Source organism: Aegilops tauschii, chromosome 7, assembly GCF_002575655.3.
Source record: "Aegilops tauschii subsp. strangulata cultivar AL8/78 chromosome 7, Aet v6.0, whole genome shotgun sequence".
Taxonomy (NCBI): domain Eukaryota; kingdom Viridiplantae; phylum Streptophyta; class Magnoliopsida; order Poales; family Poaceae; genus Aegilops; species Aegilops tauschii.
The window spans coordinates 642,890,924-642,951,871 of record NC_053041.3 but is presented as its reverse complement, the minus strand read 5'-3'; the positions used below and the strand labels follow the sequence as shown (position 1 = coordinate 642,951,871).

Genomic DNA, 60,948 nt, shown 5'->3' with positions numbered 1-60,948 from the left:
ACAAATAAAATAGGACAACACTACAACACATGTCCAGTTGAATGGGGGATGAAGTGTGTTGTGGGGGAGGCCACTGAAGGGAAGGCCATGTTTTGAGGTTTCTGACCATAGGGGCTGTAACATCCCAAATTTTCAATTTGGTATGTTATACATAGATCATCATTGCATATCATGTTTTATTGCATTTTGACAAATCCTCGATAAATCCTAAGCAACTCAAGGACCCTCGGAGAGAGTTGGGGATTTTCTCGAATTTTCATATTTGATTTTCATCAAATAATAAGACGAGGATTTTGGTTTTTATTTATTTTCTCTCCGGAAAAATATTTCATTCTAAAAATAAACGAGAGGAGAAAACATGACTTCTCCAAAACAATTGAAATACTGGAGGAAAAGGTAAAAATCATTTATTGATTTTATTTGCAATTTTTATTGCAGTAAAAATATTGCATGTTTTCAAAATATTTATTTTGATTTAAAATTTTTTCACCCTATTCTAGATTTTCTAACTAGACGGGGAAAATTTATTTCATATTTTTCTGATTTTTATTTATTTTTCTACGAATTGTTTTCCGCGGAACTTATTTAAAAAAAAACTGCTCGCGCCCGACCGGGCCGCAGCCCAGCCAGGCCGCCGGCCCAGCGCCCCTCTCCTCCTCGCACACGAGACGCCGCCGCTGCCATGGCCGAGTCCGGCTCCCGCACGGCACCCGCCGGCCACCCCATCCCCCAAGTCACCTCCACCCCCCCTATTTATACCGCCGCCGCCCCCCCTCTCCCTCACCGCAAGCCGCCGCCGCCGCCCGCACGGATCCGCGCCGCCGCCGCCGCTCGCCGGAGTCGCCGCCGGAGCCCCGCCCCTCGCCCCGAGCCGCCCGAGCCCCGCAGCCTCGCCGGAGCCCGTCCCCGAGGTAGCCGCACCTCGCCGTTGCCGGTTTTCTTAAAAAAAAACCCTAGATCGGTTTTTTTTGGTTTTATTATTTTGCGAGCGTTCACCGAACCGTTCGTTTTAACGAACGCGTTCATCGGTTTTTCTCTGTTAACGAACGTCCGTTCTTTAACCGTTCGTCTATTTTTTTCTTTTTCGTCGGATTTTTCTGCGATTATCTCAGATTTGATTTCTGATCGAATCTTCGATTCTGTTTAACTTCTCGCTCGTTTATCGGAATCAGGCGATTCAAACGCCTAGAGTTTCGTCTCGAAATTCTCTTTCCGTTTAACCTACTCAAACAAGTTTTTGCTACAGTAAAATTTGACCTAGATCCAGATTAGCAAACGAAGTTTCTTTCTTTCGCCGTTTGACTTTCGTTGCTTCTTTCGAGTTGATTCTGTTTGCAAACCGAAGTTCTTAAGTTGAACTTTCTGGTTGGATCTTTCATTCGAGTTTTACCTGTGCATTAGATGAGTACTGATTGTATGCTTGTTTGTTTGCGATAGAGTACCCGGAGTGTGCCGCTTGTTACTTCGAATCGCTAGGTTTCGCGGATCATCAGCAAGGCAAGTAACACTTTGATCATATACCTTCCATACCCAGTTTTTATTGCATTAGATCTGTTTTCCTCAAACACTTGCATGATTAGGATCTAATTAAATTGTGGGTATTGGGAAGTAGTTGAGGTAGTACCTATTACCTGTTTTATCTATCAAACCCTTGGGAGTTACTTCTACGTTGCTTTTATTATTGCCATGCTATGCTCGTAGACGTGGATTTGGGTTTGAGTGATATTCACGACAGATGTGAGATGTTTATTAATGGTTCAACTTAAGGTGGCAACTAAAACTCACATCTGGGTGGATTGAGGCACCTGAAGAACCCAGTGTTGTCTGTATGTATAAGGTCCGCCACCCAGGCTCAAAGGGATCATAAGATTATTCATGCTAGAAACTTCCGTGTGCAGCCACAAGCTATTATGGGCTCTAGCATAGTTGAGTAGGTTATAAGATCTCTTGAAGAGGTGGGCTAGCAGATGTAGGGGAAAGTAGGTGTACCGGTCCACCCAGAGTAAAGAGTGATTGTTTCTGAAAGACTGTGTCTCGGTCATCCGTTTCTCAAACATCATGCAGTGCGAGAATCAAGCGGAGGCGATCGAGTCTTGTGGGGAAAAGTGCGCAAACCTCTGCAGAGTGTACAAACTAATCATGATTAGCTGTGTCCCCGGTTATGGACAACTTGAGTATCTAGTACTTGGATTATCATTTGAATCTCATCACCATGTTACTTATAATTAATTTTGTTGGGTTAAATGATGATACTTAATTGGGATTGAGATGCTGTCAACCATCTCAATGTTTCACAACCACCATGATAGTTAAATAAAATTTATTCCTTTGAAGTAGGATAAAATTGGCTTTTCGCAAAACTGTAACCATAGAGCTTTCCACCAGCCGTATATGCATATAGTATAGCATTATTATTGTTCATTGCTCTCTATGTGTTACTTTGCCAGCAGATTTTATGTGCTGACCCGTTTTCGGGCTGCAACGTTTCATGTTGCAGACTTTTCAGACGACGAGTAAGGTGCCTTAGGTCGTGGTCTTATACTCAGTGATGCCGCTGGAGTGATGGACTCACTTATCTTCCAAGTCTTCCGCTGTTATCGTTATTAGATGGCCTTAAGCCATGTTTATCATACTTAATCTCTTCGGAGATATTCGATGTAATAAGTGTGTGATTGCTACTCTGTTATAAATCCTCCATTTGTACTGTGCGTGTCAGCATTACTGATCCAGGGATGACACTGGTGCACAGCAGCACAGGCCATTTGAGGTCTGGTCGCTATGGGGGCCCGGCCTAATTAATTTCTAGATTCCTGATTAATCGCTTGTCACGGTGATAAATTGGTCCAAATGGTAAATAGCAAAGATAAGGTATAATCTTAGGAGCCACCCATCGATAAGCAATAAATTGTAAGATAAATCAGTGAATCGGATGATATTTTAAATATCCTAGTATAAGGTGTCCACTATCAGTATTCTGGAGATAAGTTGTAGAGCCGTGGTAAATGGCAGAGCACGGAGTCGGAGAAACAAACGTGTAGCTCAGATCACTTGATCTTCTTGCTGTCGTGGAGGAAAAAAAGGGGAAAATCCGTAAATCACACGATGTAGTGCAATGGAATGAAGAAACCAACGGACCAAGATGTATACCTCTAGCGCATTCTCCTCCAACATGGCCAAAGGAATGAAGAAACCAGCGGGCCTTCCCCTCTTCCTTTCCTCCTCGTCCTTGAACATAAGATGTTCATCTTTTCTATGGAGATGGAGTTGAAGAGTCTGACGGTTGGGATGCAAGGTGACTGCTTTTTCAACGGGACCCTCTAGGGCCTCCACCTCCTCTAGAGTTGCACCAACACACCAAGTTTCGACCTGGAGTTGCATAAGGCTTGAAAGATGCTGGATGCCCATGCCAACATCATCACTAGACCTCAACCTAACTAGCCTTGCGCGCCAGGAAAGATGGAGCCGCCGGAGTGCTGTCATAGCACCTGCTGCAAATTCTATCCCCACTTCTCCGTATGATATGTTACAGTGGAAGTGGAACACCTCTAGGAGCTTGAATCCGTTACTACTAACAGTCATGGGACTCATGGTGCCACGAAACCCTACCGTTAGCTGGAGATAGGCCAGAGAAGGCATACCCATGAGAATGTGGAGACCTTCTTCATCAAATTGTGTGACTGCTATCTCCAATTTCACGGTATTGGTTAGGGAGGCCATTCCCTTGGGAATCCTTTCCATGTCATGCACCAGTTTAAGATCTTGGAGGTGTGGAAAGGTGCAACATGGATCCCTGAATATAATGTTTCCCATATCTCCGTTAGTATGAAGATACTGAAGGCTGTATTTACCCAACTTGTTTAGAGACGACCCCAGTGCTTCTCGATAGCATTTAACATTCCCAAAATTCACACGCCACCACCCCCATAACCTACTCATCGAAATCTTTCTCAATTTTGTTAGATGTCCAAACTCTTCCAAAAAAATTTCAGGGTTGTCAACTTTATAGATATCTGACACTTCCTCCAGGGCTCGCATGTTCCCAAACATATCAGCAGAAAACACAAAGTCATCGTTGTCAATCAATAGGCGTACCAGTTTCTGTAGCTGGGCTATTGTTGATGGCAGTCTTCTAATACGACTTCCCCGCAAATCAAGTGTCTCTAAGTTCTGTAGCTTTCCAATATCTGCAGGAAGCTCTGTGATTCCTAGTCCGCTCATCCTCAAATACCTCAGTTGGTAGAAACTTCCTATATTTCTTATATGCTTGTTTTCCCACGATGAATAATCCCTGTATATATCAAACACACGCAAGGATAGGAAGTCCACAAGTGGTGGTATATCCTTTGTTTCTTCAAACACATTAAATGAGCGAACATGTAACTTACTTCTTATGATGGCTTGGATTGCCCCTTTCTGTTCAAGCCCACTAGATTGCAGGGAGAGTCGACGCATCTTGGTTGGCAATGAATTGCACACACCATTCAAAACAGTGGCAAAATTCTCTTCAGTTGACCGAGAAATTATAAGGTCACGCACCATATCATGAACCTGACAATATTTCTCTTCAAAACTGTCAACATCAACTATCTGGATCATGCTTCTGTTGACAAGTTCATTAAAACAACTCTCTGCTTCTTGATACAAATTTCCCTGTTTTGAAGTAATAAACCCTTCGGCTATCCATTTCCATTTCAGTTCTTCACACGAGATTTCCGCGTCCTCTGGATATATACATAAGTACAACAAACAAGTCTTCAAGTGGTGTGGGAGATCCCAATAACTAAGTAACAATATATGTGCCATACCCTTTCCACCATCATCACTCTCATATGAAAGACCTGCACCAATGGAATCTTGGAGTCTCTCCCATTCATCTGCGTTTTGAGGTTTATTGGCTAGCAAACTCGCAATGGTAATTATAGCCAATGGCAGACCACCACATTTTTTTAAGATCCTAGCTGAAACCTTTTCTAGTTGAGGAGGGAAGGAGCTTTCTGAGTCAAAAATTCTCTTAAAGAACAATATTCGGGAATCACCATCATTCAAAGGTAGCATTTGATAGAGCCGACCACATGAGTTAGAACAACATGACTTGGCTACATTGGCAATGCGTGTAGTAGCAATTATTCTGCTACCATTATAATTATCAGGAAAAGCTGCTTTGATAAATTCCCAGTCTTGTACTTTCCATACATCATCAATAACAAGGAAGTACCTACATGCAATGTTACACTATTAGTTAAGCTCACTACATCTATACATTTATTTTTCAAAAGGATAACTGGTTGTGTCCGGGAAAAATAAACATATCATCAAATGTTAGTCACATGTATGGATGAAGAAATTATACCTCTTTCCTGTCAAGATCCGCCGGATCTGACGGACTAGTTGGTCTTTCTCCCACCTCTCCGCCTGGCACTTACTAAATGCAGCTTCATCGATTTGAGACAAGACATCTTTCAAGAGCTTCTCGAGATCAGGAGTGCGTGACACCGACACCGAAGCTCGACACTGGTAGTTTCCTCCAATCTTGCGATAGGTCTCCATGGCTAGGGTGGTCTTTCCTAGCCCTCCACCTCCAACAATAGCCACCACCTTGGGCTCCTCGCTCTCCTCTGTCAACCAAGAGATAACCTGGTCCCTGCGGCCGTCTATGGCCACCAAGCCCTTGGTGACTCCGTGGAACGCAGCTAACCGGGGATCTATTGCCACAGCCCTTGTTGGACTTACAATATACTTGTCGAGGTTTAGCCTCTGCCGCCGTTGGTTCTCCTCCTCGACGCGGGCCTTGAGCTCCTTGATCTGGGTGCCGATTCCATGGCGCTCAAAGAGCGTCTTGAGCTGGCGCACTGTCTTCTTCCTGAACCTGGGCTTGGCGTCGCCGTTCCCGAGACGGAGCATGAAGCGGTCGATGCACTCCTCCATGTCGTAACTGAGGTCGCGCATGGTGCCCTTCCAGTCCTTGGCCAGCTCGTCGAGCTCTTCCATGTCCGCTAGTGTGTCCACCAGGATCTGCATCCTGCGGAGCTCACGCTCGAGGAAGGCAATGTCCTTGCGTACCCTCTTGAGCATCGTGTACTCGTCGCCGAGCAAGGTGGCGAGCTTGCCGATGACGGAGCCCAACGCCCCTGTCCCGACGCCCACGCCCAAGCCCACCATCTTCCTCTCTTCTGGCCGCTACACAAGTGCCATGGTTGTTGCCTGGTGGTGTTTGTTTGATGGAGGAGTAATGGTCGTGAGCAAAGCGAGGCTCTAGTGAGGAGCGTGGTGTGTATGCGTGTGGACGGCCTTTTCTTCACGATGGGAATGGGAAGATTCGTGGAAGCCTGGCTACCAAGTAAAGCCGAGCAAACAAAAGTTTCCTGATAAGATGAACAATTATCGTGACCAGTTAGTTAGTGTACCATCTGGGAGGGCGGGATGAACCATCGGACATGGCTTTCATGGTGCTAATCAAGAACGGGCCAACGGGGTTCCTAAATCTCGGTCCAAGTCTCAGTCCCGTGCAAGGAAGGAGAGCCACCAATTCTTCATGCGCGTTACAATTGAGCCATGAATTCCAGAACACTAACCGATCAAGCGTTCAATTTGATGCCATGTGAATGAATTAATGCGGTTGTTGGATCGATAGCTCTAGGAAACCAGAAGAAAACGACCGCTCATCATGCATCCTAGTAGTAGCATCCACCTTCCGTGCCTTCCCTGCCTGCAGGGGAAGGAATGCCTCGCCGTCTCTTGTGGGTTGTGGCGCCGATGAAACTTGTCGCCAGCAAACGAGATGGTGGGTATCCAGAAGCTCATGCGGGAAACTGACTCCAAGACGGTGGCGTCAAAACTATGTAATCAAGAGAAGGATAGGTCCTTCTTCGAACAGATTGTTTTTTTTTTGAAACAAGGCAAAAGACTCGACATTTTCATTAATTAAGGAGAACAAGAAGTTTTTTTTTGCGGGGGAAAGGGGTTTTTCATTAATCAACCTGGATCAGAATGATCCATCTCACATAGTTCTACAACCCCATTTGGGCCGGACCTCAACCAGACTGCGGTTTTAACATCAACTCTCCCAATCCTAGCAAGCTCATGACTAACCCTATTTCTTGAGCGCCTAACCGCTCTAACTACAACCTCTCTATCAGAATCCAGTAGCTCTTTTATCTCATGCACTAGGCAAGCATTCGGGGACCTATTAATATTTTTTTGGTTAAGCATCATCGCCGCTTCAGTGCTGTCCGTTTTCAGAATAAACGGTAAAGAGCTCCATTCCAACGCGAGTGCAACTCCCTCACGACAAGCTTGCAGTTCCGCCTCCAGCGCGTTATTGCATTTGAACAAGTGACGACATGAAGAGAAAATAATTTGACCGGTCGTGTCACGAAGCACCATCCCAGCACCTCCATTCATTTTTTGCTCGCGAAAGCAACATCTACGTTTAATTTAAGCCAGCCAGTAGGTGGTGGTTCCCGGCGCTCCAACGGCTGCTCCACCTTGTGCATGTCACGCACGCCCAGGCTGGCCTTGGCTGATACGTGACCCATCATGTCACCCAAGACCATCTTTCCTTTGACCATATCTGCATGTGGGTGATGCTAAATGCACAAAAGGGAGGATATATACCCATGCAAGAACCTGCGGGATACATCCGTCGGTGGCGGAGCTTTGTCATGCGTGATTTCATTACGGACATGCCAGGACTGCCATAGTGTCATCAGTACCACCATGCGTGATGTATCAGAAAGCGGGTGGAGGACGTCAAAGAGCCACTCAGGCCCCGTGTTTTGAACTGCGGCGATGTCCAGGATCATCCAGTCCTTGGCCATTGCCCTCCAAAGGCTCACCGCACGTGGGCACCTGCACATTGCATGGAATCCATCCTCGTGTTCCGTCCCACAGAGAGGGCACATGTCATTAGTTTCCAACTGTTGCGAAAATTTATTTGCCCATGTAGCTAACGAGTTGGAGACCAACCGCCAAGCAAAAACTCATACCTTTGGAGGAGCAGGGCACCCCCATATAGTCTTCCAGATGGCGCAATGACCATCCGGTGCCCTGCTTGATGCGCTCGCCGATGGACGCTCGTGCTCATCCATGGCAAAGCGGTACGCCGACCGGACGGAGAAGACACCAGATTTCTTTGGTGCCCATGCGAGAACATCCTCAGGGGCTCGTGGAGATGTCCTGATGTTGGTGATGACGTCGATGTCGATGGGGAGGAAATACTGTCGGAGAATATCCAAACGCCAAGCTCCATGTCCATCCAGCAGGTCCGACACCCTCCTCAGCCTGCATGTACCCTGAGGAGTAATAAGCTCGCCTGATGGCTCCCTAGGCAGCCACTTATCACGCCAAATTCGAATTTGACAACCGCTCCCAACACGCCAAATCAACCCCTTTTTTAGGAGTTCCAAACCATGCATGATCGCCTGCCATGTTACCGATGCGTTGCCTGAGAATACCGTGTCCTCAAGCCGCCCCTCCAGGTAGTAGCGAGCTTTTAGTACCTGCGCACAAAGACTGGATGAGATTGTCTTATGGATTGATCGAGGGCATCCAGAAGGATGATGGAAACCAGCCGTTTAATCGTAGTTGGTTTAATAATCTGTCAGTTGCATTTAATAATGGACGCGATGCGCGCGTGTTTGAGGACAAGAGGACAAAGAAGAGATGGAACGTAATTGTATATCCAACTCATGTTCGCTTCGCTCTACAACAAGCGAGTTCAGTTCAGTAATGGAATGAATTTGTTCCGGCTAATAATAGAAGAAAAAACTCCACAATGCTCGTTCGTCAGAGCCAACGGCCTTCCGTTCGATTGCTTTGCTCCGCCTCTCTCGCGTATACGAAGGAGTAGTTCGTTGATTGTTTTCTCGCGCCTAAGTCAGCCCTGTTGAGACGTCCTGGCTCAGCCGGGAGCCATTAACAGCTAAAGGTTGACGACGCCGGATAAAGCCAGATGAGCCTCGGTTCAAGGCTCTGACCACTCGTTCGATGGGTCCTCCACTAGCCATTGACGGCCGGCATCTCTAAAAACCTGGAGATGTATGTTCACGAAGAACAAGTTTAGTGACGGCTGGCTAAGATTGTGTATGGAAAATCATCAATGATTAATTAATTATGAGTTTGTAGCGCATGCACATTAAGAAGAGGGAGTTGCCATCACGTACTAGATTATACATGAGTTCTTGTAGGAATATTTATAAGTCCAATGGTGGGAGCAAGTAGACGTGAACGTCACACATGTGTTAAAAATACTAATACTTGTATTATGGAAATATAACTAGGTTAATTTGTTAAAAGTGTTAATCGCACATTTAAAATTGTTCAATAAACAAAGTTTGCTCAACTCTTAGAAAATGTTTGCACCATTAAAAAAACAGTAAGTGACATTTTTTTTTACGCATTTCAAGAAAATGTACTTGACATTTTCGGAAAATGTTCTACATTATATTACTTTTTGTGTAATCCAAAACAAAATGTTTGGTACCATTAAAAACAGTGCAAGTTACAAAAAAATTTACTTTTTTGCCCCTGCATTAACCAAAGAATTTTATTCAATGATGGATCTGAGAACAAATCTATTTTCAGTTTTTGAACAGGATAACCATTGGTAGTACTGTTATTCAACGATGGAAGCACATGTATTACTGTGAGTACAACAGATACTGCTGAATGCATTATTACAAAATTACTTATTAGTGTGTTCACAATACTTAGTTGAAGGATCTTAATATGCACACGTATTTTTGCACATAGTCAGTTGTATCCATGTTTTGTTTGCCATGGTTGTGATTTTCTTATATGCAGGTACGTACTTTCAGATAAGGGGTAAAATTACAGACATCAAATGCAGAATGATCACATGACTCGGTGAAATGGTCTCAAAACAATAACTGAACTGTCTATTCGAGAGAAATATATTTCCATTCACTGACTTTCTTTATTATCCAAAAAATGTTCGTATTTTGCTGTCAGGATCACAAGAAGAGTCATGAGATGTACTCATTTAAGCGGAAATGGGTGAAACCGCATGATTATTTTCTTCTGTTGCCCTAAATGTGCTTCCTCAATGTTGTTCAAGGATCTCTATATCAAGAAGATCAATGGATAGGATTTGCATAAAATATTGATCCGCTGTAGAAAACCTATCGTGTATCATGCATATGATCTACGTGCTGATGTCACATCAACATGGCAACACGGGCGATCCTAGCGTTGAATCATTGTCGTATTGTATGATGGTCCATAGTTATATCGGGAGATCACAATAACACAAGTTTTCCTCTATTAGAGTGTAACCGGCTGTGAAGAGCAAGGTTTGGTTCAGCCAATGAAATGTTCTAATTATTTCTATATGCCGATACTTTACTTCTGAATATTGGAAAGTTTTGTCATTCTAAGTACTTCAAAAGATTAGTGAAACCGATATATTGCACCTCAGATTCGATTGTAACATCCTTTACAACATTCCGTTCTTATGTTTTATGTGCTTACAAGTTTGGAGAAGATGCCATATCCCTTCCATCTAAAAGACTTATCCATCATGATAGTCATTACATCAATGTGCATACTTGATAATCCGTATCTTACTTGAGCATCGCCAAGGTTTTCTGATTTTTTTCTATCAAAGTATTATAGTTATTCATACAACAAATGTCGATCAATAAGATTCACTATCATGTTTTTTCTAATGCTAGCCCGTGCGAATGCACGGGTTGACGACTAGTTAAGGAGAATTAGACAGGAGCCACAAGGCGGCTAAAATAAAAGACTACTCTCGCAACATAAATTCACATTGGTGTTTCGCTACCGCCAATGCCCAAAGATAGGCCTCTTCTTTAATCTTGGCAACAACAATGGTGGTCGTTGAAGCCGTGTTGCGAAAGATTCTAGTGTTCCGCTCCTTCCAGATTTTCCACGTGACTAGCACATCTAGCTCCTTGCAATCGCAACACTAGTGTCACATGTTTAGCCGGTAAATGGTCAGAGGGCGTGCGCCTGCAATGACATAGCATACACACTTAATGTTTTTTTCAACTATTATTTTTTGTTGTTTATTTTTCTCTGTTTGTAAGTATTAGTTTATTTGAGTAAAAATACAATAACATTTTTCATGTAATTGTAGAAAACTATTAGCCCATTTTTTCTCAGTATTATTTTTAATAGGTTTCAAGGATTTAGAAAAACATTAATGAAATTTTAAAATTGTTCGTGCATTGGCCGGCCCATGTAGGTTTTTTTTCACCGGTTTTTGGGGAACCTTTGCAATGAATGTACTGACGGTTTTCTGGCCCGTTTGTTCTTCTGGTTTTCCCCGTCATGGGAATTTGCCATTTTCTCATTTTATTGTTTTTCTTCTTTTTGGGTTTCAGTTTCAGTTTCCATTTTCCATTTTTCGCTTTAATCAAATTCATGATTTTTTCATATTTGTTTTTTTGAAATCTCTGGGTATTTTGTTCCAAACTTCATGAACTTTTTAAAATTGCAAACTGTATTTCAATTCTTTTGATTTTTTTGAAATCGATGAACTTTTAAAAAAATTTATTCTAAAAAAAATACTATTTTGAAAAAAACTGGATCTGAAAATAGTATATCGATTTTTGAAAAAAATCACATGGTTTTATAAAAATTCATTAAATTTGGAAGAAAAGTTCACATAGATTTAGAAAATTTAGTGAAATTTTCACATACTTATACTATTTCGAATTCACAAACTTTTTTTTTGATCTTTTGTAATTTTTATCTTATTTTTTGCATTTTCCCCAAAACTCAACGGTTGACAGGCTGAGAGGTGGTGGTTTGCCCTGTGGCGGATGTCAGTGGTTCAAGTCCACTTATCTCCACCCGATGAACTTAGCAGATACTATGATAGCGATATCACCGAAAGGTTTAGTACGGTAACACCAGTGACAAAAGGTTTAGTATGGTAACACAGATCCTATATCTCGGGATACAAGAGGTGTATTCATTAAACGCTTAATGCTTTTGTCCGATTATTACTATCTTAATTACCGGGGCAGCACCGCGCGATGGATAGGGCCTTTAGTTGGACAGCCGACTCTTAATACAGGACCCGTGCTGGTCAAGACGTAATTTGAACACATCCCCCACTTCAAATTCTAGCAAGAATATCTCGAGGGGTGACTTCCAGGGAACAAATTAATATCATAATGATCTTGTTCGCAGATATATGGTTGTAAGAATAAGTCCTCATACCCATGCCTATTTTTATTATAAGTGTTTCTAGTGTCAACTTGGTTTCGATCTGGACAAAAACTAGAATTAATTCTCTCGCAAAAACTTGGTAGAAACCTCTGACTTCAAGGTGCCTTCCTCTCATGGGTTCGATAACTCAGGGTAAACTCTGGGAACAAAAGATGAGGATCCTTTCTGCTCCTTTACCGGATCACAAAAGGGACTAATCAGGCAGTGGCTTGGTTAAGGGAGTAGAACGCACCAGAGCCGCAGCGAAAGCTAGTCTTAATAGGGAGATCGTCACTGCTTATGGACCCGAAGATGGGTAATATATCCATGACTAGGATGAAGCTTGGATGAAACCAAGCAGAGGTCCGAACCGACTGATGTTGAAGAATCAGGGGATGAGTTGCGGTTAGAGGTGAAATGCCACTCGACCCAGAGCTAGCTGGTTCTCCCCAAAATGGGTTGAGGCGCAACAGCTGACTACACATCTAGGGGTAAAGCACTATTTCAGCGCGGGCTGAGGGAGCAGTACCAAATCAAGGAGAACCCTGAATATCAGATATGAACCAAAAACAACAGGGGTCAAGGTTAGCTAGTGAGACGATGGGGGATAAGCTTGATCGCCAAGAGGGAAACAACCCGGATCACCAGTTAAGGCCCCTAAATAACCGCTCAGTGATAAAGGAGGTGTGTGTGTGGGGGGGGGGGAGGTTTGCCTAAAAGCAGCCACCCTTTAAAGAGTGCGTAATAGCTCACTGATCGAGCGCCCTTGCGCTGAAGATGAATGGGGCTACGTGATTTGTCGAAGCCGTGGGATGTCAAAATGCATCTGTAGGGGATCATTCCGCCTAGAGGGAAGCAACCGCGAAAGCGGGGGCCGACGAAGCGAAAGAGAATGTCGGCTTGAGTGACGGAAGTATTGGTGAGAATCCAATGCCCCGAAAACGCAAGGTTTCTTCCGCAAGGTTCGTCCATGGAGAGTGAGTCATGGTCTAAGATCAGGTCGAGAGGCGTAGTCGATGGATAATAGGTCAATATTTTGGTATTACCCCTTGCTGGTACGGAGGGATGGAGGAGGCTAGGTTAGCCGAAAGAGGTTCATAGATTTAAGGACACAAGGTACCTTGAGCCAGGGTCCGAGTACGAAGCGCTGCAACGCTGAAGTATGTGCCCCGTGGACTAACGATTGCTTCTCCAAGAGGCTCATACCAGGTGCTATGGTGCTGAAGTATGTAACTGATACCATACTCTCAGGAAAAGCTGAAACGACTTTCAACAAAGGGGTACCAATACCCGAAACCGACACAAGTGGGTAGGTAGAGAATACCTAGGGGCATGAGATAACTGTCTCGAATGAACTCGACAAAACAGTCCCGTAACTTCGGGAGAAGGGGTGCCCCCTCACAAAAGGGGGCCGCAGTGACCAGGCACGGGCGAATGTTTACCAAAAGCACAGGTCTCCTCTAAGTCGCAAGACCAACGTATGGGGGTTGACGCCTGCCTAGTGCCGGAAGACCAAGGAAGTTGGTGAACTGATGACAGGGAAGCCGGTGGCCATAACTATAATGGTCCTAAGGTAGTGAAATTCGTTGTCAGATAAGTTCCGACCTGCACGAAAGGCGTAATGATCTGGGCACTATCTCGGGGAGAGTCTCGGTGAAAAATACATGTCTGTGAAGACCCTATGAAGCTTTACTATTCTTGGGATTGGCTTTGGTCTTTTCTTGCAACTTTGGGCCCTTAGGGGGGTTGGAGCCATCAGTGAGATACCACTCTGAAAGAGATCGGATTCCAACCTTGTGTCAGACCTGCGGGCCAAGGGACAGTCTCGGGTAGACAGTTTCTACGCGGTGTAGGCCTCCCAAAAGTTAACGAAGGCATGCAAAGATTTTCTCGGGTGAGACAGACATTAGTCCTAGGGTGTAAAGGCAGAAGGGAGTTTGACTACAAGACTCACTGGTGGAGAGACACGCACCAACTGGCATGAAGAAAAAGAATTGGCTACAGTAAAAAAAATGCCGCAAATAACAAAAAATAGCGCGCGGGCGGGAGACGGTCTTAGCCCGCAGCCAAGAAGGTAGGGACATATGGGGCTGTTTGGTTGCCACCCTGAGCCCAAATGCCTGACCCGAGCCTCTCCCTGTGACCTTCCGGAGCTGTGTTTGGTCGGTGTACTGAGAATCTAGCCTGAAAATCTTGCCTGTGAATGCTGCCTAACATAGGCCTAGAAAATTGCTGGCCTGAGCTACATGTAAATGCATCTTCTCCTACCTGAGTATAATCGGGGTGGCAACCAAACATGGTCTTCAATATGAGGTGTGCCTGAGCATGCAATTTCACCAACAAAATCAGGCTACTCTCAGGCATGCAAAATTTTCAGGCATGTTGCTCAGGGTGGCAACCAAACAGCCCCATGGTACGAGGTGGTGCGTGTTGCCGTACATCCCGTCGAGCGCAAAAATGAGTTGAAGAGGAGCTCGTCGACGACAAGGTTGAACGTGGCCAGGATTGCAGAGCCAAACCGGTAGTTGTTCACCGACCGATGTTGAAGTCCCCCACGTAATCCACGTGAGGTCGCAGCAGTCAGCTATCGAAAGCAACCCTGCGTCGAAGTCAGGCCGAAGAACACGGGAGCTTGGAGCATTGGCCATGGAGAAGGGGCCGGCCGCGGTGGCCGTGAGGAAGTAGAAGAAAGAAGGTTAACACCGAGTCTCACATGATCATGGTTCCATGCAGAGAGCACTACTGTAGTGTAAAAAAAATGCTCATAATTATATCATGAGACGGAGAGAGTACTTTACAACCACACAATTGTTCATGGGTTTTCAGACCTGGTACTGCGAAAACATCCATCCGCTTGGCCTGAGCCTGATACTGAAGCTTTTGCCTGCGGGTGGTAACGATAGCTTCAGTTGCCGTTGCACAGGAATCTATAATACCTAAATAGTTGATCCCCACTATTCTAATTCTCTTGACATGCAGCCATCCCACCTCAGCACATGTGCCATGTCTGCAGCTCCCTCCAATCAGAGCTTTCGTTTAGACTACCCACAGTGAAAGTAACATAGGTAGTAACATCACACATATCTAGATAAAGTAGATGATGTGGCAAGCAATAAATGAAGAAAGAGAAGAAAGTAGTAACATAGCTAGTTACTAGTAGTATGAGTAACATCACATATATCAAGGCAAGATGTGTCTATAGCCTAATAAATAAAATGTTGCATGTTATCACACATATGTTACTCCTCACTATATAGATAGTAACATAGACTAACATGGGCATGTTACTAGTCTATATTATTATCCATTGTGGCTAGTCTTACACACCAGATAGCCGATCAAAGCCCAGCCTCGCACCCTTTGGAAAAAGGTCAGCTTTTCTACAGCCATCGAAGGCCAGCAGCCCTCCTGTGTCGCTCCACCTCCAAAGAAACATTTAATTTTCTTGTGGTGGTCACCCCATTCCCATCTTTTAATTACTCCTTGCTCCCACGAATTGATTGACCTCACCGCTTTTATCTCCTCACAGGAACAAACATTTTCTCCGGTTGCCCCTTCATCTTCAATCTTCTCTTCTTCCTCATGTTGATTCTTCTTCTTCTTCTTCTTCTCTCTCTCTCTCTCTCTCTCTCTCTCTCTCTCTCTCTCTCTCCCCTAAATATTCACACAAAATTTTGAGAGAGATTCTGTTGCCTGATTGCTTTCAGTTTTTTGAGATCTCTAAGGAGGTTGAACAGATCCGTCGCTTGCTCTCTGTTTGAGGTTTATGAGGAGTAGGAGGAACAAATTCGTATTCGTGTCGTTCCTCCGAGGTTCATCATGCAACTATAAGGGTTTTCTCCATCAATTTTTGTTGTTCTATTCGATACAGTGCATTTGATCTAAAATCAGTTTTTTCACTGGTGCCGCGGCGCGGTGGGCGGCGGCGCAGATGCTGTGACAAGGTGGGCGACTTGCGTGGGCGCCGGCGGCGAGGTGGGCATTCCCTGCTGCTGCTTCTGTTGCTACTGCTGGCCGTTTTGTGCTGCTGTTGGTCCGTGCACATGCACGTGGCCGTGGCTTGCCGTGGTGACCGTGCGCTGATGCTGCCGGCCATGCTCTGCTGCTGCTGCTGGCCGTGGCGCCGTGCCCTGCTGACGTCCACCGCATGTGCGGGGCCTGCTGCGCTAGTGTTACACCAGACTCTGAGTCCGCATGTTTGTTCAGTTTTTGCATCGTAATTTCTTTTTTCGTTGTGTTGTGTCACTGTTTCGAGTGCCGATTTTTCATGCCTGATAAGATGGAATGTCAAAGAGGAAAATGCATCCCCATAGATATTATGTAAGCTTTAAAACAACCTTTGTTTTTCATTCTTTATTCAAGGTTATAAGTGAAGATGGGAGTTCTCATGCTCCACACCAATTGGAGATATTCAGTTAACTGAAGCCAAGGTTATAAGTGTTACTCTGGTATGGAATCTTCACCCCTAGCTAATTTTTTTATCACGTTGTGCAACAAAGCATCACCATTGTTGGAGAGATCAACATTTTAAATGAGAGAAATTATTATCGTGGCAGTGTTGCACTAGAATTTCACGTGAGAACTGAGATGCCTGGGATTTTTTTCAAAGATCATCTTTTATTATATGTTGTAAGTTTTATTTCCAGTGTCCAATAATATCCAATGATGTTTCACTTAGCAATTAAGTTTCTTTCCGGTCTCTTTTAGATTGAAACTTACTTGTGATATGGAGGATTACCTAAGTTACAATATCAGGTATTCACTCCTTGGATCATTCAATTATCATTGTTTCACATATCAGGTATTCACTCCTTGCATCATTCAATCATCATTGTTTCACAGAAAATTACTTATCTGTTGTAGACAATAAAGTTAAAAGGTATACAATGTGCAATTCTACATACAAAATGCAACTGTTGTGTTATCTTTAGGTAAGTCAAATGATCCTTGAGTAGTTTGTCTGGAGGTATGAGTTAGACCAACAACCTAATTAGTGTTTCTTTCCCGGCCATTTGTTGGATATTATAGTTTGCACATGAAAACAAATTCACGTATGAGATTTGATACATATGTTGTTTGAGTTCTTATGTCTCCAATGCTTCCTTTACTAATATAGGAGCATGTTGGCTATTTTACTGCAATCACAGCCCAATGTTGACTTTGGGGCAAACTGACAATGTCCCGCAACAACGTGCGGGGTTTCATCTAGTTCTCTATAATTATTAGAACCGTTTCCCGGAATTCCCAGCTATCTATCAATCAACCAATGTAGCATCCATATACATACCAATATCAAACACTCAATCAAGTATATAATGAACCGAAGCTGTTGAAGAAGGTGCTCTTGAAAATCAGAGATCTGAACCAGCCATTTCCAGGCATTTACAGCCCGCTTAGTTCAGTTGGTTGCTTAAGCATAAACAACCTTGCCTTTTCCAAATACAGCAGCATATAAGATTCAAATAAATAGCTCAAATGATCCAGATGCAGGCAAGAGAAACTTGCACAAGGGAAACAATGACAAGTCTGAGAACGGAACAAGAAAGTAGATAATGGGTTCGACGCGCATTAGGAAAACCCACTGTCTGCACTCGTACTCAATACAGACCATGGGATGAAAAACCTGATGCACCAGACTACCCTGTTACAAACACACAATGTAACAAAAGGTTCTTGCTACAACACATGGCAATACATAAATACGGTGGCTAATCACAGACATGGACGAACAAAAGTGTAGCTCACATCACTGGGTCTTCTCGCTGCTGCGGAATTAGTAAGAAGAGTAGCAGATCAGTAAATCACAGGATGCAGTGCAAAGGAATGAAGTAACCAGCGGGCCAAGATGTATACCTCTTATAATTCCTCCTTCTTTGGCATCTCCTCGTTACTATTATTGAACTCTTCAAATAATCTACTGAGATGGAACTGAAGATTGTGACGGTTGGGATGCAAAGAGATTGATTTTTCAACGAAACCTTCCACAGTCTCCACCTCATCCAAAGTTGCATTATGACAAAGAATTTCGACCTGGACGTCAGTAAGGCTTGAAAGATGCTCAAAGCCCATGTCAGCATCTTCACTATCCCTGAACGGAACAAGACTGGCTCTCCAGCAAAGATGGAGCCATCGCAGTGCTGGCATAGCACCTGCTGCAAAGTTTATACCCCTTGTTCTGGATATCTGAAGTGTGTAGTTGAACACCGCCAGCAGCTTGAATCCGTTACTACTTACAGTCAGGACGCCAGCCTAGTGACATACATCTAGCTTGAGATTGGCGAGAGAAGGCATACACATAAGAATATGGAGACCTTCATCATCAAATAGTTTGACTTCTATGTCTAATTTGAGGATGTTGGTTAGGAAGGTCATTCCATTGGGAACCCTCGTCATGGGCAGCATTAGTTCAAGATTTTGGAGGTGAGGAAAGGTGCAGCAGGGATCCCTAAACAGATATTCTCCTATTTCTCCAAGAGGACAAAGATATTGAAGGCTGTCATGGCCCAACCCTCCAGAGATGATGTCAGTCTTTCTCCATAGCCTTCAGTCCATGATCCAGTCATCGTAATCTTTCTCAATTTTGTTAGATGTCCAAGCTCTTCCAAAAATTTCTCAGGGTTGTCAATTTTATAGATATCTGCCACTTCCTCCAGGGCTCGCATGCTCACAAACATATCTGCAGCAAGCACACAGTCAGGCCAAACAAATAGGCGGACCAAATTCTGTAGTCGGGCTGGAGTCGATGGCAGTTCTTTAATCGGGGTGGCCAGCAAATCAAGAGTCTCTAAGTTCTGTAGCTTTCTGATATCTTCAGGAAACTTTGTGATTCCTGCAGACTTAATTCTCAAATACCCTCAGTTGATAGAAACTTCCTATATTTCTTATATGCTTGTTTTCCAATGACCAATAGTCTCCACTTATATCAAACACACGCAAAGATTGAAAGTCCACAAGTGGGGGTATCTGCTCTCTGTCTCCGAACACATTTAGTGAGCGAGCATGTAACTTTCTTCTTGTGATGACTTGGATTGCCCCTTTTTGTTCATGCCCATTTAAACCACTCTAGAGGTCCCCAACATTATTTGTACATACCCCCCTTCCAATTAGGCTTCTCTAACCCTAGTTGTCATCCACACCAAGCTCTCTCTCTCTCTCTCTCTCTCTCTCTCTCTCTCTCTCCAATCTTAATCACATGACTTTAAGCACCAAATGTTTCCCCCATCCATTCTTTGTAGGCATGGTCCAGGACATCGAATTGTGGCACAACTCTCGAGTCCTTAACACAGCTTATGGCCTAGTGCTACCTTGAAGCGATCTTTGTGATGCGTCGTCCATATGTGTCGCAAGAATATTTGTGTGTCCTGCCAAAAACTCATTTTTTTCAAGTTGCTGGTGCAAAACACGATGGCGGTGGTTGTGCCGGACAAGTCCTTTGAAGAGTTCCACGTCAAGCCATGCGTCCTCGATGTCTCGATCAATGTGGCTTTCGATCCTTGCAACACTTTGTCGGGGATAGGTAAAAAATGTGGTAAGTACAATTTCTTAATAAAAGGGTAGGTACAAAAATTTAACACGGTAAAAAATGGTATGTATGGTATGTACACATAATTAACTCGTTAAAGCCTAAAATGATATGAGGAAAAATAATAATACCTATAGCGTAAAATGTTATGAGAAAAAATAATAATAGCCATCTCAGTCCTCGACATCCTTCTCACGAGGAGGGTGCCGCCGGATGAGGCAAAGTGTGACGACATCAACGCCAAGAAGTTCCTGCTCTACTCCATGCAGCTCTCGCGGGAGGAGCTCGTCTTCATCCTCCCGCGATCTTCTATAAGCAAGCTAGGCCGTCGCATGGGACTCACCATGCCTTCCTTCTGCCGTGTCACCTCCATCAAGATGGACACGTATTTCCTCTGCATCCATCCATCGATCAACCAGCTCCTCCCTGCACTCGAGAGGTTGTCTCTCTCTGGAAACATTGTCGACATCAGTGCCTTTCTCAACCACTTCCCCCACCTGCGTTTGCTCAGGGTCACCTTCCGTGGGGTCAGGTCTGGCTTGCTCGAAGAGGTTCTCACCACACTAGAAGCGGCTCTGGTGCTCGTACTTACAGTGTCCCTCCTAGGCATCGAACTCAACATTCATAATTGGGGCCAAACTACGGACGGAGGTCAATTTTTCTCCCTTAGTGTTGCGGCACGGTCTTTCCACATGTGCTCGTTCTTATTAACTCCTTCAATAAACAGTTTACTATTGAGCTGCCATGCTTTCCTCGCACCTCGTCAACCGAGATGTGATTGTGCTCTGTCTACTTCACACATGTGTCGGAAGATGAGTTCTTGGCCCTTGAGAGGTTGTCTCTCCAACGCTTCCACTGCACCATCCTCGATCTTGCCACCATGGTCGACTGCTGCCCATGCCTACGTTTGCTCAAGGTGAACGCGGATAGCTCTGCATAAGATGATTTAGTCCGCTCAACGTCGTTGTAGGAGTTTGAGTGTGGTATCTATGAAGGCAATGTGTGGGCATCGACATCAATACTCCACTGCTTACGCAACAGAAGCTCGGTGTTGATGTCGACTCGAACCTTAGTGTGTCCATCCGGGTGCCAATTGTGGAGAAGGTATCGTATTCGTTTTCATATAAAAAGTTGGCTCTTATGTTTGGCTTTTGCTCACTTCAGACCCTGATGGTAGAGATGATAGAGAACATATATAGAAAGATGAGGGGCTCAAAAAGGAAGGGAAAGATGCATGTTCGCAGCACCCTCATGTTCATGTCCTATGTTTGCGAATATCTGCTCAGGTATATCTCTTGTTCAACCTACATTTTCATGTCTTTTCCCATTTTTCAGTTACTGGATTTTTAATTTGTCAAATAATTTTTTATCAGTTGGATGCTATTTAGGATATGTACTTTTGGTGGCTAGATTGTTCTATCGTTTGTCCTTGACTTTTGACTAGAAAAGAGATGTGGAGTGAGGGATAGAGCATGACTCTTTTCATGTGAAGCACGCGAAGGAGTGCAATTGTGCATGTGTGTAGTATGTGGGTGGATCAGTGGAGTGTGTGTATTGTGTTGGGTAACTCGTGGTTTGCGAGTGAGACGACGGGGTGACATAGATAGAAAAAAGGGATAAGTGAGCACGCATAATGTGTGTTAATATGCCTGTGTGTGTAAGACAGAATAAGAGGATCTCCAATCGGTGCCCTCTTTATGGGCAACAAAATGCGCTTGGATCAAAATTTGGGACACTTATATGCTTTTTGGGGCATAAAAAACATCCAACTCCAATAGGTGCCCTAAAGTAGGGAACATACGAACATGCAAACAATGTTTTATAAAGCACATTACATAGATAATTTTAATCATTTAAACACCAAAACATTGCAAAAATTTCAACCCTAAACATAAATTCCATCCTACTACTTGATCACCCAAAATAAAAAAAGATCGCATACTTCACACAGTCTTCCTCACAAGTAACCACCACATATACTTCATTCATCGTGTCTCTATTTTTCTCTGATGCAAATGCGATATACATGTGATTCGCAAAAAAGACAGAACATCATAGACATGGTCCAGGACATCGAATTGTGGCACAACTCTCGAATGCTTAACGCAGCTTATGGCCCATTGCTACCTTGAAGCCATCTTTGTGAAGCGTCCTCTGTATGTGTCGCACAAATATTTGTGTGTATTACCAAAAATCATTTTTTCAGGTTTCTGGTGCAAACCTCGATGGTGGTGGTTGTGCCGGACAAATCCTTTGAAGAGTTCCTCATCAAGCTATGCGTGCTCGATGTCTTGATCAATGTGGCTTTCGATCCTCTAAACACTTTGCAGGCTATTGGTAAAAATGTGTTAAGTACATTTTGTTAATAAAAGGGTAGGTACAAAAATTTCACATGGTAAAAAAATGGTATGTATTGTATATACACATATTTAACTCGGTAAAGACTAAAATGATATGAGCAAGCATAATAATAGCTATAGCCTAAAATGTTATGTGGAAAAATAATAATAGCCATCTCAGTCCTCGACATCCTTCTTGAGAGGAGTGTGCCACTAGAGGCGGCAAAGTGTGACGACGTCAATTCCAAGAAGTTCCTGCTGCATTCCATGCAGCTCTCGTGAGTGGGTGCACCATCCTCGATCTTACCACCATGGTCTAGCGCTGTCCCTGCCTACATGTGCTCAAGGTGAATGCAGATAGTTCTGATGTTGTAGGAGCTTCAGGTTGGTCTCTATGAAGGCAATGTGAGGGCATCGACATCAAGACTCCACTACTTACGCAAGAGAAGCTCGGTGTTGATGCCGACTCAGACCTCAGTGTGTCCATCTGGGCGCCAATGGTAGAGATGCTCTTGTATTTATTTTCATATAAAAAGTTGGCTCTTATGTTGGCTTTTGGTCATGCTTCAGACCTACGATATACAACTATACAAATAGAAAGATGAGAGGCTAAAAAGGAAGGGAAAGATGCATGTTCGCAGCACCCTCGTGTTCATGTCCTATGTTTGCGAATATCTGCTCAGGTATGTCTCTTGTTCAACATATATTTTCACGTGTTTTCCTATTTTTCAGTTACTGGATCTTTTTTATTTGTAAAATAATTTTTTATCAGCTGGATGCTTTTTGGGATATGTTCTTTTGGTGGCTAGATTGTTCTATCTTTGTGCTTGAGTTTTGACTAAAAAAGAGTTGTGGAGCGAGGGATAGAGCATGACACTTTGCATGTGAAGCACTTGAAGGAGTGCATTTGTGCATGTGTGTGTGAGAGAGTATGTGGGTGGATCAGTGGAGTGTGTGTGTGTGTGTTGTGTTGTGTAACTGGTGTTTTAAGAGTGAGAGAGTGGGGGTGTCAGCACGCATAATGCATGTTAATATGCCTGTGCGTGCAAGAGAGAGTATGAGCATCTCCAATAGGTGCCCTCTTTTTGGGCACCAAAATGTGCTTGGATCAAATTTTCGACACTTCAAAGTTCTATTTGGGGCATAAAAACATCCAACTCCAATAGGTTCCCTAAAATAGGGCACATTCGAACATGCAAACAATGTTTTGTAAAGAACATTACATAGATCATTTTAAACATTTAAACATCAAAACACCGCAACAATTTAAACCCTAAACCTAAAGTTCATCCTACTACTTGACCACCCTAAATAAAAAAGAACACATACTACACGTAGTCTTCCTCGCAAGTAACCTCTGCATATACTTCATTCATCATGTCTTTCTTTTGCTCAGATGCAAGTGCGATATACATGCGATTTAGAAAAAAGTTAGAACATCTTATAAACCATACATATAGTGTAAAATCCCTGGCTACTTTGAATTGTTTGTGTCCTGTCACACACGATGAATCCCCTAATTATCCAACTTAAAATGTCAGAAAATGGGGCTTCCACGATTCTTACCTCGGCACAGGTAATGCCTAGCAGCACGAGCTTGATTTGATGCTAGAGACGACGCTTATGGCATGCCATCTAAGCGAATTTGACGTGTTTCTTGCATACTATGTGTCAAAGTTACACTATAGCCATTTAGAGAAAATATATTATAATGATATTTATCAAGTAAGTGACAAACCGCGGATAAGAAACGTTTCCGGATGTGGTAAGTACATTTTCAGGCTAACAGTTTACGTGTTTTTGTGCCAACACCTGCAGGCTGCTGGTCCAGCCATATGGATCATAGACGCAATCCTCATCCGCCTCCCGCCTGATGAGCCTGAGAATTTCGTCCATGCATCCCTCGTCCGCAAACTGTGGCATCGTCTCCTCTCCGATAATGGCTTCCTCAACCGCTATCGAGCCTTTCATAATACGCCACCTATGCTCGGCCTTCTCCACAGTTGGTCCTGCAATCACCCCTTCATCCCCATCACAAAACTTATCCCCCGTGGTCACTATAAACACAATAATATGGCTGACTACCGCCACGGCCGTGTCCTATTTTCAGATTGGGTCATCTGGTTCCCCATGCCGGGCAACACCAGGGAGCTACCGGCACCACAGAGAGGCGATAGTTGGAATACTTATGAATGTGCAGCTGTGCTTTGTGCCGTTGATTGTTGCGACCATGGGGCTTACCAATCGGGGCCATTTTTTGTGGTCTCCATCATCTTTAACGAGGAGAAGGTGGCCACGATGATCTTGTATTCGTGGGCCTCCCTTGACCTAGCTTTATTGAGAGTGATATCAGTATCTCTTGGATGCCTGTTGTGCTCTTTGGAGCTAAATTTTATCTTTATGCACGATGCTCGTCTTGGTGTACTTAAGTATGACTTGGGAACGTCTTGCCTATCAGAGATTGAATCGCTGTTTGTGATCTAGATTGCACGTTTGACTCTCATGCCCTGATTGCGCCAGAGGATGGCCAGCTGGGGATTGCGACGCTCAATGGATTCAATCTCTCCTTGTACTGGAGGGCGGTTTGTAACGACCAGGTTGCAACGTGGACAGAATCTGAAGTCGTTGAACTAAAGAAGCAACTCCTTGTAGGCGATCCCATGATCCTACATACTGAGTTGGTTGGCTCTATTGAAATAACGACTATCATCTTTGCAACCAAAAATCTTGGAACAGACATGATTGGTCTCAAGTCACTAAGGTCGAAGAAGCTCACGAGCGAGCTTCGTCTTTTCAACCATCCATGGGCTATGTTCCCCTATTTTACCTTCTATAATCCACCAGGTAAGTAATTCGTTTACCTCTATGTTGTCTATTGTAGTACTACTAGCTATTATTTACAAGAGCGTGTTAATAGTTAGTAATGATATATTTTTTATCACTGGGACAATTTGAGAACGTGGTCGATTTAGGAGAAAGTTAATTGGGAAGCATTGATGAGGAATCGGGAGAGAGTGAATCTGGAAGCAGTTAATTGGGAAGCATTGATGAGGAATCGGGAGAGAGTGAATCTGGAAGCAGCGACAAGGAATAAGGAGAAAGTGATGCTGGAAGCAGTGACAAGGAATAAGGAGAAAGTGATGCTGGAAGTAGTGACGAGGAAATGAGAAAACTGATTCTGGAAGCACCGATGATGAAGCAGAAGAAGCCGAAGCTAGAAACATCAATGACGAAGCATAGTCCTTGAGCGAGGGCTTGAAGCAAGGTCATTCTGTCTACCATTTTGATATTGATTCTCATTCAAGGCCCTACCAGTCAGTAACTAAAGTGTACTTATAAACCTGGCAAGATAGTTCCGCACAAGATATTTTAGTCCGCTCAACTTCATTGTAGGAGCTTGAGATTGGTGTCTATGAATGCAATGTGAGGGCATCGACATCGATACTCCACTACTTACACAACATAAGCTCGGTGTTGATGCCGACTCAAACCTCAACATGTCCATCTGGGAGCCAATGGTAGAGATGTTCTTGTATTGGTTTTCATATAAATAGTTGGCTCTTATGTTTGGCATGTGGTCACACTTCAGACCCTGATGGTAGAGACGATGTACAACTACAAATAGAAAGATGAGGGGCTGAAAAAGGAAGGGAAAGTTGCATGTCTGCAGCACCCTAATGTTCATGTCCTATGTTTGTGAATATTTGCTCATGTATGTCTCTTGTTCAACCAGTATTTTCACGTGTTTTCCTATGTTTCATTTACTCGATCTTTTTATTTCTCAAATAATTTTTTATCAGTTGGATGCTATTCGGGATATGTTCTTTTGGTGGCTAGATTGTTCTATCTTTTGTGCTTGACTTTGACTAAAAAAGTGATCTGGAGCGAGGGATAGAGCATGATACTTTGCATGTGAAGCACGTGAAGGAGTGCATTTGTGCATGTGTGTGAGAGAGAGTATGTGGGTGGATCAGTGGAGTGCGTCTGTTGTGTAATTGGTGCTTTAAGATTGAGAGAGTGGGGTTTGATATATATAAAAAAGAGATAAGTGAGCACGCATAATGGGTGTTAATATGCCTGTCAGTGCAAGAGAGAGTAAGAGCATCTCCAATAGGTTCCCTCTTTTTGGGCACCAAAATGTGCTTGGATCAAAATTTGCGACACTTCAAAGTTCTTTTTGGGGCATAAAAACATCCAACTCCAATAGGTGCCCTAAAATAGGGCACATTCGAACATGCAAACAATATTTTGTAAAGCACATTACACATAGACCATTTTAAACATTTAAGCATCAAAATATCACAACAATTTAAACCCTAAACATAAAGTTCATCCTACTACTTGACCAACGTAAATAAAAGTTAACACATACTACACGTAGTCTTCCTCGCAAGCAACCACCACATATACTTCATTCATCATGTCTTTCTTTTGCTCACATGTAGGTGTGATATACAGGAGATTCAGAAAAACTTAGAACATCTTATAAACTGTACATATAGTGACAGATCCCTGGCTACTTCGAATTGTTTGTGTCCAGTCACACCCAATGAATCCCCTAATTAGCCAACTTAAAATGTCAGAAAATGGGGCTTCCACGATTCTTATGTCAGCACCATTAACGCATAGCTGCACGAGCTTGATTTGATACGAGAGATGATGCTTATGCCATGCCATCTAAGCGAATTTGACCTGTTTCTTGCATACTACGTGTCAAAGTTACACTATAGCCATTTAGAAAAAAGATATTATAATGATATTTATCAAGTAAGTGACAAACCGCGGATAAGAAACATTTCCAGATGTGGTAAGTACATTTTCTTGCGAATGCAGGATAATTCTCATGAATGGAAGCCGGAGAAGATCGTACAACTACCTGGGCAGTATCTTCCATATCCATAGTGGGTGCAGCTGAAGGATCGTTGTTCTTCCAAGGCACTCCACTTGGCATTGAGTTTGAGAATGTTGATTGTTACCTAATGGATGAAAAAACTTATGAAATTTCCAAGGTCTATACAAAGATGGTAAATTTCTTTGATCATAGATGCACCATCCCATACTTTAGCTTCCCACACATGTTATCAGAACAAACTATTTGATCAATTGGTAAGCGTAATCATATTATTTTTTGTTGTCATTGCTTGCAATTTGCTTGTTCTACTCACATGGTTATATATAGACATGGATTTTGTGCTATTGGGCTTGATTGCCTTGTCAAACTAGCTAGGTGAGGTAGCCAATTCATGGTTTAGTTTTCCTCGTATGTTTAACAATTATATCTTAGAAGGGCCTCCATCTATGAAAATAAAAATATTACATACTACTTTGGAAACATAATATTTCTTGTTCCATATCTTAGGAGAGAAAATGGCTTTCTTGCTTGCATTTTCATATGGTACATCTTTAGTCATACTTTGCACTTATACAAGAATGTTGCATAACCTGCTCTTTATGAGCTTTCCTTATTTACCATGTCCCATTTCCACAAAAAGATAGGGTCACTTGTTATGGTGTGCTAATTTTTATGTATACTGCTTCCAAACTGCAATAAGATGGCTCTTGGAATCTTGCCGGGTGGGGGGGGGGGGGGGGGCAAACAAGCAGCTTCTCTTCCGTTATTCTTAAGCTATATTGTAGTAACAAAATTTAGTGTTGGTATCAAACAAGAAAGAAAATATTTCTTTCAACCAGATTGGGAAGTTGATTTTAAGAAAGGGTCAACTAAATAATTTTCTCAAAAGGAAATGGTTTCATAGAGCCCCTCTTCTAATCACTAGTTGCTCCCAAAGATTTGTCCCAACTGTAACCCTAGATCCCCTTCCTCCACCTCGGTCACGATGGCGTTGCCGCAACCGGCCTCTGTACCCATCCTCGATGAGCTCATGGAGGAGATCTTCCTCCGCCTTCCTACCCTAAACATACTCACCCGTGCCTCCTCCATGTGCGCCACATTCTACCGCATCATCAAAGGCCGCACCTTCCGCCACCGCTTTCGTGCACTCCAATGGCCTACCATCCTCAGCTTCATGCATGCAACCGGACTCCACCCCACTCAGGCTCCGCATGCCTCCGCTCTCGCTTGACGACGCCATCACCCCGCGTGCCGGGGATTTCTCCTTTGTCCCGACCATTGTTTGTACCTCCTTCTAAGTCCCGCCCGATGAGGAACTCCCCCGCTAGCGCCCTTGCATCTTCCGTAATGGTTGGGTCCTCCTCGATTGGACCTCCCTCCAACCCCGTGCGTCAATAACTAGAGCTACTCCGAAGAAGTCTCTGAGGTAAGCATCCTCATGGAGAGTAGGGACCTCATTGACTCCTTAGACGAAGGTCGCCGCCTCGCGTGGCCGAAACGGGAGCGATGCAACGCCGCTAACTTTCACCTTGCCTTCTATGACCCCCTATCCAACATATATGTGGTGGTTCCAACCATACCCGAGGACCTAACTTCCAGCCGCTAGATTACATTTGGGAATTCGAGCCCGTGCTTGCTCCCAACACCAGCAATGATAGCGAGGAGGAGCCCTTCAAGGTGATATGCATAGCAAGATAACAGACAAATCTTTTCCTCTTTGTCTTCTCGTCTAGAACTATGCAATGGTGTATGGTCGAGTCCCCTGTCCTCCCTTATTTAGACGACATGGTCTGTTATGACTCTGTACACGACTGCTTCTACTGGACACATTTTTGGTTTTGGAGTGACCATTTGATGGTTCTGGACACACACACTTTGAATTTTTCAACGGTCAATTTTCTCACCGGCTACCATCTGCACCTCAGAGACACTGACCCAAGCTTTGATCATCGGTGTCCAAATGTAGTTGTGGTGGGTAGGAAGGAGCCATTGAGATGTTTTCTCTTGTTTATCAACTCGGGTCCTATGCTCTCCACCATACCACCTTACAGGATAATTCTCATGAATGGAAGTTAGAGAAGATCGTACAACTAGCTGGGAGTATCATGACTATTCCATGTCCATTGTGGGTGCAGCTGAGGGATTCTTGTTCTTCCAAGGCACTCCGCTTGGCATTGAGTTTGAGAATGTTGATTGTTACCAATGTTGGGGATATCGCTTATCGGGAATTTATCGGTTGACCCATGATAATGGGTAAATCGGCCAGTTTATCGGCATATCGGCCGATTTATCGCCATATCGGATGATTTATTGGCCGATTTATCTTATCGGCCAGACAACGGTAAGCGATAAATCGGACGATTTATCGGAATATCGGAAGATATCTTGAACAGTGATTGTTACTAAATGGATGAAAAATCTTATGGAATTGCCAAGGTCTGTACGAAGATGGTAAATTTCTTTGATCGCAGACACGCCACCCCTACTTTAGCTTCCCACGCATGTTATCAGAACCAACTATTTGATCAATTGGTAATCGTAATCATATTATTTTGTTGTTGTCATTGGTTGCATTTTGCTTGTTCTACTCACATGGTTATATATAGACTTGGGTTTTGTGCTGTAGGTCTTGATTGCCTTGTAAAACTAGCTAGGTGAGGCAACCAATTCATGGTTTAGTTTTCTATATATGTTTAACAATTATATCTTATGAGGGCATCCATTTATGAATAAAAGAATACATACTACTTTGGAAAGATAATCTTTGTTGTTCCATATCTTAGGAGATAAAATGGCTTTCACACTTGCATCTTCATATGGTACAACTTTAGTCATACTTTGCACTTATACAAGAATGTTCAAACCAAGAATGTTGCATAAACTGCAAGTTGATGTTTGAAGGCTCTTTATGAGCTTTCCTTATTTATAATGTCTTGTTTCCAAGAAAAGATATAGTCATTTGCTATGGTCTGCTAATATTTCTGTATATTGCTTCCAAACTACAACAAGATGGCTCTCGGATTCTTGCAGGGGGCACAAAGAAGCAGCTTCTCTTCTGTTATTCTAAAGCTGTATTGTACTCTGCAATTTAGCGCATGCCTCGTTCCTAAGAAATTGGGATAGGCAAGATTACCTCCTCCTTCCTAAGAAATTGGGATAGGAAAGATTCCCATTGCATCAACTGTGGTAGCTTCAAATTTCTATCTAACTACATGTTTGCAGATTTAAGCTTGCTCTCTAGTTGCTCTGATCTTTCTTGGGTCATACACCTGGAGTTGGATGGCAAATTTTCAAGATGGTGCTGATTTAGTTTGATATGTCTGTATTGTGCATCATATGTACCTATTGTGCTGGCTACAAGACTCGAACTTATGTTTGAGATTGGCGGTCAGGTTATGTTAGCCATATGGTCTATCAGCAGCTGAGAGAGCTAGCTTTTCTCCGTATGAGTGGATGAGTTAGTTAATATGTTCTATTACGATTTTTTTATGAGTTCATCTATAATGCATGCCAAATTGTGGATGAGCTGCTATGGTTTAGTTTCTTCAGCATTGCAAACATAGAGCTCGCGAGCAGACTCTATAGCCTCCATTCTCCACGGGGCATGTCTGAATGGTTGTAACTTACATTGTTTTTGACTTTTTTACTTGATATGCCTTTTGCTCATAGCTCTTTTAAGTGTAACGTACATTGTTTTTGAAGTGCAAGAAACATTATTATTTTTTAATCATACAAACATTTTTTACATTGTATAACATTTTTTAAAATGCCTCGTACATTTTCTTGAAAAGTGTGAATAGCTTGGAAATGTCAAATAATTCTTTTTGTATGGTTCAAACATTTTCTAAAACTTGAGAATTTTTTTAAACAACATTGACACTTTCTAAATGTGGGATGAACACTTTTACAAAATTTAGATAAATGATTTTTTTCACAATAATGTTCTCTGGTCCCAGTTTAGCCATCACACCGTCTTCACTAGTGTATTTTGCTTCAGTTTAGTGTATAATTTGGCTTAGCCATCATTGTGTTTTCAGTAGCAAACACCAAGTCTTGAGTTAGTGCATCCACTCTGTCCACGTCCTATACACGTTCATCACTTGCACTTGTCAATGTATAAATCTGTTTTTTTGGGTTGTTCGGGTACCCCAAGTACAAACCCGAATTTCGGATTTTTAGATTTGCTACCCCATTATGGTGTTCCGGTTCGGGTTATATAGGTACAGGTTTCTGCTTCGCGTATCGGGTTTAATGCCCACCATGAGATGCGACCGGTACACTTGCTCGGCTTGTTGCGCAAGTAAATGCCTCAAGCCAAGCGTGACTAAGGAGGCACACATCTGCAATGACCTAGCGTACGCGCTTATGTTTTTTTTTACTTTTTGTCACTTTGATAAGTATTAGTGTATTTGGGTAAAAAATACGATAATATTTTTTCATGTCATTTTATAATATGGTTCACACAGTTTTCTAGAAAAGTGTTCACATATTAAGCTCTATGCATCTAGAAGAACATTGATAAAACTTAAATATTATTCATGCATTTTAAATAAATGTTCATGGCATTTCATACTTTTACAAAAATGTTCATATATTTTTAGAATTAAATTGTATATTAACAATATGCTCGTGGAATTTAATAAATACTCACACATTAAAAACAATATTCATGACATTTTAAGTTTCTTTGTGCAATTTTAGAAAATGTTCACCCAATATTTTTAAAATTAAAGATATAACATTTACTTACTAATGTTTTAAACTTGTTCAAGACACAAATTTACTACATTAAAAAAATGTACAGACATTGTTGAAAGAAAATATTCATATATTTATAAGCGAATAAATTATTAAGACAACAAATTTAAAATGGCAATATTTTAAAAGAATTCAGAAAACAAACAAAAGAGACGATAAAGGATTGAAAACCTGAAAAAGAGTAAAAGAAAGAGGAGCGAAAAAAACTCACATACACAAAAGATTTTCGAAAACTCATTTCCGACATTAAACCATGGATAACCAAAGAGAACGCCGAGACAGAGAAAAAACAGAAGGATAATCACCGCCACACTTGCTAATTGGCCACGGCCCGCTTTACGGGGCGCCACAGGCGACCGTGCCTTATATCACACAATAGTCGAGCAAAAATCTTATTTGCCGCTCTCTGTGGCAAATTGTCAACCAGCCCATAGCGCTAGTGGCTTGGGCTGACCCAATTAGCGTAAATTGATTTCCTATTTTAGGTCTACCTTTTTCTGGTTTTGGGAAGCTTTTGCTATGTTCTTGTTCGGTTTTCGTTTCCCTCAATTTTCTATTGGTTTTTACCCGTTTTCCTTTTTAGGTTTTTTCTTTAATTCTTTCTTCTATCCCTTTTTTTATTTTGACTTTTATCATTTTCATCTGCCATTTATCTTTCTTAGTTTTTATTTTTTTAAGAGTGTTCCGCAAATTTAAAAGATGTTTTGGTTGTTTGAGAATGTAAAAATAATATTCACAAATTTTAAATATATTCACACTATTGATAAAACTTTCACAAAACAAAAAAAGTTCGGAATATTGAAAAATTCATTCTTTTTTTAAAGTGGTTATTATTTTGATGTTAGTAATTACAAACCGACTAAAAACTAGAGTAAACCAAAAAACCATTAGAAAAGAAACAAATCGTAAAACAACACAATTCTTTGATCGGCACAAGTAACACTGGAATATCTAAGTGAGGTGAGACCTATAATAGTCGAGATAAGCTTCGCGCCTCCGGAGCGCATGTATCTAAAGAAAGGGGCTAGGGGCGCACCTCAAATTTTAGTGATAACTTGTCAGTTAACGCGAACAATAGGAGGTCATGAGAGCACCAGACCCCCCCCCCCCCCCCCCCCCCGGCCCCCCAGGAGCAGCCCTACAATTTGAATCATTGTCGTGGACCCGTCATCCTCCCGAGCACACTTCTTTGGCACAGTCTTGAACCCATTTGAGTAGTCGAGCATTCGTATAGGCGAGCTCGAGCAGGTCGGCCCATGTAACACACTTCCCTGCTGTGTGTATTCTTTTTGTTCTTTTTTTTGTAGCGGTACTGCAGCGATCTGGTTACCGTAGGAGTCATTTTTATTCTGAGCATTTTGGAAAATATGAAATTGGTAAAAAGTGAATAGTTTTGGAAAACATGAATAAATATTTGATATTTCTGAACATTTTATGAAAAAAAGCGTTTTTGTTGGAAATTTGTGGATTTTCTTAACGTGAGAACAAATTAATTTTAAAACTATTTTGAACATTTTCTGAACTTTGAAAAAAAATTAGGGACCACGAGTATGTTTTTATTTTCAAATTCTTAAAATTTGGTGGAAAGCGTGAACATTTCTTTTGTATTTGTGAACTAATTTTGCAACTGAAATTCTTTTGAAAATACCAAGTATTTTTAATTGCTCATTAGTAAATAATTTTTAGTTTTGAAAATAATATTATCTTTTGAAATTACAAACAGGGAAACCCCAGCATTTTCTGAAAATGCTGAACATTTTTTCAAAGAAGAATACTTTTGGAAATTCAGAGCACTTTTTGAAACTAGTGAATTTATGAAAAAAAGAAAACTAAAAAAACCCAGAAAAACCCTTCTATAAGGTTTCCAAAACTGGGACCAGAACCCCTCTGCCTACCGCTGAAATGGTGCTACTTGGTCGCTCGGTCGGTCGTCCGTGTGTGAAGTGTCGACGACAGTTCGACGCAATGTGGATCACATAGGAAACACGCCCATTTGAATACATGGTACTACCTACATGTCAGGAATACATAAATAGGGTGGCCGATCACATCACTTGGTCTTCTTGCTGCTGTGGAGGAAGAGTAGCAGATCAGTAAATCACAGGATGCAATGCAAAGGACATGAGATCATGAGCTAATCACAAGTTGGCGTACAAGTTTTATGGAGCTTAAATGATATATTCTGTGGTTACATTGAACTCATTTCATATCATCAATGCAAGAACTTGGTACAGAGCCAGTATGTAGTAGGTAGTAGTAGTACGTCTTTATATCCGATAGTGCTTGATATCTTGAGACTTGGATTTGAACAATCCCGCGTTCCAAATCCTGCCTATTTACAGGGTTCTTATTCCCTTCTATCAGCTACTTATATGGAAGCGGATCCTCTGACGTACTAAATGATTACATCGATATGTTGTGCTGTACGAGTGTCCCGCTGTGCGTGCATGTGTGTCGCTTGCCTCATTCGTTCTTGATCAGGCCACCACTCTGCTTGCTGTCGGCGAACGCGACGAGCCAGAGGAGCACGACGTTCAGAACGACGTATCGGTGCTCGCCCAGGCTCTTGGCCCGCCACGCCGCCGTGTGGCCGCCGCTCCAGAACAGGCCGGCGTCCTTCTCTTCTCGCAGCGCGTCCTCTTGGCTGTCGTCGGTGGAACGGGGCACCTGGACATAGAGGACCCCCTTGTCGAGCTGGACCTTGATCGCCGTTCGACGCCGGGGAGGTCGAACCGCTTCAGGAAGTGGCACCGCTACCGGCCTCCGTTGAGGGCGCGCTCCCCGCTGATCTTGAGGCTCCCCGACGGCTTCACCTGGACCTTGAGCTGGTCCCTGGTGAATCCTGCAACAACGGCATGCCGCATGCGTGTCGGTGTGCCTTAGGTCAGGGTGGACACGGTCCGGTCCCGGTCCGAGCCGACGTTTGGACCGGCCGCCGGCGGTCCGGGCCGGACCGGACCGAGCAGCATGACGGTCTTGATTTCAGGGACCGGACCGGCGATGAAGAAGCCCGGGCCGGACTGAGCGGACCGGCCAACGATCATCGGCGGCGACTTGCACGGACCTTCCGTGATTAGCGGATCAAATCGGACGTGCAGTTAATCGTCAAATGGTGACGTGATTTTTGGATCAAACCCTGTTTCTCTGGTACTTTCAGTTTTCTGTTTTGGCTGAAGAAAAGGAAACGGCACCAGGGGATCGTGCGTGACGTGATTATAGGAAGCTGACGGTATAAAATCTAGCACTTCCAAAAAAAGGCTTGCCTGATTTGTTGGACGAGAAAATCACAGCCCAGCGTTTCTCCCACGATCCGAAAATCACGGCCAAGCGTTGCATGCGTGCGTCCGTGCTGTGCTGAAACTGTTGCCATGATCGAGAACTCGCGAACGGCGGCAGTGCACGCACAGCAGCGACGGCGAGCGGCAGAAAGAGGCTATGGGGCACGGGGAGGAGACGAAGGAAGGACAGGGCAAGCTCGGGGACACGGTGGTTCACCTAGGGGCTGCCGGTGGCCGCGACGACGAGGAAGGGCAACAACGATGACTGCGTTTCTCGGTCCGCTCGGTCGGCTCGGTTAAAGACCGGACCGGACCGACATTTTCTCGGGCCTGATTTGGCAGACCGGACCGTCTAATTTATCTAGCGGGCCAGGACCGAGCGGGCCAAGACCGAGCGGGCCACGAGCGGGCCGAAAAGCCCGCTCGTTACGTCCACCCTGAGCCTTAGGGGAGCCGCATATGTATGGTAGCACCTTGAAGAGAAGAGAGAGGCCGCTTGAGTCGAGGAGCCGCAGTCCTAGACGGTCACTAATTAAGGCGTAGCTAAGGTTGGGCGACGACACGTTCTCCAGCGGGCCAGGCGGATGCCATAGGTGACTTTGCTCGCTCGTCCAAAAGACCGATCAACTGACGCACGCGTTGACTTTGGTCGCTCGTTATAATTGACGCTGCAAATGACCGATCCAATCACGGATGACGTCATGCATGCAGACGTCGCGCGCGTGGCTACAGTTTTTCTTCTTCTCTCAACATAATATCTCTACGAGTCGCTTGATTGAAAATAAAGTACTAGTAGTATTCTTTTCCTAGCGCTTGGACTGATAAGAGTCCCTACTTTCAACGCTTAGCGTCATGTATGAGCGCTATAGCTAGTCCGACGATCGACTCTTATGGCATCTATCGATGCCAGCCGGATTTATACAGAAACCGAGCAAAACGACCAGGATCCTACTCCTCGCGCATGCCTTAGAACATCTACAACTAGATTTGACAAATCCGGTCTCTCAAACGCCCGTGGATAGTCACCGGTCACACCTCAAATTAGCCGACTTCAAGCGGGAGGAAATCGAGGACGGTCTGCTGCTCCGCGTCGCCCACATCCTCCTCTGGAGCGCCATCACCACATTCATGCCGGCCCGGAGCAGACGCGCCGTCACAGCAAATATAAAAATAAATCAAACATGAATTAATAATTATCATATTATTTTTCTAAGCATAAAATATAACAAATAATAAAGAATCACACATAACCAAGAAAAAAGGAAATATTACAAGCAATACAGCATAATTAACCAACTGATTAAAGGGAAAGTTATGAATACTAGTAATGTTTGGATCTAATAATCAATGTTATTGGTATCCTTGTCACCAAGTTTTTTAAGACGACAAGTGCATTTGTTGCCTCAATTTGACGATTATTATTCACCATCCGTGCATGCCTGCTATTACATTGGTTGTGCCCCCCCACCCCCACCGCTATATATGCATTACAATAAACAACATATCAGTGAGTGATGTTGAACCGATGGCGTTGACGCCAACAATGACAGTGGGATACGAATTGGGCACCATATTCCAACTTGGGCTTGACACTAACGACTAAATCTCGTGAAGACGGCCTTGGAACCGTAGCATTCATTCGATCCTTTTGCTTCCACCGTCTTGTTATGTCGACACACCTAAAAGCAATACCACCATTGGGTTACCCCGGTTTGTGACATAGACATCGGCGATCTGTTCACCGGGCCGCGCGGGTGTCGGTGCTTCAAGAGGGACGTGCACGCGAGCCGAAGGAGGCCGATCGACGGAGAGGTCACATGGCGGCCGCCGGCTGATTGCTCCTGGAGGTCCGTCGGAGCCGAAGGACACTGGGCCTCAAGGAGCCCACCGGATCCACCAACGCGAATTCAAGAGGGAGACATACACACACAGTAGATGGATTGGCGGGATGACCGTGTGGGCAAGGCCACCGCCGTCGGGGCCGATGCACGAGTACGGCTGCAACAAAAGCTCGAGGCTCGTGAGCCACTCGATATCGACTCGTATTTTGGCTCGATTCGAGATCGACTCGAAAAGAAATGAACCGAGTATGAACACTTTCTGTAGCTCGATCGAGAAATGAGCTGATCTTGAGCCAACGCAGGCTCGCTCGATTTTAGCTCGATAGCTCGATATCATATAATTATATTGCATAATTTTGATATATAATAAAAAGAAATAGGAAAATTGTTACCATATGGACACTAAAAAAACATTACCATAAATGTTGTGTGCGATTTTTCTCCATTTTACCTACTATTACCATACATGGAAGCTTAATTAAGTGTGGAGAAATTTTAGCCCCAATATGGTATGTGGTCAGCCATGTGCAAAATATCATGTTATTTTGGTCAAAGTTTGAGATTAGACGCACCTTCGTTTTCTTCTATTGCTAGTTCATCCATGATCTCTTTCTATTAAGTACTAGTCTTCAGTTGAGAGAGAATAAGTTGAATTATATAATGGTTTCTTATGTTGTGTTTTGGCCTGTCTTGTTTAATATATTTTTTGTAGATTATTAAGAAAATCATCTCATCTAGCTCGAAACTAGCTCGACATCGGCTCGAGATCATTACAAGCTGAGCACAAGTCACTTTCCACAGCTCGACCTCGAGCTTCTCTCAGCTTGAGCTCGCTCGAATTTTAGTATAAATTGAGTTGAGCCTAATACAACTCGCTCAAACTCGACTCGTTTGCAGCCCTATGCACGAGTGGCATTCCCGATGGAGGGGAGGAAAATGGTGCTAACACGTTGACGAGTGGGTCCCACGCGACCAAAAGAGAATCTCATCTCATTCTAACGAAAACACAAAGTTTTTTTTTTTTTGAGTAACAAACGAGCCGGCCCAACCAACAGACACAGAGCCGTCCCTCTATCTCTTTTCTGTCTCCTCTCCGCTCCCCTCCCCTCCCCTCCCCATCTGTTCGATTCCCCACACAAAGCCAAGCCGCCGCCGCTGTCCCCCACCACCGTCCTCTCCCCCAACCCCGGCAACCCCTCCCATTCTCTCCATGGCCGCGGATCCACTCCAGCACCTCAGGCACCGGACAGATCCGCCCTCACCCCTCGCGCTGGAAACCCTAGCCGCCCGGTGACATTGTATGTAATCCCTCCTCCCCTCCCCTCCTCTCCCCTTCTCTTTCTCTGACCTACATCTCGTCTCATCGTCACTGTAGGTGGTGAGGTAGGAGATGCAGCAGCCGGCGTGGGTCATCCGTCACCAGCCACAAGACCATGGCGACTAGCATCAGCCTCCCTTCCTCCTCACGCCGGCACTGGACCAGGCTCGCGAGGAGACAGACGCCATCGAGCTGCTCGTCAAGGCCCGACACCCCCTTTCCCTTCCTGCCCATCATCTTCGCCGCGCACATCAAGGTTGCGATTTGATTTCCTCGCTCTTCTTTATCTTCCTCACGCACGCACGCAGGAAGGCACGCGTCGGTCATCCATGGCCAAGGCCATGGCGCTGAAAAACCTAGGCCAAGCAGCAGCAGACGCCATCAAGGTCAGCCCCCCCCCCCCCCCCCCCCCCCCCCCCCCTCTCTCTCTTCTCAGCAGCGGGACGACTAGTATGATTTGGAGGTGCAGCTCCTCACTCGCACGGGTGCAGGACACAACCACCTCAATTCCATGGTGCCGTGTGCGTGCTGTTTCCTATCCCACTAAGCCATAACTGATGGTAAGCCCCTCCTTTGACCCTCCCATCCTCTGCTTGCTTGCTTGTCCACGGCCACCGGGCCGGGCTAAACTTTCGTTCTGCTGGCCATCTCGCTGTCTGTGGCAGGCTTCTAGGGAGGGTTTATCATCACGTTCGTTCTTGTATTGGACCGGCCAGAGCATACCACCGTTTGATTTCCACTACTCCCTCCGTTCACTTTTATCAGTCGTTTTAGACAACTGAAATTAAACAGTTTTATATGATGTCTTAAATCTCTACAGGGCCTTATAAAAGTGAACAAAGTAAGTAGTTGAGATGGTTGCAGGTCTTGCAATCTTGCACCGATATCGGGTTTACATGCAGCATGGACGAGAGATTCCTCACATGATTATTGCTTGAGCATATTTATTTTATTTACTTGGAGCGCTAAACGCTGTTAATTATTAGCTAAATTCTTCCATGTGATTGTGACACGACACCTTAGAAACTTGTTTTCTATGATGCACTCAAACATATGATGACTAATTAGGTGCATCCTTCCACTGTTATGTTAATCATAGTAGTTGGGTTCCATGTGTCAAATCCTCCCTCCAGATTGGACATATTCTCTTTCTGCTACACGGACATATTTTTTCAAAACAAAACAGTTTAGTTTTTATTGATTTGATACAGAATCAACTATTTTTATATATTAAAATCTGCCATACTGGTTTAGCCGGTTTGTTTCCATGCAGTAGGATCTCAACACAGACTACAAGTGTCTGCCGCAAAACTGAAAAGGTTTCAATCAATAAAGGTTTGTCTCAAAACTGAAAATGTTTTCCTCATCATAACATAACTTGTAGAGCAGTTTTTTTAGGAATCCTAGTTTACCCATCTCTTATCGTGTAGATGATTGCTGCTATTCTTGTTTCTATGCAAAGCTATCAAATCAAATCAAATCTGCATCTAGTACTATTACTCCACACATCGACCACTATCCAGCATGCATCTAGTGTATTAAGTTCATGAAAAACGGAGTAACGCCTTAAGCAAGATGACATCATGTAGAGGGATAAACTCATACGCAGTAAAATAAACCCCATCTTTTTACCCTTGATGGCAACAACATGATACGTGCCTCGCTACCCCTTCTGTCACTGGGTGAGGACACCGCACGGTATGAACCCAAAACCAAGCACTTCTCCCATGGCAAGAATCATAGATCTAGTTGGCAAAAAAAAAAACCATAACTCGAAGAGACTTGCAAGGATACGAAATCATGCATAAAAGAATTCAGAGGAGATTCAATTAATATTCATAGATATTCTGATCATAAATCCACAATTCATCGGATCTCGACAAACACACCGCAAAAGAAGATTACATCGAATAGATCTCCATGAAGATCATGGAGAACTTTGTATTGAAGATCAAAGAGAGAGAAGAAGCCATCTAGCTACTAGCTATGGACCCGAAGGTATGAAGTAAACTACTCACGCATCATCGGAGAGGCAATGGTGTTGATGAAGAAGCCCTCCGTGATCGAATCCCCTCTGGCAGGACGCCGGAAAAAGCACCAAGATGGGATCTCGCGGAAACAGAAGCTTGCGGCGGCGGAAAAGTATTTCCGTGGCTCTCTCTGAGGTAAGGGTATTTTTAGAGAATTTATAGGCGCAGGAGGTAGGGCAGGGGGTGCTCGGGGGACCCACGAGCCTGCTACGCGCGCCCCCCAGGGCGCGCCTAGGGGGCTCGTGACCTCCCCGAGGGTCCTCTGCCTTGGTTCCCATGTCTCATGGATCTCTTCTGTTATGTAAAAAATCATTCCGAAGGTTTTATTCCGTTTGGACTCCGTTTAATATTCTTATTTGTAAAAGGTCAAAAACACGGGAAAAACAGAAGCTGGCACTGGGCACTGTGTTAACAGGTTAGTCCCAAAAATAATATAAAATAGCATATTAATGCATATAAAACATCCAAAGTTGATAATATAATAGCATGGAATGATCAAAAATTATAGATACGTTGGAGACGTATCAAGCATCCCTAAGCTTAACTCCTGCTTGTCCTCGAGTAGGCAAGTGATAAAAACAGAATTTTTGATATGGAATGCTACCTAGCATATTTATTCTTATAATCTTCTTTAATGTGGCATGAATGTTCAGATCCATAAGATTCAAAACAAAAGTTTAATGTTGACATGAAAACAATAATACTTCAAGCATACTAGCAAAGCAATCATGAACTTTCGAAATAACATGGCCAAAGGAAGTTATCCCTACAAAATCATATAGTCTGGCTATGCTCCATCATCCCCGCACAACGAATTTAAATCATGCACAACCCTGATATTAGTCAAGCAATTGTTTTTACACTTTTACTTTCTCAAACTTTTTCAACTCTCACGCAATACATGAGCGTGAGCCACGGATATAGCACTATAGGTGGAATAGAATATGGTGGAGGTTGTGAGGCAAAAGGAGGAGATGGTCACATCGACTCGCTGTATCAACGGGCTATGGAGATGCCCATCAATAGATATCAATGTGAATGAGTAGGGATTGCCATGCAACGGATGCACTAGAGCTATAAGTGTATGAAAGTTCAAAAAGAAACTAGTGGGGGTGCACCCAACTTGCTTGCTCACGAAGACCTAGGGCAATTTTGATGAAGCCCTTCATTGGAATATACAAGCCAAGTTATATAATGAAAATTCCCACTAGTATATGAAAGTGACAAAATAGGAGACTCTCTATCATGAAGAACATGATGCTACTTTGAAGCACAAGTGTGGAAAAGGATAGTAACATTGTCCCTTCTCTCATTTTCTCTCATTTTTTTGGTGGGCATCTTTGACCTCTTTTTTTATTTGGGCATCATAGGCCTCTTTTATTATTTTTAACTTACATGGGACAATGTTCTAATAATGGCGGTCATCACACTTTTATTTACTTACAACTCGATACTTAGAACAAAAGATGACTCTATATGAATGCCTCCGGCGGTGTACCGGGATGTGCAACGATCTAGCATAGCATAAGATGTTGAGGAACATCACGCTAGCTGTCTTACGATCATGCAAGGCAATATGACAATGATGGCACGTGTCATGAAAAATAGAATGGTGGAAGTTGCTGTTGGGAATCGTAGCATAATTTAAAATTTTCCTACGCTCACCAAGATGCATCTATGGAGTCTACTAGCAACGAGGGGAAAGGAGTGCATCTACATACCCTTGTAGATCGCGAGCGAAAGCGTTCCAATGAACGTGGATGACGGAGTCGTACTCGCCGTGATCCAAATCACCGATGACCGAGTGCCGAACGGACGGCACCTCCGCGTTCAACACACGTAGGGTGCAGCGACGTCTCCTCCTTCTTGATCCAGCAAGGGGGAAGGAGAGGTTGATGAAGATCCAACAGCACGACGGCGTGCTGGTGGATGTAGCGGGTCTCCGGCAGGGCTTCGCCGAGCTTCTGCGAGAGAGAGAGAGGTGCTGCAGGGGAGGAGGGAGGCGCCCAAGGCTGTAGGTTGCTGCCCTCCCTCCCTCCCCCCTTTATATAGGCCCCCTGGGAGGGGGGGGGGGGCGCCGGCCCTTGAGATGAGATCCAAAGGGGGGGGGGGGCAGCCAAAGGGGGAAAAGGGGTTGCCTTGCCCCCCAAGGCAAGGGGGAAGCTCCCCCCTAGGGTTCCCAACCCTAGGCGCATGGGGGGAGGCCCAAGGGGGGCGCCCCAGCCCACTAAGGGCTGGTTCCCTTCCACTTTCAGCCCACGGGGCCCTCCGGGATAGGTGGCCCCACCCGGTGGACCCCCGGGACCCTTCCGGTGGTCCCGGTACAATACCGGTAACCCCCGAAACTTCCCCGGTGGCCGAAACTTGACTTCCTATATATAATTCTTCACCTCCGGACCATTCCGGAACCTCTCGTGACGTCCGGGATCTCATCCGGGACTCCGAACAACTTTCGGGTTTCCGCATACATATATCTCTACAACCCTAGCGTCACCGAACCTTAAGTGTGTAGATCCTACGGGTTCGGGAGACATGCAGACATGACCGAGACGCCTCTCCGGTCAATAACCAACAGCGGGATCTGGATACCCATGTTGGCTCCCACATGTTCCACGATGATCTCATCGGATGAACCACAGTGTCGAGGATTCAATCAATCCGGTATACAATTCCCTTTGTCAATCGGTATGTTACTTGCCCGAGATTCGATCGTCGGTATCCCAATACCTTGTTCAATCTCGTTACCGGCAAGTCTCTTTACTCGTACCGCAATGCATGATCCCGTGACTAACGCCTTAGTCACATTGAGCTCATTATGATGATGCATTACCGAGTGGGCCCAGAGATACCTCTCCGTCACACGGAGTGACAAATCCCAGTCTCGATCCGTGCCAACCCAACAGACACTTTCGGAGATACCCGTAGTGCACCTTTATAGTCACCCAGTTACGTTGTGACGTTTGGCACACCCAAAGCACTCCTACGGTATCCGGGAGTTGCACGATCTCATGGTCTAAGGAAAAGATACTTGACATTGGAAAAGCTCTAGCAAACGAAACTACACGATCTTTTATGCTATGCTTAGGATTGGGTCTTGTCCATCACATCATTCTCCTAATGATGTGATCCCGTTATCAATGACATCCAATGTCCATAGTCAGGAAACCATGACTATCTGTTGATCAACGAGCTAGTCAACTAGAGGCTTACTAGGGACACGTTGTGGTCTATGTATTCACACATGTATTACGATTTCCGGACAATACAATTATAGCATGAATAATAGACTATTATCATGAACAAAGAAATATAATAATAACTATTTATTATTGCCTCTAGGGCATATTTCCAACAGTTGCATGTCAATATATCTCGGAATGGCTATGGAAATGCCATAATAGGTAGGTATGGTGGCTGTTTTGAGGAAGGTATATGGTGGGTTTATGCACTGCCGAAAGTTGCGCGGCACTAGAGAGGCTAGCAATGGTGGAAGGGTGAGAGTGCGTATATTCCATGGACTCACATTAGTCATAAAGAACTCACATACTTGTTGCAAAAGTTTTACTAGTTATCGAAACAAAGTGCTAGACGCATGCTCCTAGGGGAAGGGTTGGTAGGAGTTAACCATCGCGCGATCCCGACCGCCACACAAAGGATGACAATCAATAAATCAATCATGCTCCGACTTCCTAACATAGCGGTTCACCATACGTGCATGCTACGGGAATCACAAACGTCAACACAAGTATTTCTACGATTCACAACCATCTACTAACATGACTCTAATATCACCATTTGCATGTCTCAAAACTAATTGCAAGGAATCAAACTTCTCTTACTACTCAATGCACTTGAATATGAAAGTTTTTATTATATCCCCTTTGGATGCCTATCATATTAGTACTAATTTCATAGCACACACCAATTACCGAGCTATTCTAGAGAGCACTCTCAAAATGATATAAGTGAAGATCGAGAGTTTAATTTCTACAAAATATAACACCGCCGTGCTCTATAAAGATATAAGTGAAGCACTAGAGCAAAACTACCTAGCTCAAAGGATATAAGTGAACCACATGAGGAATACTACCTAGCTCAAAAGATATAAGTGAAGCACATGAGAAAAACTGCCTAGCTCAAAAGATATAAGTGAAGCACATAGAGTATTCTAACAAATTCATGATGAATGCGTGTCCCTCTCAAAAGGTGTGCAGCAAGGATGATTGTGATAAAACAAAAAGCAAAGACTCTTATCATACAAGACGCTCCAAGCAAAACACATATCATGTGGTGAATAAAAATATAGCCCAAAGTAAAGTTACCGATGGATTGAAGACGAAAGAGGGGATGCCTTCCCGGGGCATCCCCAAGCTTAGGCTTTTTGGTATCCTTGAATATGATTTGGGATACCTTGGGCATCCCCAAGCTTAGTCTCTTGCCACTCCTTATTCCATTGTCCATAAGAACTTCACCCAAAACTTGAAAACTTCACAACACAAAACTCAAACAGAAAAATCGTGATATCATTAGCATAAGAAAACAAACCACCAACTTTTAGGTACTGTTGTGAACTTAATTTCTATTTAGATTGATGTTATATAACTCTATTCCCACTTCTCCATGGCTCGTACCCCCCTATACTAACCTTAGATGCATCAAAATAAGCAATCAACACAACAAAAACAGAATCTGTCAAAAACAGAACAGTCTGTAGCAATCTGTATAATTCGAGTACGTCTGGTACCCCAAAAATTCTGAAAAACATATGACAATTAAGGCAATTTGTATATCAATCAGCAGAAAAAAGAATCAACTCATTATCACTTTCTGGCTAGAAATAAGAAATAAATTCGTGAGCGCAAAGTTTCTGTCTTGTTCAGCGTGATCAAACAACTATCACCCAAACTAATCATAAAGGCTTTACTTGGCACAAACACTAATTTAAACATAAAAAACACAATCATAACAGAAGCATGATGGTGTTATCACACAAGAACAGAAAGTAAAAAGCAAAAATAAATTTATTCATTGGGTTGCCTCCCAACAAGCGCTATTGTTTAACGCCCTTAGCTAGCGTAAGGCAATAGATTCAACTATTATCATCTTTAGTGTGCAAACAATAAGTAGCTCTCATAATGGATTCATAAGGAAATTTATTTTTCTTTCTAGGAAAGTGTTCCATGCCCTTCCTTAATGGAAACTGAAATTTTATATTCCCTTCCATCATGTCAATAATTGCACCAATAGTTCTAAGGAAAGGTCTACCAAGAATAATAGGACATGTAGGATTGCAATCTATATCAAGAACAATGAAATCTACGGGCACATAATTTCTATTTGCAACAATAAGAACATCATTAATCCTTCCCATAGGTTTCTTAATCGTGGAATCCGCAAGATGCAAATTAAGAGAGCACTCATCAAGCTAATTAAAACCTAGAACATCACATAAAAATTTCGGAATCGTGGAAACACTAGCACCCAAATCACACAAAGCATGGCATTCATAATTTTTAATCTTGATCTTAATAGTAGGTTCCCACTCATCATAAAGTTCTCTAGGTATAGAGACTTCCAACTCAAGTTTCTCTTCAAAAGATTTCATCATAGCATCAACGATATGTTTAGTAAAAGCTTTATTTTGACTACAAGCATGTGGAGAATTTAGCATGGATTACATCAAGGAAATACACTCAATCGAAGAACAATTATCATAATTAAACTCCTTGAAAACCAAAGTAGTGGGTTCATCACTATTCAAAGTTTTAATCTCTTCTACTCCACTTTTAGTAATTTTAGCATCAAGAATAATAGACTCCGAATCATTGGGATGTTTTTCAACCAAGGTGGATTCACACCCAGTCCCATTATTATCAAGATCAACATTAGAAAACAAAGATTCAATAGGAGTCACACTAAGCACTTTAAGATCTTCATCATTCTTATTACGAGAACACGCCCTTTTAAGCCATTCGTGTCTATCACGAATTTGAGCGGTTCTTTCTCTACTCTCATTAATAGAAACATGCATAGCTTTCAAAGTTTCATCCATATTAAGCTTGGGAGGAACACATCTCAACTTCAAAGAATCAATTTCAAGAGATATTCTATCAACGTTCCTAGCCAAATCATCAATCTTGAGACATTTTTCTTCTATCGAAGCATTGAAAATCTTTTGCGAATTAATAAATTCTTTAATATTATTCTCAAGATCAGAGGGCATATTATTATAATTTCCATAAGCATTGTTGTAGGAATTACCAAAATTATTAGAGGAATTACTAGGAAAAGGCCTAGGATTAAAATTACCTCTTTAAGCATTGTTGTTACCAAAATTATTCCTACCAACAAAATTCACATCCATAGATTCATTACTATTCCCAAACAAACAAGACAAAGGCATATCATTAGGATCAATAGGAGCACTCTTACTAGCAAACAATTTCATCAATTCATCCATCTTTTCACTCAAAGTATTTATCTCTTCTATAACATGCACTTTTTTACTAGTAGGAGATCTTTCGGTATGCCATTGAGAGTAATTAGACATGATATTATCTAGGATTTTAGTAGCTTCTCCTAGTGTGATTTCCATAAGAGTACCACCCGAGGCGGAATCCAAGATATTTCTAGAAGTAAAGTTCAAATCCGCATAAAAAATTTGTATGATCATCCATAAACTGAAGCCATGCGCGGGACAATTTCTAATCATTAATTTCATTCTCTCCCAAGATTGTGCAACATGCTCATGATCAAGTTGCTTAAAATTCATAATATCATTACGAAGAGAGATAATCTTAGCAGGTGGGAAGTACTTGGAAATAAAAGCATCTTTACACTTATTCCATGAATGAATACTATTTTTAGGCAAAGATGTAAACCAAGTTTTAGAACGAAATCGTAGTGAGAATGGGAATAACTTTAATTTAACCATATCATTATCCACATCTTTCTTCTTTTCCATATCACATAACTCAATAAAGGTATTAAGATGGAATGCGGCATCTTCACTAGGAAGGCCGGAGAATTGCTCTTTCATAACAAGATTCAGCAAAGCAGCGTTAATTTCATAAGATTCCGCACTAGTGGTGGGGGCAATCGGAGTACTAATAAAATCATTATTATTAGTATTGGAGAAGTCACAGAATTTAGTATTCTCAGACATTGTGACAAAGCAAGCAAACTAGCACACAAGCAAACAAAAGGCAAACGAAAAAGGCAAATATTTTTGGTTTTTCCTGAAATTCGTTTTAGAAGTGGGGGAGAGGAAAACGAGAGGCAAATGGCAAATAATGTAAATGCAAGAGATGAGTTTGCGATGGGTACTTGGTAGATGACTCCTAGCTTAGCTTGAATACTACCCGGCAACGGCACCAGAAATTCTTCCTGCTACTTCTTGAGCTTGCGTTGGTTTTTCCCTTGAAGAGGAAAGGGTGATGCAGCAAAGTAGAGATATTTCCCTCAGTGTGAGAACCAAGGTATCAATCCAGTAGGAGTATCAAGACTAAGCACCAAAGCACCTGCACAAATATCAAACAACTTGCACCCAACGCGATAAAGGGGTTGTCAATCCCTTCTCGGTTATTTGCAAAGTGAGATCTTATAGAGATAATTGGTAGCTAAAACGATAAAGGAAATAAAATAAGTGAAAGTGCAGCAAGGTATTTTTGGTATTTTTACGTTTAGATCTGAAAGTATATGATGGAAGATAGACCCGGGGGCCATAAGTTTCACTAAAGGCTTCTCTCTTGAAAGCAAGTATTACGGTGGGAGAACAACTTACTGTCGAGCAATTGATAGAATAGCGCAAAGTCATGACGATATCTAAGGCAATGATCATACATATAGGCACCATGTCTGAGACAAGTAGACCGATACTGTCTACATCTACTACTATTACTCCACACATCGACCGCTATCCAGCATGCATCTAGTGTATTAAGTTCATGACAAACGGAGTAACGCCTTAAGCAAGATAACATGATGTAGAGGGATAAACTCATATGCAATGAAATAAACCCCATCTTTTTACCCTTGATGGCAACAACACGATACGTGCCTCGCTACCCCTTCTGTCATTGGGTGAGGACACCGCACGGTATGAACCCAAAACCAAGCACTTCTCCCATGGCAAGAATCATAGATCTAGTTGGTCAAACAAAACCCATAACTCGAAGAGACTTGCAAGGATACGAAATCAGGTATAAAAGAATTCAGAGGAGATTCAATTAATATTCATAGATAATCTGACCATAAATCCACAATTCATCGGATCTCGACAAACACACCGCAAAAGAAGATTACATCGAATAGATCTCCATGAAGATCATGGAGAACTTTGTAATGAAGATCAAAGAGAGAGAAGAAGCCATCTAGCTACTAGCTATGAACCCGAAGGTCTGAAGTAAACTACTCACGCATCATCGGAGAGGCAATGGTGTTGATGAAGAAGCCCTCCGTGATCGAATTCCCCTCCGGCAGGACGCCGGAAAAGGCACCAAGATGGGATCTCGCGGAAACAGAAGCTTGCGGCGGCGGAAAAGTATTTTCGTGGCTCTCTCTAAGGTAAGGGTATTTTTAGAGAATTTATAGGCGCATGAGGTATGGCAGGGGGTGCTCGGGGGGGCCCTAGCAGGCTCGTGACCTCCCCGAGGGTCTTCTGCCTTGGTTCCCAAGTCTCGTGGATCTCTTTTGTTATGGAAAAAATCATTCCGAAGGTTTTATTCCGTTTGGACTCCATTTAATATTCTTATCAGTAAAAGATCAAAAACACGGAAAAAACAGAAGCTGGCACTGGGCACTGTGTTAATAGGTTAGTCCCAAAAATAATATAAAATAGCATATTAATGTATATAAAACATCCAAAGTTGATAATATAATAGCATGGAATGATAAAAAATTATAGATACGCTGGAGATGTATCAATACTCCAGCCTTTCGCTTATTTTCCTAAGCACTCTAGTTTTATTCATCCACGTGTCTAAAGCACATTTGCCCGGAACTACTGAGTTCCACACATTACAGACCATGTCTTTGAACCCAGGCTGCTCGAGCCACCATTTTTCAAAACGAAAAGGTTTTGGAGCAGTATTCCTCCTAGCCCAGTGTCAAGAATAAGCGGAGCGTGGTCACTACCTATCCTGGGGAGAGCTGTCAAAACTGACAAAGGGAAGTGGGAATCCTAGGGAATAGAAACAAACACTCTATCTATAGCAACAAACACCGGATCATCTTGGTTGTTACTCTAGGCAAATTTTCTATTAGCAATATTAATCTCCAACAAAGCCCACTTATTAATCCAATCATTAAACAGATATGAAAATTGAGAATTGGTAACACCATTGCTTTTATCCAAATTGGATCTAACCAGATTGAAGTCACCTCCAATGATCACAGGATAGGTGAGGTTAGACACTACATCATGAAGTTCAGCAATAAATTCAATCTTGTGCATAAACAGTAACCAAATGCCAAAGGAAACCATCACTTTTATTCTTAACAGTGACTATGACGCAGTACCTCTTATCAGAAAAACTAATAATGTCAAACAAATTGTTGTTAAGACCCAAGGATTCGACCAACAGTCTTATTAGCTGGATGCACATGCCATGTAAAATCATTATTACCAGCAATCAAATTCAGCACACCCTTACTAATATCCTCTCTCTTGGTTTCAAAGAAACCCACGAAGTCAATATGATTGTTGTTAATAAAGTCACCTAGGCACTGTAGTTTACCAGGTTGTCCAAGGCCTCTGATGTTCCAGAAAGCACCTATCATTTAACTCTAAAAGGACGAGATAAGCCACAAGGCTGGTTCTTAGTGTTTGGGATAGGACTATCCACATCCAGGACAACAGTGCCCCCTGTCCTGGGAAATGGACCAACACTATTCATACTAGAAGGATATTCAGACTTAGGATCACAGTCCAAAGAGGAAGGTAAAACAGTTTCAGGGTTAAAATCAGCAAATTCAAGACATTTCATTTTTTCTCCATTAATCAAATCCACAACAATATCATTGCATTCTTTATCATCATCACCAACGAGATATCAACTAATTCAGAAGTAGCAGCAAGAACTTTAGTATCCAAGGTAGCAAAGGATTTACCTCTGAATGAAGTAGGGATCTTCAAATTCTTTTTCTGTAGATATGCATTGGCTTTGTCCATAATCCTGAATTCCCATGGTTTCTTGTGGTAGGCCTGTTGCTGACTTTGGGCCCACAAGCAGGTTTCTGATCTGTTTTGGGTTTCTTCTTCTTCTCAGATTCAGCATTGTCCATGGACTCCATCAGTGATCTCTTTACAGATCCAAGAGCCATGGTAAGATCCTCAGGTAAGCATTGGAGCTCTGTTTCCATATCTTCCTCTTCTCCATCAGATTCCTCCATCTCAAACTGACTAAGCTGCTGAGAATAATAATCAAGATGAACAGAAAGAGGGATCCCATCCACCTCTTCTGGCAGGAGCTTATAAGAGCATGGGGTATTGGTTACAGGTTCTTCTTCATTGATTTCACCCCCACAGGAACATTTTTTTTATTTCCTCCAGAAAGTTGTCATGTATCTCATCTCTCATGCAATCAGGGTGAAATCCAGCTGCAGAAGCAGACAATCTCTTAGTGGTGCCACCATTTGAGGACCTAGTTTGCTTTGGACGGAAGTTTTCTTTATCTAGCTCATCAATGGCCTCGTCTCCATCATCCTCCATTTTGTCTTTCTCAGGACCATTCTCATCATCCATGTTTTCCTCTTTATTGTTCAGATCAGGGTCATCATCATCTCCATCAGATTCCTCCCCAATTTGCTCAAAACCTTCAACAGTGAAGAACGACAGATAAAGTTTCTTCTTCATTTCTATCAGCCTCGCAAATGGAATTTTACTGGGATCTCTGCAAGCCACTTTGATTCTGATGATTTCATAGAAACTTTTCAAACACACCATTCCAGTCCACATCCACAAGGTTTCCAAAGCATCCAGCTACCTGAGCGAAAACTTTCCAAGCACACCATTTAGGGGGAATCCCTTCCACTTGAACCCAAGCCTCTTTCAGTTCACCAAATTCATCTAACATGCCTTGCCACTCATAGATCTTCACAGACACCCCATCAATAGGCAGCTCAAACACAGGAAATTTTATCAGGTCATCCACATTTTTCCACGGAGGAAACCTCAACAGATATTTCTTTTCCTCCAGCTCTCTGATCTGCCAAGGCCATTGTTTATTCTTGCAGAAAATTCCATTAAGTTGAACTAGTAGCTCGGAAGTAGAAACTTCACCCTTAACTATCTTCAGCACCGCGCAGTTCTTGTAATTTAACCATTTCAATTCAGCAGCTACTGGCACATCAACATGGTAGAAGCCCAGCCCTGCAGCAACACTGCCAAAATATGTAGTTGTAGGTTGAGGCCTAGCCCAGGCTGCGCAGTTATTCACGTTGTGATTCCCAGCACAGTTGAAACATTTCCTCAGCTCTATGCAATTCCCCACGTAGTGCCCTGGCCAACTACAGTTGAAGCAGATCATGTCCTTGTACCTGGGGTCAAGGGGCTGAACCGGAGCGGCTGCTGGTGGAGGACGAGCAGCAGGGTTGGGTATCGGGGGAGCCTGCACCACTTGTTTCCCGGCCGCAGGTTTGGCCGCGCCATGGGGTGCAGGAGGAGGAGGGGCTTGTGGTTGGGCCTTTCCCTCCTGCAGCGTCGTAGCCTCCTGCAGCGTAGGAGCCAACTCTTTATTCTTTTGTTGATTCATTACATTGATAGAGGAGGGAGGTGCATGGCTTGTTTCATGAACGAAAGCTGTTCTATTTGCATTTGTCACGAGTGCAGTAATGGCTTTCTATTTACCAGTTGTAGTAGTCAGAGTCAGATGGTTCTGTTGAATTCATTAACTTGGATATTTTACCGACTCTCTGTCTCTGCAGGCACAACAACACTACAACGGCAGAAGTGCGCACCACCTCCACGGACTCGGACGGCGAATCCTGCACCACCCCCTGTTCCTACACCATCGGCACCACCTATGCCACCACATCTTGCCCAAGTTCCTCCTACTCCACCAAGGATTCAAGCGCAAGACAAGGGCCCAGTTCCAGTTGTCGCTCCAGGTGCAGTGCTTCCTGTGCAGCAACAGGCACCTTCTGGCCCTGGTGCTCTTGCCAGCAACGACCCTCTGAACACCAATGAAACGCCGGTTGATCAATCTGGGCCATCAACAAGCAACGTGCCACCCCGCCCTACATTACCGGAAGACGAGGAGACGCTCATCCAAAAGGCGATCCGGCTAACTCAGGGCCGACTCAGGAGGCGCATGGCTGGATCTGGATCTGCACCTCCATCGAGTTAGCGCCAGACAAGGGTTGTTTCTCGTAATTCTGCTCTATGGAGTCCTCCCCCTCCCGCCCCCTCCCGAGTCGCCCCCCGCGTGGGCGGCCGGGAGGCCCCCAGATCCCGTCGGCCGGTCCTCCCCCTCTCCTCCTCCTCCTCCCTCGCCGCCGCCCAAGGGCGCGGCCAGGCGAAGCCTGCCGTTGCCGGCGGCGGCGGGGACTCGGGCCCTCTCGCTCGGGTGGGGCTGGCGCGGGCCGGCGCTCCCGGGCCGAACGCCACGGCGGGTGGTGGCGGCACCTCGGCGACTTCGCTCCCCGCGGCAAACGGCCTCGCGATCTGGTGCGTCGCGGTCGCCAGGGACGGCGGCGGCGCGGCCGGATCGGTTCGCGGCGGCGCGGCCGGATCTATGCCCAAGCGTGGGCCTTGATCGCTGGATTGCCGTCGGCACGGTGGCGGGTGCGACTCGTCGGCAGCTGGGTAGATTCGCCGGGATTCTACCCTTGTCTGGTCCTTGACAGCGCGGGCAACTCCGGGGGAAACCCTAGATCTCCTTGGGATCGAGCGATGGCGGCGCTTTTGCGTCGTAGTCCCTCTTTAGGGCATCGTTTTGGAGTTTACTCCGGTTGAAGGGACCAGCGACGTCAGCGGCGCACGTCTGGTGGAGCAACTGCCGATGAAAATCGCGCCGACTACGGTCATGGCGGACGATGGCGGCGTCTTAGATGTCGTTCCCTTGTCGAGGCATCATCGTTGCAGTCTACGTCATCAGGCTTGGGATGCTTCGGGGGAAACCCTAGATCTGGGTCTTCCGGATCGGATGATGATGGCGTTTTATCGCTTTCCCTCCTGGGGACATCGTTTTGGAGCAAGTGATGGCTGGGGGGATGGTGGAGCGGTGCTTCATCTCACACATTGATGGCGGCGGTTATCGGCGGCATGGCGCTGTGGAGGCTCGTCGTCCGATGCGCGGGATGGACTCGCGCAGGAGGAGGTAGCTGTCTGGCGTCATGGTGACGTCGATGGCTGAGTGGCCAGACAAGGTAGATGCCTCAATATGATCTGAAGACGGACATGTGGAAGATGGCGACGACGAGACACGAGTGCGTCTGACCGGATTGTGCCCCAGACCCGGTATGTGGCTCGGCTGGGGCTTCCGGCTTTTGATGTTAGGCTTAGGTGAGTGGTGTGAGTGGCCCAGCTAGCACCCCTTCATCATATGGATAGGAGTAGCGGCATATGTTGCCAAGATGGTGGATGCAGGCATATTGTTGTAATACTTTGTAAGGTCCTTGAGAATAATCAATAAAGTGGCCGTATGTATCTTCCAGATGCAGAGGCCAGGGGTCATCCTCCTTTTAAAAAAAAGCAAAACTCCACCGATGAGAATGCTGACAGGGGAATTGCTGGGTTGGTCCGTTAGACATGACCGAAGTCCTTTTCACCGCCGCATGCACGCTCGCGTTCCTCTTGTAAAAGACGGGCTCCTGGTTCCTCCCGTTTCACGGATCAGATTGTGTATAAATCCATCCTACCCAGGGGTAAAACGCTGTCATGCTGATAGAACACTAGCTTAGGCGCTAACAGAAGATGGTTAAAATGCCTGGAGAATTCGGTTACAAATTACTCTTCTTGCTGAACAGGTAATTCTGGTACAGTACTACTCAAGGACCTTGCATGACTATAGAAAAAATATCTCTTGTATTGCGACCTTTGGGGAAGGATGCACCCTCTTCACTGAGGCTGTCGAGTATGTGGCTATAGAGTTACCCCGTAGGCGAAATACGTGTGGGAAAGAATGCAGCGAATCATCCCAGTCAGACGAGGGACGCACAAGAGTATGTGGCCATAGAGTTACCCCGTAGGCGGAATACGTGTGGGAAAGAATGCAGCGAATCATCCCAGTCGACGAGGGACGTACAAGATTTTCATAGAATGTGATGAACCTGTCGTTTGCTGGCTGTCTTAGTTTCCTTTTTCTCGGAAGACGAAAGTGGTTTTGGAGAACCTCGGCATACTATATATATGTATGGTCGTGGCGACCTGCGACTTAGCCAGCGGTACTAAATAGTTAGCCAACGGTTGCGTGATTAGAAAAGAGATAGCACCTGATGGCGGCCCATGTCTTCTCCTCGGCTGCCGAGCCATCGCTCCTTCGGCTGGCCGGAGAAGGCGGAAGCCGCCTCCGCGGTCAGTTCTTCCGCCCTTGCCCGGTGACAAGCCCTGGACGGGAGTCCCAAGCGCTCTCCGACGATTTTGACTTCCAGGTGATTCACTCGTCGTTGCTTAAATATGTAGGCATACATTTGCGCAAACTTTTCCGAAAAGACGGCAGCTTCCGGCCTGTGTGTATGGATTGACACACAGAGCCACATTTTATTGCATAGCCTTTTTTAGTTGCATAAGGAGAAATGTCGAAAATGTACACGCAAAAGAGATTACATGGAGTATTTGTGCCACACAAATCCTGTTTTGCTAAATCGCCAGCTAAATCGGTTGAAAAAACCCCGCAACTGCGCTAAGGTAACGCTCACATGCAGATAGCTTTGTAAAAAGTTGGAAGCTTTCGCACTGTTAAACACCATGTGTAGCGACATTTATTCTAACCGGAGGAGTTTCCTATTTTGACTAACACATACTCCGCCCTTTCAAATTAATTGAAGTGCTAAGTTAAACATCTTTAAGTTTGACCAAGTCTATAAAAATACCATATGCTAGTAATATCCATAACATCAAATATGCTACGAATTTATACTAACCACAGTTGTAGCTACACTTGAAATTACATACAAACTATGGATCAGTTACGACCAGTTTAGCTGTCCACTTGTATATTCGCTAGTGTCCAACGTAACTGTCAAGCAGCCAACAGGACCATGCATGAGCGTAGATAAACCAGGGCCTCTTCTGGAAACACACATCAAATTCTTTTCTGCAGAAAAAAAATATATCCTAGTTCTCTTTCGTTGCGACCTTTGGGGGAGGAGGCGTCTTTCACCGAGGCTCTCGTGTATGTGGCGTAGGAGTCAGAACTATGCATGGGAAAGAACGCAGCGAATCATCCCAGGTCGCACAAGATATTCATCAATCTGGTGAATGTCCCTGTCGTTGTCGGCCTTTACTTTTCTTTTTCTCGGAGAACGAAAGCAGTTTTGAACGCTAATTTACCTCGCTACGTCTGTATGGCGACTTGGCCAGTAGTAGTAACCGATTAGCCAACTGTTGCGTGACAAGAGAGGAGCTAGCAAACTGATTTTTCTTTTCAATAAAGGACGCTTTATTAACTAAAAGTTTTAACTTTTAAGCATCGCATTCGTCATCTGCATAACAATGATGCACACAGCCGAATCAGATCCAAGGTACAACAACAAAAAACCTTAGGCGAATCACAATTCGATAAACAACCTATAACATGCCTAAGGTGAAGAAGGCCCAACCTTGAGGTTATGCCGCCACCCATGTTAAAAATATAGCCCTCGCCACCTTTTTCAACCGTGCACACCTCTATAAATAGGTCGCGATTCTTCAAACGCTGTAGAGACGACCATGAACATAGAGTTTCGGTATACCGAAAAATAACCTGCATAAGAGAAGAACTAATATCATTAAACACTTTATCATTTCTACGTAGACATAGCGACCATATAAGGGCAACCGCTCCCACCCTAATAAGTATCTTACACTTGTGATCAACTGATAGCGACCATATTTCTACATAGCTAGAAACTGATGGCTACGGCGGCACATGTATTCTCCTTTGCCGTCGAGCCACCACTCCTTTCAGCGTCGCCGGTGGCCGGAGATGGCAGCGGTGGGAGAGGCCGCCGCCGACAGTTCTTTCGCCCTTGCTGGTGGCAAGCCAGGGCGGCAGTTCAACGCGCTATCCGATGATTTGAATTTCAGATAATTCGCAACAGGCTTAGGGCATCTTTAACGGACTACCTTAAATAGACGGTGACTGTTCATTCCTGTTCAGGCGACAAAAATCAGCACCGGGCACCACAAACAGACGTCGGGAGCCGGTACATTTCCATCGTTTTTTTTTCGGGTTTGGGGCGAACCGGACATGTTCGCTTGTTTGTTCTGTCCGCGCCCACATGTCCGACCTCTCCTACCTACCACACCTTTCTCTCCTCTCTCTCCTTCGATCCCAACAACCGCCAACCTAGCTCCATGGCCTCCCGTCGGAGCTCACCACACGCACCAGATAGGCCCACCTCCACCTAGCATCCATACCGGTGGAGACCACCACGCAGGCGCGGAACTCCTCACCGATGCGGGCGACGAGCTCGTCTAGGTCACGACGTTGATTGAATCGATTGATTACACTGCTTTCTCACGCATGCACCATGTTCCAGCCTAACACAGAAAATCAGCTGAGTGGATTTTTTTTGCATGGTAATACATGTCTCATTTATAAGATGAAAAATCAAGTTACAAGGCACGTACACACCGACCTTACAGACCTGAAAAGATTGGATAAACCTATGCAAAAAACCAACGCCTATCTCCCTCCTTCGACACCACTGAAGCAACCACCAAAGGGACGGAAAACAGATCACCTCTTCACCCAAGCTCGACGCGGCTCCATCGCTGATCAACAGCTTTACGGACCTCCAAAGTCGTTTGCCAGAAGCAAAACCATTGCCATTGAATGAATCAGACCGGCGCAACATGTCCCCGGACACGCCATCGAGCTCCAGAACTGACATCCCCGCACGACTACAACATCGGAGGAAGAAACCAGAACTGTCAGCCTCCAACCACAAAACCAGCACATGATACACCATCTTCCAGCTGTGACATGCGCAAACATCAGTCTGCGCGTACTCCTGGACGACCTCCCAAGCTCCACTCCGACGTTGGAGAAAACGTCGTTGCAACGATGAAGCCCCAGAACACAAGTCCATCATGGGGAAGATGCCGCCGCCATGCCATCCCCGCTTGGACACACTTCCGTCCAGATCCCTCACCGACCATGGAGTAGAACACCGCATCGGAGAAGAAACTGGAATACCTTTATTCATCGCCAGATCTGAAGAACGACGAGAAGACCAAGCTGCCGATCTACAGGACCGAACAACATACGTTGCCATCAACTCCGAGACGCCACCGTGAAGGTCGCCGCTGGTGTGGGAGTGGAGTTGAGGCAGATTTATTTGTCTGAGCGTCGCTCCCACCACCCCAACGGCGCCCTAAGGAGACACTAGACAAACCCTACCTACAGGCCGGCGTCGAAGCGCCACGGTCCCCACCTCCTCGCGTGGCCTAAGTGGCCAAACGGAAGAGACATGGACCGGCGGCGGCCTATGGAGTTGGCCTCAGATGTGACCGCATCCACGATCGCTTTTCTCGTGGAGCGAAGTGGTATGACTCTGTCGTATACTCGTATTGGTAAATCGGCCTCCCGTCCTCGCGGAGCTGAGTGAATCTATTGGTGTTTTGAAAGTTCTTGGGATTGTATGGCTACATGGATGATTATGATTATTTGTGGCTACACATTATGTTGAGTGGATCCATTTATTTGTGGCTAATGTTTCTCAAGAGGCTATAACATGTGGGTTCTATTTTTCATTGTATTGACAACTGGATATGTCCGTCCTCGAATGCGGGGCGTTGTTGGGTGCATGGGCGGATTTAGCTGGATGCTGGTCCATCACTCCCCCTAAATGGACAAAAACAGACACTTTTGGTGTTCCTTTTGCGTCATCCGTTGAAGATGTACTTAGTATTACTATATGTACTAGACATATTTTGTTCAGTGATATTTCCAACCAAAGGAAACATGGCCTTCTATTTGGATTTACACGTGTATTGGCCGGTGTACAAACGTGCGTAGGAGTATGGATTTCTCGATCCTGATCTCCAATGCTCTCTTTATTTAAAAAAATATAAACAATTCTAGATGTACCAATGACGTATCCTACAAACATCTAAAATCTCAGTTTAAAATACTTTATGTTTTGAGCTACACAAAAATGAACAAAATATGGATCTGAGTATAGTGAACAATGCTTATTTTCAAAACTCTAAATTTATTAGATTTTTCATTTTTATGTAGCATATAATTTAAAGAATTTAGCATTGCAATTTTGCATGCTTATATGATATGTCATTGACTACATATAGATTTTTTTCAGATAATTTTAAACCTACAAATATGATTACCAAATTTTCTACATAAAGGAAGCATTGTAACTCGGTAGCCAAAGGGACTTTTGGTGTGCTTAGATGATAATTTTGAATAGTTGTAACTCTGTAACCAGTCGAACTTTCAGCTAAGTCATCATCCCTAACGTGTAGTGCGCATGTTTATCTGGATCACTTACGACCGCCATGAAAACCTAGCCAGTTGTCAACTTGTACTCACTAGTGTTCAAGGTAACTGTCCTCCGTGGCGTGGTCATCGTTTGGATAAGAAGGCCAATAACAAAACGACCCGTGACATCAACATGGTATCATGTTATCAAGCCGCCAACCGCACCGGTTGTATAAATCATGCGCAACCAATTCTAGGCGCTGTACCCAAAATTCATAGCCTAATGTTGTTCCTCCGCCTACAGAAAGGACCACATACGCATCCAGTGCGTAGCAAAAGTGATCACCTGCAAAAACGATGAAACTTTTAATTTGTTTTTGATTTATTAAAATTAATGTCATTGCAGTATTCCAAATTGCCCAGAGTAAAGCACAAACGATGGAACTATAAGACATGGACATCGTTTGGATGCATCTCTGTTTCTAAATTTGGACCTTGGCCTCCACGAGCCGGCTCCAAGGTCCAAGCCTGGCTGAACTTTGCCGCTAGTAAACCCACAACTTAACTCATGCAACATCTCAGTCTTCGCCAAATAATTATATCATCCCGAAAATATCTCGAGTGATCCGTAACCCAAAAGATGTTAAAAACAATTACCACAATTTTGGACATATCATCGAGAAAGAAGTTTTGTACCATCAGTAAAAGAAAATCCCAGTTTGGCTAAAATATGAGGAGCACAACGCCCATAGCCCAACCAGTTAGGGCCAGAGCATGGAGGAGCATAAGTAAAATCGGTTGTATGTTAGTGCTTGTGATTAAAATAGCCAGATGTCGGCACTCCCTCTGTCACAAATTAATTGACGTAACTTTGTTTAGATACGCACCAGAACATGTTTTAGTGCGTATTTAGATAAAACCGTGTCAATTAATTTTGAACGGAGTTAGTATTTCCTATACTAATGTATTAACAACTATGTCTAATCTCGCTGCTAAAGAAATCTCTTCTCCGATCTCCTTTTTTTTACTATGAACCGCATTCGTATATACATGGGACAGAAAAAATAAGTAGCGTTGTTCCTTTTTATCTTTGATTAACAAAAACATAGATTCTCAAAGTGGACATGGAGGCATCGTATGCATCTCATTCTATTATATTCATTTTCATATTTTGAATTAGAACTTTTCTCTCCATGGAACACCAGGAGGGCCTCAAGAGTGTTAAGACAATGCTGCATCAAAACCATAAGGACAAGCGAGAGGTGATGACCAACATTGATCATCTCAAGCGCCTCTGCATTGACCACTATTTCCATGACGAGATCGACGAGGCCATGAACACATGTTTGGATCTTGTCCATAGTGATGATCTACTAGATGCGACCCTTTCCTTCAGGCTGGTGCGAGAAGCTGGATATGATGTTTCAGCAGGTCAGTACACATAACATACATTCACTTTAGTTAAGGATCTCGCAAATACAAGTAATTTTGTACCTTTCCTGGTTTAAAATATTTGAACTATAGATTTTTTTATTATAGTACACTGTGTATGAATAATAAAGTCTATGCCATGTGGGGCATGTCCCCTTTTCGTGATCTTGGTTGTCACGCCACAAATCTTGGGATGTAGGTTCTTCTGCTAAGGTGGTGACCGACTTCTCATCCCAAAAGATATGCGTTTGGAGTGGATTTGCTACCTTATAAAGAGCTTTTGTTTTTTAGGTGTGACTTTGTCAAGCAAGCCTAAGATGCATTCTTTTAAGAAGAAAACGAGGGGGTCTTTCCTTGATTCCATTTCATCAAACCGTTTAGTGTCAGGTTCAGTATATATACCGGTATGAGCCATGTCACACAAAAGATAAAATTATCAAAATAATAATCTACTGTAGAAACCTCTAAGCTAGCAAAGAGTACGATGTTTTTCAGGCATATCCTCATCTTAGCTCGGTGACACATGAACACTGATCTCGGGATTTTGGTAGTACGAGCAACTCATGTGTACCCGTAAGCAGTAGGTCACCTCACCTTCTCTCCAGACAATGGACGTCAACCCTCGTATTCACATAATGGATAACGTGGACTTCAACCCTCATATTTAACCGGTTCTAGCACCCCAAATATACATACCTTCTCTATGTTTAAATCTGTTACTATAATTTTTCCATCAGCACCAAGATCTTGGATCCTTACTAGTGAAGACGGTGATCCCACTAACATATACACTAGTA

General features: G+C 43.8%; 1 protein-coding gene and 2 pseudogenes across 3 annotated transcripts; 2 read left to right on the top strand and 1 right to left on the bottom strand.

Annotated features, from left to right (window-relative positions):
• Positions 1-2,853: 2,853 nt before the first annotated feature.
• LOC109766616 (disease resistance protein Pik-2) lies at positions 2,854-6,554 on the bottom strand. Of its 3 annotated transcripts, XM_073505567.1 has the most exons (4): positions 5,351-6,276; positions 4,806-5,215; positions 3,148-4,721; positions 2,891-3,060 (listed from the first exon to the last, which is right to left on the bottom strand). In XM_073505567.1, the coding sequence occupies exons 1-4, from the start codon at positions 6,157-6,159 to the stop codon at positions 3,040-3,042; spliced, it is 2,814 nt and encodes a 937-aa protein (XP_073361668.1). In that variant the 5' UTR covers positions 6,160-6,276; the 3' UTR covers positions 2,891-3,039. The 3 variants fall into 3 exon arrangements, with proteins under 3 accessions (XP_073361667.1, XP_073361668.1, XP_020180974.1); XM_073505566.1 differs by having other exon boundaries at positions 2,854-3,038; positions 3,148-5,215; positions 5,351-6,349; XM_020325385.4 differs by having other exon boundaries at positions 3,148-5,215; positions 5,351-6,554.
• A 21,795-nt stretch (positions 6,555-28,349) lies between these two features.
• LOC109766607 (uncharacterized) lies at positions 28,350-29,168 on the top strand (annotated as a pseudogene).
• A 25,317-nt stretch (positions 29,169-54,485) lies between these two features.
• LOC109766614 (S-(+)-linalool synthase, chloroplastic-like) overlaps positions 54,486-60,948 on the top strand; it is a 15,681-nt pseudogene continuing 9,218 nt past the window's right edge.

Excerpts from the sequence above, each read along its gene's own strand:
- LOC109766616 (XM_073505566.1), bottom strand. The coding sequence starts at position 6,159 with ATGGTGGGCTTGGGCGTGGGCGTCGGGACAGGGGCGTTGGGCTCCGTC. Across the intron at positions 5,216-5,350 it reads CGGATCTTGACAGGAAAGAG|GTACTTCCTTGTTATTGATG; the intron begins GTATAATTTCTT and ends CATTGCATGTAG. Across the intron at positions 3,039-3,147 it reads TGGAGGAGAATGCGCTAGAG|CTACACGTTTGTTTCTCCGA; the intron begins GTATACATCTTG and ends AAGTGATCTGAG.